This window comes from Rutidosis leptorrhynchoides, chromosome 9 (genome assembly GCF_046630445.1).
Source record: "Rutidosis leptorrhynchoides isolate AG116_Rl617_1_P2 chromosome 9, CSIRO_AGI_Rlap_v1, whole genome shotgun sequence".
Lineage (NCBI taxonomy): Eukaryota > Viridiplantae > Streptophyta > Magnoliopsida > Asterales > Asteraceae > Rutidosis > Rutidosis leptorrhynchoides.
In genome coordinates, this window is record NC_092341.1 from 366,035,471 (window position 1) to 366,107,559 (window position 72,089).

At 33.8% G+C, this 72,089-nt stretch overlaps 3 protein-coding genes across 3 annotated transcripts; 1 reads left to right on the forward strand and 2 right to left on the reverse strand.

The window, feature by feature from the left end:
• Nucleotides 1-19,237: 19,237 nt before the first annotated feature.
• LOC139866549 (lipid droplet phospholipase 1-like) lies at nucleotides 19,238-24,483 on the reverse strand. The gene is made up of 10 exons (XM_071854812.1): nucleotides 24,079-24,483; nucleotides 23,701-23,768; nucleotides 23,321-23,391; nucleotides 22,963-23,199; nucleotides 22,732-22,892; nucleotides 22,601-22,656; nucleotides 22,451-22,503; nucleotides 22,251-22,380; nucleotides 20,856-20,953; nucleotides 19,238-19,543 (listed from the first exon to the last, which is right to left on the reverse strand). Exons 1-10 carry the CDS (start codon nucleotides 24,309-24,311, stop codon nucleotides 19,472-19,474), a joined length of 1,179 nt encoding a protein of 392 aa, XP_071710913.1. The 5' UTR covers nucleotides 24,312-24,483; the 3' UTR covers nucleotides 19,238-19,471.
• Nucleotides 24,484-26,718: 2,235 nt separating this feature from the next.
• LOC139867518 (uncharacterized) lies at nucleotides 26,719-29,097 on the forward strand. Its single transcript, XM_071855882.1, has 3 exons — nucleotides 26,719-26,938; nucleotides 27,044-27,207; nucleotides 28,802-29,097. The coding sequence occupies exons 1-3, from the start codon at nucleotides 26,830-26,832 to the stop codon at nucleotides 28,880-28,882; spliced, it is 354 nt and encodes a 117-aa protein (XP_071711983.1). The 5' UTR covers nucleotides 26,719-26,829; the 3' UTR covers nucleotides 28,883-29,097.
• A 308-nt stretch (nucleotides 29,098-29,405) lies between these two features.
• LOC139867191 (uncharacterized) lies at nucleotides 29,406-31,827 on the reverse strand. Its single transcript, XM_071855521.1, has 8 exons — nucleotides 31,653-31,827; nucleotides 31,326-31,427; nucleotides 31,079-31,162; nucleotides 30,892-30,983; nucleotides 30,478-30,767; nucleotides 30,158-30,392; nucleotides 29,884-30,079; nucleotides 29,406-29,661 (listed from the first exon to the last, which is right to left on the reverse strand). The coding sequence occupies exons 2-8, from the start codon at nucleotides 31,422-31,424 to the stop codon at nucleotides 29,584-29,586; spliced, it is 1,074 nt and encodes a 357-aa protein (XP_071711622.1). The 5' UTR covers nucleotides 31,425-31,427; nucleotides 31,653-31,827; the 3' UTR covers nucleotides 29,406-29,583.
• Between the last annotated feature and the right edge of the window lie 40,262 nt (nucleotides 31,828-72,089).

Consider the following 72,089-nt stretch of genomic DNA (forward strand, 5'->3'; position numbering starts at 1 on the left):
TAGTCGAAAGAGGGAGTTTTGATTTGAACTAGTCTGGACCGGCCCGCGTGATGCGTGAAATGTCCCGTTCATATTGATTATAAACGTTCCATATTAATTGATTTCGTTGCGAGGTTTTGACCACTACATGAGACGTTTTTCAAAGACTGCATTCATTTTTAAAATAACCATAACCTTTATTTTAGCAATAAAGGTTTTAAAAAACATTACGTAGATTATCAAATAATGATAATCTAAAATATACTGTTTACACACGACCATTACATAATGGTTTACAATAGAAATATATTACATCGACATATTGTAACAGACTGAAACCCGGGCTAGTTGTAAGTTGCCTATTTTGCCCTTAGGGTTTGTGCTTAGTCTTAAGTGCTTTTATTTTAATTATTTTATTAGTGTTTTATTATAATTGTGTTGTGACCAGTTTGTGACAAGAGTCCCAGAACAGGTTGGTTTATTTAATTTGGACTCCGTTAGGACCGCCTAAGGAGATACGAAAGGTTATCAGATAAGATAACTAGTAAATACCTGTGTGATATGGGGTATGAGTTTATAACTCATTTAAGTGTATGTATCTGGATAGTTCTATCCATTTCTCATTTCATCAAACACATACACGAACACATACACAAACACACACATAAACCCTAATTTGATTTTGTAAGCCTTTGGATTAATTGAAGCTAGAGATATATTCCTTGTGATTTCGTGATCAATATAAGGTATGCATATCATAGATTCATGTATTAATTCTTGCTCAAAATGGGTTTTGTGTTCTTGAATAAAAAGTGTGATTTTAAGCTTGAATCTTCATTTTTGGTGTTTGTTATGCTTAATTGATGTTAGAAATAGGTTGTATATATGTTTAGTAGCTTCCATGTGCTTAAAAACGGATCAAAAACACTCAAAAATCGAGTTTTGGGCGAAAAAATCGCAAAAACAGCGAACTGCTTCGAAACCCAGTTGCTACAGTATTTTGCTACAGTATCTTGCTACAGTATTTTGCTACAGTACCCGAACTGCTACAGTGTCACTATTTGGTACAGTGTCACTATTTGCTACAGTGTCACTATTTGCTACAGTACCGCTGAGTTGCTACAGTGTCACTATTTGCTACAGTACCGAGTTGCTACAGTGTCGCTATTTGCTACAGTACTTTTATGAAATTGGAACGGGCGTAACTTTCAAAACGTAACTCCGTTTGTGATGAATAAACTATCGTTAGAATCGTAATAAAGAATACTTTTCAATGGTGAACTTTTAAGAAACTAGATCAAACTGTTTTTGGGCCGGAAAAGGAGTTTTAGTGTGTATGTCGTGTTTTGCACGCACCTGTATGCCATTATTGAGTGGAGTCATGATGTAGACTCATAAAATTATGAATATGTGGTGTTATGACCTAGTTAATCGTATGAAATGATTATATTATTTATTGGATATGTATATTAACTTTGTTTGTGTTGTTCTCAGGTTATAAGGACAAGGAGGAAGCTCAGAAATAATAACTGAGCAGTTGCTGGTAATTGGTGAGTGGGTCTATCTCCGGATAGAGTTTAAGTAGCATATCATGCTACTGTGGTTGACTCTTTTACCATGCATAGTGTAGAAATTGCCATGTTAGAATAATATAGTATGCCTGATGTTGTATGTGAATTTTGTGTACACTGTGTGAATGGCACCAGTCGGGCCTAGGGAGACTGGGGACTCGAGACCGTGCCTAGGAGAGGTGAGAGTCCGTATGAGGTCAACCGTGCCTAGGGGAGGTTGGGTCCATAGGCTACTAATTGTGGAGTATAGTGTGAACAATGCACCCCCTGCATATGGATAACTATACTGTGAATTGAGTAGCAGGGACTATCGGTAGACTCAGGCCCGATCAGCTGGGAGTCGTGTGCTCGTACAAGCCGCCGATCCTCGTATTGTCTTATTGTATGCTAGTTGATATTTAGCATGTATTGTTGTTAGTATATAGCTTGTGTGTGACTTAAGCTATATCTGTTAGATAAATTCCATTCACTTAGCGGTGCGCTAATCCCCCACATATTCTTCCCTTGCAGGTTTAGGTACTGCTAGTCGGGATGGGTGCTGTTGCAGAAGGCATGTTTGACAACCCAACTCTGATGTGGACTTTTGTATAAATAATGTTTTGTGATAACGTAAAACCGTTGTGTAAACTTAAACGTAATGACGTGACTTATATTGTGTTTGTTAATAAAGTCTTCCGCTGTGTATTTAAAAAAAATGGCCGGTGTTACACATATGTTTCTTGAATGCAGTTTTTACACAATATCATACAAACATGGACTCCAAATCTTGTCCTTATTTTATTATGCAATAGCGGAAGCTCTTAGTATTCATCTGAGAATAAACATGCTTTAAACGTCAACAAAAATGTTGGTGAGTTATAGGTTTAACCTATATATATCAAATCGTAACAATAGACCACAAGATTTCATATTTCAATACACATCCCATACATAGAGATAAAAATCATTCATATGGTGAATACCTGGTAACCGACATTAACAAGATGCATATATAAGAATATCCCCATCATTACGGGACACCCTTCGGATATGATATAAATTTCGAAGTACTAAAGCATCCGGTACTTTGGATGGGGTTTGTTAGGCCCAATAGATCTATCTTTAGGATTCGCGTCAATTAGGGTGTCTGTTCCCTAATTCTTAGATTACCAGACTTAATAAAAAGGGGCATATTCGATTTCGATAATTCAACCATAGAATGTAGTTTCAAGTACTTGTGTCTATTTTGTAAATCATTTATAAAACCTGCATGTATTCTCATCCCAAAAATATTAGATTTTAAAAGTGGGACTATAACTCACTTTCACAGATATTTCCTTCCTCGGAAATAAGACTTGGCCACGAATCGATTCACGAACCTATACAAATATGTACATATATATCAAAGTATGATCAAAATATAATTACAACCATTTTTATTATGTTTTAAAGATTTGAGTGTATTAAGTCAGCTGTCCTCGTTAGTAACCTACAACTAGTTGTCCACAGTTAGATGTACAGAAATAAATCGATATATATTATCTTAAATCAATCCATGACCCAGTGTATACATGTCTCAGGCTAGATCACAACTTAAAGTATATATATTTTTGGAATCAACCTCAACCCTGTATAGCTAACTCCAACATTACTGCATATAGATTACAAGTTTAAACCTTCGAATAAGATATCCAATCTTGTTTTACCCATAACTTCTTCATTTTAAATCCGTTTTGAGTGAATCAAATTGCTATGGTTTCATATTGAACTATAATTTAAGAATCCAAACAGAAAAAGTATAGATTTATAGTCGGAAATTTAAGTTACATGTCAATTACTAAAGAGGTAGTCATTTCCGTCGAAAGAACGACATCTTGATAACCATTTTGAAAAACATACTTTCACTTTGAGTTTAACCAAGATCTTTGGATATAGTTTCATGTTCATATGAAAAATCATTTTCCTAGAAGAACAACTTTTAAATCAAAGTTTATCATAGTTTTTAATTATCCAAACCAAAACAGCCCCCGGTTTCACTACGACGGCGTATATCCGATTTTATGGTGTTCATCGTGTTTTCAGGTTTTAAATCATTAAGTTAGCATATCATATAGATATAGAAAATGTGTTTAGTTGATTTTAAAAGTCAAGTTAGAAGGATTAACTTTTGTTTGCGAACAAGCTTAGAATTAACTAAACTATGTTCTAGTGATTACAAGTTTAAACCTTCGAATAAGATAGCTTTATATGTATGAATCGAATGATGTTATGAACATCATTAATACCTCAAGTTTTCTGGATAAAACTACTGGAAATGTGAAAAATGGATCTAGCTTCAAAGGATCCTTGGATGGCTTGAAAGTTCTTGAAGCAGAATCATGACACGAAAACAGTTCAAGTAAGATTTTCACTCGAAATAAGATTGTTATAGTTGTAGAAATTGAATCAAAGTTTGAATATGAATATTACCTTGAATTAGAAAGATAACCTACTGTAAATAACAAAGGTTCCTTGATCTTAGATGATTACTTGAAATGGATTAGAAAGCTTGGAAGTAAACTTGCAAACTTGGTAGTATTCTTGATTTTTATGAAACTATACTTATGGAATTTATGAAGAATACTTAGAACTTGAAGATGGAACTTGATAGAGATCAATTATATGAATAAAATTGAAGAATGAAAGTGTTTGTAGGTGTTTTTGGTCGTTGGTATATGGATTAGATATAAAGGATATGTAATTTTGTTTTCATGTAAATAAGTCATGAATGATTACTAATATTTTTATAATTTTATGAGATATTTCATGCTAGTTGCCAAATGATGGTTCCCACATGTGTTAGGTGACTCACATGGGCTGCTAAAAGCTGATCATTGGAGTGTATATACCAATAGTACATACATCTAGTGAGATCTTCTTTAGCAAAATATTTCTTCAAATTCGAGACGTGGAAAGTGTTATGTACAGCCGCGAGTTGTTGAGGTAGCTCCAGTTGGTAAGCTACTGGTCCGACACGATCTATAATCTTGAATGGTCCAATGTACCTTGGATTTAGTTTCTCCCGTTTACCAAATCGAACAACGCCTTTCCAAGGTGAAACCTTAAGCATGACCATTTCTCTAATTTCAAACTCTATATCTTTTCTTTTACTGTCCGCATAGCTCTTTTGTCGACTCTGGGTGATTTTCAATCGTTATTGAATTTGGATGATTTTCTCGGTAGTTTCTTGTATTATCTCCGGACCCATAATCTGTCTATCCCCCACTTCATTCCAACAAATCGGAGACCTGCACTTTCTACCAAAAAGTGCCTCAAACGGTGCCATCTCAATACTAGAATGATAACTGTTGTTGTAGAAAAATTCTGCTAACGGTAGGTGTCAATCCCAACTGTTTCCAAAATCAATAACACATGCTCGTAGCATGTCTTCAAGCGTTTGTATCGTCCTTTCGCTCTGCCCATCAGTTTGTGGATGATAGGCAGTACTCATGTCTAGACGAGTCCCCAATGCTTGTTGCAACGTCTGCCAGAACCTTGAAACAAATCTACCATCCCTATCAGAGATAATAGAGACGGGTATTCCATATCTAGAGATAACCTCCTTCAAATACAATCGCGCCAACTTCTCCATTTTGTCATCTTCTCTCATTGGCAGGAAGTGTGCTGACTTGGTGAGATGATCAACTATTACCCAAATAGTATCATAACCACTTGCAGTCCTTGGCAATTTAGTAATGAAATCCATGGTAATGTTTTCCCATTTCCATTCCGGGATTTCAGGTTGTTGTAGTAGACCTGATGGTTTCTGATGTTCAGCTTTGACCTTAGAACACGTCAAACATTCTCCTACATATTTAGCAATATCGGCTTTCATACCCGACCACCAAAAGTGTTTCTTGAGATCTTTATACATCTTCCCCGCTTCGGGATGTATTGAATATCTGGTTTTATTTGCTTCTTTAAGTACCATTTCTCTTACATCTCCAAACCTTGGTACCCAAATTCTATCAGCCCTATATCGGGTTCCGTCTTCACGAATATTAAGATGTTTCTCTGATCCTTTGGGTATCTCATTCTTCAACTTTCCTTCTTTACAACCCCCTGTTGCGCCTCCTTTATTTGAGTAGTAAGGTTAGTACGAATAATTATATTCATAGCTTTTACCCGTATAGGTTCTCTGTCCTTTCTACTCAAAGCGTTGGCTACCACATTCGCCTTCTTCGGGTGGTATCGAATCTCAAAATCATAGTCATTCAACAGTTCAATCCACCTGCGTTGTCTCATATTCAATTGCTTCTGATTAAATATATGTTAGAGACTTTTGTGGTCGGTATATATAATACTTTTGACCCCATATAAATAATGCCTCCAAGTCTTTAATGCAAAAACAACAACACCCAATTCCAAATCGTGAGTTGTATAATTTTGCTCGTGAATCTTCAATTGTCAAGACGCATAAGCAATCACCTTCGTTCGTTGCATTAATACACAACCGAGACCTTGCTTTGATGCGTCACAATAAATCACAAAATCATCATTCCCTTCAGGCAATGACAATATAGGTGCCGTAGTTAGCTTTTTCTTCAATAACTGAAACGCCTTCTCTTGTTCATCCTTCCATTCAAATTTCTTCCCTTTATGCGTTAATGCAGTCAAGAGTTTTGCTATTTTGGAGAAATCTTGGATGAATCTTCTGTAGTAACCAGCCAATCTTAAAAATTGACGTATATGCTTCGGAGTTTTTGGGTTTTCCACTTTTCAACGGTTTCGATCTTTGCCGGGTCCACCTGGATACCTTCTTTGTTCACTGTGTGACCGAGAAATTGAACTTCTTCCAATCAAAATGCACACTTTGAAAACTTAGCGTACAGTTTTTCTTTCCTCAATACTTCTAGCACTTTTCTCAAATGTTCTTCGTGCTCTTGATCATTCTTTGAGTAAATAAGTATGTCATCGATGAAAACAATGACAAACTTGTCAAGATATGGCCCACACACTCGGTTCATAAGGTCCATGAACATAGCTGATGCGTTAGTCAATCTAAAAGGCATAACCATAAACTCGTAATGACCATAACGCGTCCTAAAAGCAGTTTTTGGAATATCATCCTCCTTTACTCGCATTTGATGATATCCAGAACGTAAATCGATTTTCGAATAAACCGAAGAGCCTTGTAGTTGATCAAATAAGTCGTCAATTCTCGGCAGTGGATAACGGTTTTTGATGGTAAGTTTATTCAACTCTCTGTAGTCAATACACAACCTAAATGTACCATCCTTCTTCTTGACAAACAAAACAGGAGCTCCCCATGGTGATGTGCTTGGTCGAATGAAACCACGTTCTAATAGTTCTTGCAGTTGGCTTTGCAGTTCTTTCATCTCGCTGGGTGCGAGTCTGTAAGGAGCACGAGCTATTGGTGCAGCTCCTGGTACAAGATCTATTTGAAATTCAACAGATCGATGTGGAGGTAGTCCCGGTAATTCTTTCGGAAATACATCGGGAAATTCTTTTGCGACGGGAACATCATTGATGCTCTTTTCTTCAGTTTGTACTTTCTCGACGTGTGATAGAACAGCATAGCAACCTTTTCTTATTAGTTTTTGTGCCTTCAAATTACTAATAAGATGTAGCTTCGTGTTGCCCTTTTCTCCGTACACCATTAAGGGTTCTCCTTCTTCTCGTATAATGCGAATTGCATTTTTATAACATACGATCTCTGCTTTCATCTCCTTCAGCCAGTCCATGCCAACTATTACATCAAAACTCCCTAACTCTATTGGTATCAAATCAATCTTAAATATTTCGCTACCCAGTTTAATTTCTCGATTCCGGCATATATAATCTGCTGAAATTAATTTACCGTTTGCTAATTCGAGTAAAAATTTACTATCCAACGGCGTCAATGGACAACTTAATTTAGCACAAAAATCTCTACTCATATAGCTTCTATCCGCACCCGAATCAAATAAAACGTAAGCGGATTTATTGTCAATAAGAAATGTACCCGTAACAAGCTCCGGGTCTTCCTGTGCCTCTGCCGCATTAATATTGAAAACTCTTTCGTGGCCTTGTCTATTCGTGTTCTCCTGGTTCGGGCAATTTCTAATAATGTGGCCCGGTTTTCCACATTTATAACAAACTACATTGGCATAACTTGCTCCGACACTACTTGCTCCGCCATTACTCGTTCCAGAACCATTTGTTTCTTTCATTCTGTTAACCCCTGGTCCGTAGACCTCACACTTCGTCGCGCTATGACCATTTCTTTTACACTTGTTGCAAAATTTGGTGCAGAACCCCGAGTGATACTTTTCACACCTTTGGCATAGCTGCTTCTAATTGTTGTTGTTGTTGCGGTTGTTATTGTTGTTGGGATGATTGTTGTAGTTGTTGTTGTTGTTGTGCCGTTTGTTGTAGTTGCGATTGATGTTGCGATTGTTGGGATAGTTGTTGTTGTTTTGGTGACTCTTATCACCGTTTTCCTCCCACTTTCTTTTGACTAACTTCACGTTGGCCTCTTCGGCCGCCTGTTCTTTAATTCTTCCCTCAATCTGGTTCACTAGTTTGTAAGCCATTCTACATGCCTTTTATATGGAGGCAGGCTCGTGTGAACTTATATCTTCTTGGATTCTCTCCGGTAACCCTTTCACAAACGCGTCGATCTTCTCTTCCTCATCTTCGAACGCTCTCGGACACAATAGGCACAATTCTGTGAATCGTCTTTCGTACGAAGTAATATCGAATCCCTGTGTTCGTAACCCTCTAAGTTCTGACTTGATCTTATTGACCTCGGTTCTGGAACGGTACTTCTCGTTCATCAAGTGCTTGAATGCTGACCACGGTAGCGCGTAAGCAGCATCTTGTCCCACTTGCTATAGATAGGTATTCCACCATGTTAACGCAATACCTGTAAAGGTATGCATAGCGTACTTCACTTTGTCTCCTTCAGCACATTTACTTATGGCAAACACCGATTCAACTTTCTCGGCCCACCATTTCAATCTGATTGGTCCTTCGGTCCCATCAAATTCTGAAGGTTTGCAGGCAGTGAATTCCTTGTAGGAGCATCCTACACGATTTCTTGCGTCGTTAGCTGTATTGCTAGATTCAGAGTTATTGTTGGTATGTAGCGCGGCCTGTACTGCGGATATGTTTGAAGCAAAAAAGGCACGAAATTCCTCTTCGCTCATATTCAAGGTGTGTCGAGTAGTCGGTGCCATTTCCTTTAAAATAGTCAAATGAAACAATTTAATCATACAGAATATTAAGAGTAGTCAATAGTATCTCGTAGCATAATATGAACTCATTTATAAAAGCTTTTTCTTCATATTAGCGTTTTATAAGTTTAAATTCGGGTACTACCAGCCGTTAAGTTCATACTTAGTAGCTAATATACAATTCAACTACTACAATTCCATATGAAAAACTGATTATAATAATATATCACATACAAATATTCTTCAAACTTACAACTTCGCTATATTACATATAACATGAAATATAGTACACTATAATACAGGACAGTTTTGAAGATAAATCTAGTTAATACGCAAGTTGTTCAGCAAAGGAAATAAAGACACGTAATTCATAAGTCCAGAAACAAGTCAAGCATTCTAGTTTTACTAAGACGACTTTCCATCCTTGGTCTTGTGGAAAATAACCGTTATGACCATTAGCTAGGCAGCATGTTGTAATGTCATCAAAAGGACGAGGGTTTCGTAATGTCCAACAGCCCCGTAATAATCTAAAAACCTTGTTTCTCACCCCAACTACTGAATCCGTCACTTGTAGGAAAGTTTTATTTAAAAGCCGCAATCCGATGTTCTTTTTCTCACTTTGGTAAGAAGCGAACATCACTAACCCGTAAGCATAACATGCTTCTTTATGTTGCATGTTAGAAGCTCTTTCTAATTCACGAAATCCTATGTTGGGATATGTTGAGTCAAAATAGGTTCTTAACCCGTAGCGTAAAATTGCATTTGGGTTCCCCGTATTTAACGCTTTAAAGAAAATACGGCGTAACTTAAAGTCTCCCCAATGTGATATACCCCACCTATCAAAGGAAAGCCTTTTATAAACTAAGGCATTTCTGGAAAGTCTTTCAAATGTTTGACAAGTTAATTTCGCCATAACTAAATGTGCTGATGAATTCTGACCGACTCTAGACAAGATTTCCTCAATCATATCCTCTGGTAGGTCTTCTAAAATATTCGGTTGTCTACCCTTAACGTCCATTTTGTTTTTATACTGTAAAATAGACAAGGATTAGATTTGTAATAACAAACAATACAAGCAATTTTTACATAGAACATAAAAGTACAAGCACACTACAATACATTTATTACACAACATGCTCACACCCCTCTAATCTGAATCACTGGTTTCTTCTTCTTCTTCGAACTTGGTTCTTTTTCCTAATCTTCTAGGAATATATCATGTTCCTCTAATACGAGTCGTCGTTTTCCACATTGGTTTAGAAAAACCTGGTGGTTTAGAGGTTCCCGGGTTATTGTCACGATATTGAAAATACGGGTGTTAACGGTACATATAAAGTTCATCGGGGTCGGAATCAGATTTCTCTATTTTGATGCATTTTCCCTTATTATTTTCTTTTGCCTCATTAAATTGGGTCGGGGTAATTTCTATAACATCATCGGAATCCTCATCAGGATCCGATTCATCGGAAAATTGGTAATTTTCCCAATATTTTGCTTCCTTAGCGGAAACACCATTGACCATTATTAACTTTGGTCCATTGGTTGAGGATTTTCTTTTATTTGACCGGTTTTCTATGGTTCCTACTATTCCCCCCTCCGGAACCTCTTCTTCTTCCGGTTCCTCTTCTTCCGGTTCCTATTCTTCCGGTTCTGTTTCCTCTTCTTCCGGTTCTTCGGGAACTTGTGAATCTTGCCAATATATATTCGACTCTTCGTTATTATTAAGTGAGTCAATGGGATTTGTGTTAGAGGTAGACATCTATCACACAATATCAAACATGTTAAGAGATTAATATATCACATAATATTTACATGTTAATAATATATAGTTTCCAACAAAAATGTTAAGCAATCATTTTTAAAGAAAACACGGTCGAAGTCCAGACTCACTAATGCATCCTAACAAACTCGATAAGACACACTAATGCAAATTTTCTGGTTCTCTAAGACCAACGCTCTGATACCAACTAAAATGTCCCGTTCATATTGATTATAAACATTCCATATTAATTGATTTCGTTGCGAGGTTTTGACCTCTATATGAGACGTTTTTCAAAGACTGCATTCATTTTTAAAACAACCATAACCTTTATTTTATCAATAAAGGTTTTAAAAAACATTACGTAGATTATCAAATAATGATAATCTAAAATATACTGTTTACACACGACCATTACATAATGGTTTACAATACAAATATGTTACATCGACATATGTTTCTTGAATGCAGTTTTTACACAATATCATACAAACATGGACTCCAAATCTTGTCCTTATTTTAGTATACAACAGCGGAAGCTCTTAGTATTCACCTGAGAATAAACATGCTTTAAACGTCAACAAAAATGTTGGTGAGTTATAGGTTTAACCTATATATATCAAATCGTAACAATAGACCACAAGATTTCATATTTCAATACACATCCCATACATAGAGATAAAAATCATTCATATGGTGAACACCTGGTAACCGACATTAACAAGATGCATATATAAGAATATCCCCATCATTCCGGGACACCCTTCGGATATGATATAAATTTCGAAGTACTAAAGCATCCGGTACTTTGGATGGGGTTTGTTAGGCCCAATAGATCTATCTTTAGGATTCGCGTCAATTAGGGTGTCTGTTCCCTAATTCTTAGATTACCAGACTTAATAAAAAGGGGCATATTCGATTTCGATAATTCAACCATAGAATGTAGTTTCACGTACTTGTGTCTATTTTGTAAATCATTTATAAAACCTGCATGTATTCTCATCCCAAAAATATTAGATTTTAAAAGTGGGACTATAACTCACTTTCACAGATATTTCCTTCCTCGAAAATAAGACTTGGCCACGGATCGATTCACAAACCTATACAAATATGTACATATATATATCAAAGTATGATCAAAATATAATTACAACCATTTTTATTATGTTTTAAAGATTTGAGTGTATTAAGTCAGCTGTCCTCGTTAGTAACCTACAACTAGTTGTCCACAGTTAGATGTACAGAAATAAATCGATATATATTATCTTAAATCAATCCACGACCCAGTGTATACACGTCTCAGGCTAGATCACAACTCAAAGTATATATATTTTTGGAATCAACCTCAACCCTGTATAGCTAACTCCAACATTACTGCATATAGAGTGTCTATGGTTGTTCCAAATAATATATACACATGGGTCGATATGATATGTCAAAATATTTGCATACGTGTCTATGGTATCCCAAGATTACATAATATATTAGAATACATGTATAATACAATATAAGTTAGCTAGGATACGATTTGTATAGATTTGTTAAACATTTCCCGTAGCTAAAAAGATCAAAAATATCCAATCTTGTTTTACCCATAACTTCATCATTTTAAATCCGTTTTGAGTGAATAAAATTGCTATGGTTTTATATTGAACTCTAATTTAAGAATACAAACAGAAAAAGTATAGGTTTATAGTCAGAAATTTAAGTTACATGTCAATTACTAAAGAGGTAGTCATTTCCGTTGAAAGAACGACATCTTGATGACCATTTTGAAAAACATACTTTCACTTTGAGTTTAACCAAGATTTTTGGATATAGTTTCATGTTCATATGAAAAATCATTTTCCCAGAAGAATAACTTTTAAATCAAAGTTTATCATAGTTTTTAATTATCCAAACCAAAACAGCCCCCGGTTTCACTACGACGACGTATATTCGATTTTATGGTGTTCATCGTGTTTCCAGGTTTTAAATCATTAAGTTAGCATATCATATAGATATAGAACATGTGTTTAGTTGATTTTAAAAGTCAAGTTAGAAGGATTAACTTTTGTTTTCGAACAAGTTTAGAATTAACTAAACTATGTTCTAGTGATTACAAGTTTAAACCTTCGAATAAGATAGCTTTATATGTATGAATCGAATGATGTTATGAACATCATTACTACCTCAAGTTTTCTGGATAAAACTACTAAAAATGAGAAAAATGGATCTAGCTTCAAAGGATCCTTGGATGGCTTGAAAGTTCTTGAAGCAGAATCATGACACGAAAACAGTTCAAGTAAGATTTTCACTCGAAATAAGATTGTTATAGTTGTAGAAATTGAATCAAAGTTTGAATATGAATATTACCTTGAATTAGAAAGATAACCTACTGTAAATAACAAAGGTTCCTTGATCTTAGATGATTACTTGGAATGGATTAGAAAGCTTGGAAGTAAACTTGCAAACTTGGTAGTATTCTTGATTTTTATGAAACTATACTTATGGAATTTATGAAGAACACTTAGAACTTGAAGATGGAACTTGAGAGAGATCAATTAGATGAAGAAAATTTAAGAATGAAAGTGTTTGTAGGTGTTTTTGGTCGTTGGTATATGGATTAGATATAAAGGATATGTAATTTTGTTTTCATGTAAATAAGTCATGAATGATTACTAATATTTTTGTAATTTTATGAGATATTTCATGCTAGTTGCCAAATGATGGTACCCACATGTGTTAGATGACTCACATGGGCTGCTAAGAGCTGATCATTGGAGTGTATATACCAATAGTACATACATCTAAAAGCTGTGTATTGTACGAGTACGAATACGGGTGCATACGAGTAGAATTGTTGATGAAACTGAACAAGGATGTAATTGTAAGCATTTTTGTTAAGTAGAAGTACTTTGATATGTGTCTTGAAGTCTTTCAAAAGTGTAAGAATACATATCAAAACACAACATGTATATACATTCTAATGGAGTCGTTAAGTCTTCGTTAGTCGTTACATGTAAGTGTTGTTTTGAAACCTTTAAGTTAACGATCTCAATTAATGTTGTTAAACCAATGTTTATTATATCAAATGAGATGTTAAATTATTATATTATCATGATATTATGATGTATGAATATCTTTTAATATGATATATACATTAAAATATCGTTACAACGATAATCGTTACATATAAGTCTCGTTTCGTAATTCTTGAGTTAGTAGTCTTGTTTTTACATATGTAGTTCATTGTTAACACACTTAATGATATATTTAAATATCATTTTATCATGTTAAATATAGTGTATCAATATCTTAATATGATACATATGTATTTAGTAGACGTTATCATAACGATAATCGTTATATATATCATTTCGAGTTTCTTAACTTAGTAATCTCATTTCTTATGTATACCACACATTGTTAATATATTTAGTGAGATACTTACTCATCATAATCTTATGTCAACCATATATATATGTCTATATATACCACAACATGTAGTTTTTACAATTTTGTAACGTTCGTGAATCGCCGGTCAACTTGGGTGATCAATTGTCTATATGAAACTTATTTCATTTAATCAAGTCTTAACAAGTTTGATTGCTTAACACGTTGAAAACATTTAGTCATGTAAATATCAATCTTAATTAATATATATAAACATGGAAAAGTTCGGGTCACTACAATGCGAACGTAGTTAGTTTCGTTTTGTTGATAAAATTATTTCGAGCCTAATGGTGCTGGCGAAAAAATTTAACTCGCGGCGAGTAGGAAGATACGGTATGTCGTTGTGTTTAGCGTTTTTTTAAAAAGTGTCTGTTTCGAACGTAGTTAGTATCGTTTTGTTCATAAAATTATTTCGATTCTGACGCTGTCGTCGAAAAAATTTAACTCGTGCCGAGCGGGAAGATACGGGTTGTCGTTGTGTTTAGCATTTTTTTGAGAAGTGTCCGTTTCGCGTATAGTTAGTCCCGTTAGGTTCATAAGATTTTTCCGAGTTGAACGGTGGTCTCTGAAAAATTTAACTCGCACCCAGCGAGAAGATATGACCCGTTATAAATTCGAGTGGAACTAGTTTCTTATATTTTAATTAAGTTATATATTTACACTTTTTACCCCTTAAAATGTGTAAACTTGAGGGACCGTTGTGGAAATATAGACGAAGTTGAAGGACCGTTTGTAATGTAAACGCAAACTCAAAACTACAATCAAATATAACTAAAACTACAACATTTCACACCTCTTTTAGTATATAAAGGTTAAATATAAAGGTTAATTATTAAAAAAAAAATTTGCTAAGCTAATAAATGAATAACCAGATGGAGAGAAACGATGTCTACTTTAATGCTCAATAAATGACAATGATTTTTTTATAACTAAACTCGTTATAAAAGTTATAAGTAAATAGTTTATATCAATCTCATAATATAAACAAACTAAGACCTAATGAACTCTGTTAACTCACATTGACATCATTCATAATTTAAATTTTACTCCGTTTAATTAATGGAGACTTTTTCTTGGTTAAACTCACATAAAACTTAGCCTATTAACATCACTCAAAATAGTCTACACGATTATGTTATCACAATACCATTCAATTATCACCTACACTCAAATGTAGACGTCTAAATCACTAAGTGTTGAAGTAGAAGCTATAAACATTGATAAATTCACGTAAATTAATTCATAAAACTATATAATTGAACTAAATATATAAATAATCACAACAATGGATTTTATGAAAGAACACAGGTAATCAAACATAATAACTTTAATAAACCAAAGTATAGAACAATCCAATATCACAAGTCTTACATCAAAGTGAATACACCAAAGATTTAGCCTAACATGTTCATATAGGAATCAAATAAACACTTGGACATGATACAATTCATAATTAAATCACTAAAATAATGAAAAACTTGAAGTATCAATGGTGTTTTTCGATCCAATCTTCAATCTTGATGATCAACCCTTGAAAAGCACTTGAAACGGCCTCAAAAACTCTAAAAATTCGTAACCTTGACTATGGAAAACGTCCCCTAAAACCGGCCAAAGTCCCCTTCTATTTATAAAGTTCTTCTGACTTACTGGAGAAGTCAGGATACGATGCGCAACATCTCTCAGGATGCGCCGCATCCTAGTACGCGTGTTGGGTCAATGCACTGCATCCCCTTTAGATGCGCCGCATCTCATATCATCTGTTAACAATTTGATCTTTGGAGCTTTAATGATGCCCCGCAAATTAAAGGCATATGCCTCATCTGCTGATGAACTTGTATTTTTCGTCCGTTTGAACATTCTGGAGCTGAAATCTTCAACTATATTTAACAATAATACTCAACTTCAAAATTGTCGAATACACCAAAGTAGGAACCGATAACGTGTATAATATATGTATAAACGTTCAGTAAGCATTCTAAATATGTACGAAATAACAGTATTATTTATATATTACGGAGTATCTTTTTAGTCAACTTATAAATATAAGTTTTCGGTTTTTGCTACTTGTTAAACATTTACACACTTATAAAAAATACAATAATAAGTTATTATTTTCATCTTCAAAAATAACCTTCAGCTTTTAATATGTAAGTTCTTTGAGTTCTTTCACTTTTTATTCTTTATGTATCCTCACCCTATAATATATATATATATATATATATATATATATATATATATATATATATATATATATATATATATATATATATATATATATATATATATATATATATATATATATATATGTATATATACATATATATATGTATATTATTGTTTGTTTTATACATATGCTTGAACTCTTTTTAGTATTTAGTTATAAAATTGGAAACAAACGTAAGCTATTTTTTATTTCTGTGACCTATGATTCGTACGTTTTATAGTCCAAAAAAGATATATTATTTTACTTGGAAAAATTGGTAATGTATAATTAGTAATTTTTTTCTATTTATTCAAAGAAAAATAATAAATCTGACTCTTAGAGCTCCAGGTGTGGTTAATATCAGTTCAGCGTCGACATCCCATTTTGCACCAGCCGACCATCTCCCCACACCCTTTCGGCGTCGGTCCGACGTTCTGAAGGCCAAAGTCGGGCGCAAGACGCCGCTGATAGCCATTTAGGTGGGACCCAATTTCAAATTTATATTCGTTAGTAATGTAATTTTTGAGTGCAAATATGATTTTTTGGATATATAAAATAAGGTTGTATAGCGAATTTTAGTTTAATGAAGTTACCAGAGATAATTTAGGAACTAGGGTTTGTATTTTGAGAAGAAATTGTAATACGGAGTAGCAGGTTGTTCAATGTAGAAGATAAAACACATTTCAAATGTTTCATTAATTACCCCCAGTCATTATAGTGTAGTTAAGTTACAATCCTCGAGTTTGTTATAACATATCAGTCCCTATGAATTTTATTTTATTTATTTTGTGTTAATATTATTTTTTAAAATAATTTAAATATTTAAAAAAAAGAATTAAATAATAAAACAAAAAATATTTTCTCTTTTCCAAGACACTGAATTGACCATCTTCTCAATTACCCTGTTTTTTCAGCAATGTCAGTTTATAATGTCAGTCCAGTCAGCATCCAATCATCACCAAGACACTGAACTAACACTGAACTGACGTGTCACGACACCTTGTGCTCTTATAAAATATGCTCCATATATTATGTTTTTACTTATTAGAAGTAGAAATACTAATAAATTGAACCAGAAGTAATAAATGTAGTCAACTGTCAAAGGGTGAAAAAGGAAGGTAGACAAGTGTAGTGGGGGCTCTTCATGGAGCTTTCGCTCTCTTTCAACTTTATATCCTGCAACATTTTAATTTGACAATTTGTTTCGGTTACCTTTGCAGTAATTTCCCACTCCTTGGTTGGGATGGAATGTACGATACTTCATCATCCATATAAATGAACGAGTGATATTATTTCCCACTCCTATTAGATATATACATAAATGATACTTCATCATCCATATATTTTATTTTAAATATTTTATCAGACATGAATAAAAACGTGGATAATTTAAATATTTTATGGATCGAATATGGATGATGAAGTATCATTTATGTATATATCTAATAGGAACCCGAAATACATCTATCTATATATACATACATATACGTATTAAATACATACATATACATTACAAAATTTTGAATTTTTACGAAAAGGAAAATTATGAAAGTTACAATTTTTAAATTGTCAATAATGACAATAAATTACAATCAAAACATTATAAAAGTCATAATCAGAGACACATTACAATCAAAACATGTGTTATAAACTAAAAAATGCAAGAAATATACAATCTATATTCAATTGTCAAAATTGTCGTTAAAGTTACATTTTATTTAATATTTAACGGATATCTATTATCCTGTTTAATTTAAAGAATATGAATATGATCGGATGAAGTGCAATTAAATTGATATGAATATGGTTGAATAACATATTTGCTTTTCAAAAAAAAAATAAAAAAATATATGAATATGGTTGAATAAAAATTAAAAATGAATATGAATATGGATATATGATCATCCAATTAATACCCGATCAAGTGTCATTCTTTCATACTTTTATTTTAATGTATGGAAACATACTTTACGATATTTTAAATAAATTTTTAGCTTATATACTCTGATACTCCTTAATAATTATTGTCATTATTTTTCTTTGAAAAGTCAACTCGCACCTTAACACAAATTTTATCCACGAATACGTTGATACTCCCTCATTTTGAAATACTCCGTATAAAATAAAAAAATATACAGTATAAAAAATACCTGTCATATGTTCTTTCTTTGTTAACTTTATAGTCTTACTCTTTACTTTTTATAAATCTTTTTTATTCTACATGAATAAAGTAGGGGTAAAAAATATTTTTATTACATTATTTTTTTCTATTTATAGAAGTGAACAATTAATTTGAGACATCTCAAAATTGAATAGTGGAGAATAGATATGACACGGGTGGAGTATTATTCGCATATGAGCGTGAACACATACTTCATAATTATTAACCACATCTATACAACTTGACCATATACCTCAGTTAATAAGAGAACCACATAACACACTGACACAAGTATTCTTTGTATTTGTTACAAAAATGTGTAACCAGGGGCGGACCAAAGAAGGGGCAGGGTGGGGCGCCCGCGCCCAGTAGATTTGTAATTTTTAGTGCAAAATTTTTCGATTTTTCGATTTTGTTCCCGGTGGAATTTTTTTTGCCCCAAACCCTTTATATTTTACCCCAAAATCTCCATATTTTGCCTCAAAACCTTCGTATTTTGCCCAAAAAAACCTGCAAATTTTGCTCAAAAACTCTATATTTTACCCAAAACCTCCATATTTTGCCAAAAAAATTCCTATGTTTTAAAAAAAAAAATTCGCCCCCGGTAAAAAAATTTCCTGGATCCGCCACTGTGTGTAACGTGTTTTTTGTAAAAAAAAAATAAACTTTTCAGACGTATCCCAACTCCTAAGCTTGACTCTTATGGAACAATACTGAATCAAGACAAGTCATAATGATTGTATCAAAAACTTATCGCATGGAGCAAAAGGGCAAAACAATTGTGATTCAAAAGCTACAATTGTGATGTCCAGAAAATCAACCCTGCCATGTACCAAAAACACATGTGGATGTTCGAGTCCATGCAGTCACATGGCGAGTTAACATCTTTTATTCGGAACACTATTACACTAAGCAGTTTCTAATAATCTGAACCATCATTTCCCACGTAACACTAACTTCAACCATTATTTTGGATAAAAAATAAACTTCAAAATCACAATTCTTAAGGCCATAACATTATTATTATTATTCAGTGCCACAAGTATTCTAAGACTATGTAAAATACAACAATGGAAGTTTTCAAAAATGGGCAGTTGTAATATACACGAGCTTTGTAAGTTAACTTACACGAGCTTCAATAAAACGCTAGCCATACTTGTTCTTTATCTACATCAAAAAATTGTCAACCATATGTTGTATGACGTCTGCTCCATCAGAATTCATCCAAGGTGAGTTTACCTGTGACTCATATATAAATAGCAAAAAAGTATGATTCAGTAACATAAATTATGTTGTGCACTGGACAGGTGATCAATGACACAGAGTAATAATGATTCATGTAAAAGCATTTTTGAGAAGTTATATAATATGAGCCAGTCTTACATTATTGCTATATGTTCAGTGGAATGACCCCACAAAATAAGAAGGCAGGTAACACAATTTGGATGTAAACTAGCTATCATGTCTACAATATTAAACTTTGACTTTTGAGGTCAAACACTGGTTTGCAAACTTTGAAGCTGATTTGTATGCATGGTCGAATTTTACGCAGATTATTCCTATCTTTTAATTATCTTATTATTCGATACTTAACGAAGTTTTAGCATTTCTTATTATAAACTTCATATAACTGATGCGAAGTTTGAAGTCAGACTAGTTTGTTTGACCTTATACCTATTGACAGGCATCACGGGATGTTTGCGGAAAATTATACTACTAGAAAAAGGGTTATAGTAACGAATATATTATATACTTTCATTTTGTTCCAATGTAGGCAATATACCCAAAAAATAGGCTATGAACTTGTTGTTTCTGTGTCATTATCAACATATATAAAGTTTTGATCTAATAAATAAGGTATTTATTAAACATGCTAAGTTAAAACGATCACGTGCAATACATGTGAGGGCATTTTTGTCTTTTTTATTTTTTCTCATATTTTTCATTTAAGTTAGACATAACTACACAGATTGAACAACATAAAAACCCACAAATGCTTGGTATGTGATTTAACTTAACAGACTTTTTTAACGGGTCTATTAGTTTAAGAGATTTCACGCGCAAAAAGAGAAAACCACAGGGACTGTTCGTGTAATCTTTTCACTTAAAAAATGACACATATTTAGTTTTACCGGTCTAGCAGGTAACCGGTCATATTTTGTTTACATTAACACACATTTTAAAAGTTTATCACCTACAATAGTATTTTTCGGGGTATATAGCTTACATTGGAACAAAACTTATATATGACCTATTTATAGCTTTAACCCTCAAAAAAACTAACACCCAACTAGTAAATACGAAGACCGAATTTTTAAATTTCGAAAAATTAATACTATCTTCGTTCCATATTTATAATCCACATTTTCTTTTTTAGACGTACTCCACTTCCGGGTATATTTAACTAAAGTTCTTACACTACCCTTACTTTAAAGTCAAGTCGTGAAAAGGTGAGTGAAAGTAAACAACGTAATTATCGTTAACAAAAAATAGAGTGATTCAAAATCCTAAAACATATGCACATTATTGATAATTTGCATGGGATACTTGCCTGGATCGTGTTGTGTGCAAGGTATCTTTGTCTACTTCCTTTAAAGCTAACGTCAACCCGTTCCCACCTTATTTTACATAACCCTTTGATCATCGTCTCTGGAATTAACAATGATTACTCAACATATAAAAACATTCAATGTTTGTCTCTCAAGTATTTTATTGAGGTGCCCGTAGGCTCAGGTGGAGGTGGCAAGTTGGGTAAGTCAAGTCACAAATGAGTGATGAAATGAATATAATACATCACTAAATTTAACTATAACTATAGGACCCCATATAGTTTTGGGATTTATGATTTTTTAAGGTAAACAACCACTCAAGTACCCTTTAGATATAATTAGTTTTGGAAAAAAAATATTCAAGACACCTTCGAGTTTTGATCCTATATTTGCCACTGGATTTGAGCCATATATATGTTCAAGAACCCCAAAGGGGTGGTTAAGTGGTTGGTTGCTTGGGAATCTCCAAAGGAGACACAGGTTCAATTCCCACCAACATCACTTTTGGTCTTGCCTTTCTATATATATATATATATATATATATATATATATATATATATATATATATATATATAGGGGCAGGATCAATGGGGAAGTAACCAATCGGGGGGAAGCGGGGGAAGCAAAAAAATATTTTTTTTTTCATTTTTTTTTTCCGGCATCAAGATCACACGAAAATATGAACATTTAGAAGAGACACTTCGTGATGAATGTTATTATTTAGGCGGGAAAACGATCGACAAAAATAACATTGAAGATAATATTGTTCGTGAAGAATATGAACGTTTTTTTTCTTCATGTTTTGTGAAGTAAAATTTAGCCCGATTTAGAGTTTAGGGTTTAGGGTTTGGTGTTTTAGGTTTATTCCATAAACCCAAAACACCAAACCCTAAACCCTAAACCTTAAACCCTAAACCCTAAACTCTAAACCGTTCGTGTTAAAAATTCGATCTAAATCCTAAATCTAAACCCTAAATCTAAACCCTAAACCCTAAATTTCTAAACCCTAATATCTAAACCCTATAAACCCTAATATCTAAACCCTAATATCTAAACCCCAATAGCTAAAACCTCAACATACGCTCGAAAAACACGATAATTGTTATATATTACTTCTTCGAGCGTTTTCCCGCCAAAATAAAAACATTTATCACAAAGTGTCTCTACTAAATGTTCATATTTTCATCTCATCTATAATGTTCGTGAACAAAGTTTTTTCAAAAAACGAAAAAAAAAAAAAAAAAAAATGTTGCTTCCCCCCAATTGGTTACTTCCCTCTTGATCCTACCACTATATATATATATATATATATATATATATATATATATTCAAGATAAGGCACCACCAAAATATACCCAATTCGTATCGATTGATTGATAGAGAATCGACTCGTATACCTTCCATTGTTTCAGTCTTACTCTTGTGACCGTCAGTTTGTAGATTCTTGAAGACTTCTTGTTTTGGGGTAGTTTCAGTACCTTCTTTCAGAATATGGGGATATCTACTGCTTCTTGCAAGATTCTTACGCTATTAACCAAAACATAATGAGATAATTCGAAACTATCAGAGCGTCCAATATCAATGTGGTCTATTTTACCTTAGGTAACTCACTTCGATGACGAATTGATGACGTGCTCCATCCTACAAGATCTGTGCAATGTTCAGTTAAGAAAAAAAAGCCAAGCATATTGAACACTAAATTAGCAATAATATAAGATATTGACTAATTACACTAGAAATAGGATACGGTCGGAAAGGACATTTGCGTAAACAACTTGGCGCTTAAAGGACAGTAAAGCAGATCTACAAAAAAGTGGCGAAATTAGGAGAAATGTGATTATATGCAGTAGTTAATTAATGAAAGATATATAAACTCACATGAATTTTAGATCTTCGGAATCATTAGCCATTTGAACTAACAGAGGGGGATGTCCATTAGACTTATCTTTTAAATACACTTGTCTCCCTGTTCTTTTTAGTATTACTGAAGTATAGAACCCTACCTTTTCAAGGCTTTTAAGCCCACAAAACATTGGAACCTGAAACCGTTAACGCTACAATTTATGAAAGGCGACATTATTAAAATAAAATGTATAAAGTTGTAATTGCCTGTTTACGCCCTCGTGAACCGAGGTGTGGAGAGGCAATGGTTATAAAGTTGATAGGCTCCAATCCAGCAATTTTTTGATTACAGATATGCTCCGAGCATACATCATTAGAATCAAGATTTGTGTCATCTTGTGTGTAAAGCTTAGCAACTGCGTATCTTGCTATTAGGCCACCAAGTGAGTGGCCTATAAATGAGATCTTCTGAAGATTAGGATGTCGTTCTATTACAGATTTAACCTGAAATTAACAGCACTTTAATTACACTAATATTTGGACATGTAAGAGGAGGTTATTCAGAAATTTCTTTAAGATCATAATAATATGATTTTAAAAAAGTAGCCTATAACAAGATACCAACCTCTTCTGCTAATCTGCTTCCCATCACATCGACACCGTCAAGTGTCGCCAATGCAGAGTTACGTGTGCTGCCTGTACTCCAGATTAATCAAACACAAGGGAACATAAAAACGTGCAAGGAGCTAAAATACTTTAAAAAAAAAAATAGTGAATTCGATTGAAATTTCATTAACATGATCAAAAGTACGATCTTTAGAGCCACATAACATTCATTAAAGGTTTCATTTATCTAAAGAACCGGTATAAATTGTGCATGTACCATTTCAGGTATTTCCTGATGTATGGACCAACAAACTACCTTAGAAAAATGCTAAAAAAAAAAAAAAAAAAAAAAAAAAAAAAAAATCTCTGCAAGAGAAGAACACTCATAGAAATGCTTACAGTGAACAATAATATCAGAAGGATACTTATTTAAAAACTGTTTTGAAGCAAATCTCCAATCTTTAGCACTGCAACAAGTAAAGATGTTAGGTCACAACATAAAGCAATAAAAGCTTAATCTTATCATCATTTACATTTTCATTGCAAATAAGCTTTTGATAACATTTTAATTTCATCCGTGTGATCAGTTAATTTTTGACATATATACAGATGCAAAAAGGATTTTTTTTATAATATATAGAAAAAGCAGAAGCAAAAAGGACTGATTTCCTCAAATATTCATCATCAGATTCAACCAGCAACAAAAATGATTAAAAAACAAAACAATTTTTTATTTAATTTAATTATCGTGCATTGAAAAAAAACAGAAGAAATAACCTGCCAATGAGTCCATTAACCATAACAACAAGGTGAGTCGGAGAGTGATGTTTATCGCCGGAAACTGATTCGATATCAACGTTTCCGTCGCCGTCGACTTTCTCAACCGTCGGAACTCCATTTTCTGACGATGATCTAAAACAACTCATCAATTTCAGTTTAACGTTATTCTTTAATTTAATATCTGATACTTTGACACCGCCATTTTCTTCTAAATTATTATGCGATTCCATTGATTTCGATGGGGATTTTTGAAATTTAGAAAAGCAAAATGACAATTCAATCAATTAGTAGTTAGTAATTGATAGCTGACCTTATTTGACTAATTAACAGAGCAAGATGCAATTACTATTTTGGGATTTGATAGTGACGGATTTTGCTGATTTAATGGAGTAGTTTGTGAAATTAAGGTGGAGGGTAATTATGGAAATCGAATGACTTTTTGCCGCCGACGCAGGAACATATATAATAACAAATCAAACACGACACGAGCTATTCAAAGGAACACTATAAAAACAGTTAAATAGGTTAAGAATAATTGTATTTGCTACAACTTTTCAAACGAGAGCTAATTCATACATTATCATATTTAACCATACATAGCTAAATATGCGTTAACCAGTAACATAATACTCATAATCATTTTTATTCAGCTGAGTGTTTACTATGCCTGGCAAACGGGTCAGGTTGGGTCGGTTTGGGTAACGGGTCAAAATGTTTTTGGGTTGAAATGGGTCATAGGTCAAACGGGTCAATTTTTTAAACGGGTCAAAATGGTTCAGGTCGGGTCGGTTTGGGTAACAGGTCGAAACGGGTCACAGGTCAGTTGGGTCAAATGGGTTACATTGCTTTTTTTTTTTTACATTTATTACATTATTTTAGTTATTATTATTTATTATATATACATAAGAACTATTAATATACATAATAAATGATATAACTATGAATGCTTTCATACATTTTTTACGGATGAAACTTTTTGTGCTCGACCCATTTGACCCATTCACAAAACCCATTAGACCCATTTCTATTTATTGATCTTTGAGTATTGATACCCATTAGACCTGTTCTTCATTTTTTTATAGGACTCAATAGGTTGGAGAGAAACCCATTTGGATCTTTTTTTAAGTTTTGATTTACATTGTTGGGCTTAATTTTTCTCAAGACCCAATTGACCCGAAAGCTTGACCCATTTGACCCGATTTTGAGTGTATGGGTGACAATTGCCAGGTCTAGTGTTTACTGTCCTTTTCGATGAAGTGTCAAGTTCGAGCCCCACCTGGTGATTTCATAATGCAATTTGTTTTGCAGTTGGTCATGAAGTTCTCTGGATACATAGGCACATCGTTATCTGAGTCTGTCCTTTGACAGTTGTTCCGAGGGTGCTTCTAAAGATTGTGTAGTTAGTGGCTATATAAATCGAGTGAACAGCAAGCGTCGATTTATTAACGATTTTACTGTCACTTACAACCTAAATTGAACTTTAGGCAGGTTTAAAACCCGACGAAATTTGATTTTACTATTTTTACGTCATCTCACACTTTTTTATTTTTATTTTCTTAACTTACTTATTGGCCGAATATTCATTCAGAAACAATATATCTATCTATAAAACATTGAGAGAGAGAATTTTCTCTACTGTTCAGGTGTTCCACACTGAGTAGAGAAATGAATTATCTTTATTTTGAGAAAAGAGAAAAGTCGTCTAAATCTTACCTCTCTATACCCTATTTTTGTGGGATTAGATTTTGTTTGTTTATTTGTTTTTTAATATTTGTTTTTTAAGAAGATCGTAGTTGAAGTTTGTGTGGATTTAGGGGGTGTTTGGATTTGCGTTTTGAAAAATGATTATGCGTTTTGAAGAATCAGAATCAAATAATCAGCTGTATCAAAACGCGATTTAGTTTAATGGTGTTTGGATTTGATTATGCCGTTTAATATCGCAATAATCAGATAATCAGTTTTCTGAGTGTTTGGAAAAATCAACTTATTTGATAATTTAACATGTAAATTACCAAAATGGACATTCTTTTAAATAAAAAGTCCATTACTTTAATATGTTATAGTAATACAATTTTTATTTTTTTATAAATCTTAGAAACTTTTATCAAATACTTCGTATATGCTAAAGATGTTAAAATATTGTTTGTAACAAATAAAATTGAGGACTTGTGAATATATGTTGGTAATGGCATACAAATAAATTTGAGCAGTACTCTCTATTATTAATGTTTAATGTACAAAATTCCATATTCAATTCGATTCGATACAAAATGAATTATGAGAGGAATTAACAAACTTGCAAGGGTTGGTAGCTGCAGTTTGCAGTAATAGTGTTAAGGTTTATATGTAGATACAAAGGGTTTTAATTATTTATAAGGGCATATTAGTCAATAAAGTGGCTTGAATTGTCAATAAAAAATGCGTTTTGGGTGCAGTAACACTTCCCATACTTTTTGGTTTTCACGTTTTGTAGCTAACATAACGTAAAAAAATCACGTTTTCTTATTTAGCTTCCAAACACTAGATATAAATTAATTGCGATTTCCAAACGCAATAATTAAAAAATCAACCTTAAATTGCCAAGGCAAACACCCCGTTAGTGATTTACAAATATCAACTCCATTCTAGAAAAAGCTTTTGACATAAATAATCGGGTCGGGTCTTTTGTAAACCGGGCAACATTTTTGGAGCTACTGCTGAATTCCCCTTCTCACAGTCTTCATTAGCAGAACTCTAGGGTTTGAAGAAATGGCGTGGAGACGAATGCAATTGCTGAAGCAAAACCTAATCTCACTAATTCCCTCCAAATCAAATACCTTTATCGCTAATTATTCTTCCAAATCAAATCTATACCACGGTAATCAGATTCTCGCACTTCCGTAATATTTGTATATTTCTTTTTATTATTCTAATAATTATATTCACAAATATATTTACATTTACAATACTGTTTAAAATGCAGCGAAAGTTGGTATACCGGAGTTTTTGAACGGAATCGGCAACGGAGTAGAGACATATGCAGAAAAACTTGAATCAGAGTTTGGTGATTTACAGAATCTGTTGGTCGCTCGTTCAATGAAGCTGAAGAAAATTAATATTGGTGGTGATCCAAAAGTTTGCAAACACGTAAGTGCAATTTATTGTTATTTTTGGGGCATTTAAGTGTTTGTTGATTTATGAGTTAATACACTTAGTAGTATCTGTTTTGTGCACGCTAGTGATTGATTTAAGAGCTCAAATTGTTAGTTTTCTGCTGGTGACTACTTAATCAACTATATTTTTTTTGGAATGTTTGTCACCCACACACGCCTTAAGAGGAAAGGCTTCACACACTCTCGCCGCATTGGGTAACTGGTGTGCTTTGGATTAAACCGAGTGGCTTAGGGCATACACTTTTATTCACCACAACATAATCCTCGAGAAAACCTCCCCTGGATTCTAACATGTGCCAACTAGGACTTGTGTCCAACCCGGAGCTTATACCACTCAGGCAATGCCTCGGTGGTTACTTAATCAACCGTATAGCATAACCTGATATGATACCTTAATAATAACTTAATAATGATAGATGCCTTTGAGGTATACCGTATATTTAAATGAACCGTCACAAGATAGTCCAGTGGTAGGGGCCATGAGTTCCTTGCAAGAGGTATCAGGTTCGAATCCTGTGTAGGACGAATATTTAGGGATGGCCAGGGATGGGTTGGAAACAGCCAGGGAGTAATCCTGTTGGGCTGCGTACATCAGAGTATGGGGTCTGATTACTCGCCTTCCCGGGTAGCTGAACAGGGAAAACCTTCTACATCTACATACTGTATATTCAAAAGATGAAAATGTGTCAAGGTTGCACACAGTTTCACTTTCAGATATAACCAAGTAATAGCAAGCCTTTAGATGGCTGTGTAAGATAGGATTTAATCAGGTTGATGCTGCTACCAGATTCAAGTAAGTATAGGAAACTATACATTAATTTTTGGCATTCTGTGGATAGGAACTTGAGCCCTTATATCATATGATTAGGTTAAGTGCTAGTGTAAAAAATGTGAAAATGTTTACAGGATACGGGTCTGTTTTCTTTACACTTTGGTGCATCCAGAACAGCCAACTTCCGGAATAAAAAATGTGTTTCCGCTTGGTGAAAAGTTATTTTTTTTAATCCTAATCCCTATGTCATGAGGTTTGGTTCTTTATACCTTTATTGGTGTCTTTATCAAATCTAAATATGTCGAAATCAACAAAATTTAAATTGATTGAGTCGAGAGAACACCTACTTATAGTTCCAATTATGTCTGAGCATGATGTAGGAACTAGAATATGCTGATGATGTACCTTATAATATATGAGTTAGTAAACATGTAATCCATCAATCGCTTATAGAAATAACCAAATCTTGTATTCATATAACTTTTATCTTAGTATTGATACTGTCTAAATTAGGTGACATGGATACCGACCTATGTATGTGTATATATATTTGCATCTAATGCTCTTTAGCTATTACTCTCTGAGCTGAGTAACTCAAAATTATAGTGCATGGCAATAGTTGAGAGGTGGGTAAACATGGAACCACTTTTATGTTGTTGCTTGATGACTTGAGTATTTATTGTGTAAATTATGCCCTATATTGTTTACTTAATCCAGTGACTTACATTAGTTGAAAAACTTCATTTCTGGTAAATCGTTTTACGCTTACTTCAACTCTGTTAATTTGATGCAACAGAGGAAGCTGATATTGAAGTATGCCCACAAGTACAGGCTGGGACTTTGGAGGCCTCGAGTTGAACCTCCAAAAACCAAATAAAGTCCAAATGTCACTTTAAACTAGTTTCCTGCAGTAGCTAGCAATCGTTGTTTGCTTTATTTGCACCCTTCATTTGTGTGTTTTTTGAATTTATAAAACAATATATTTTGCAGTATCATTCATTTTGTGATCTGGAATGTTAGAAGCCTTGCAAACGCGTGAAGTGCTTGACTGTAAATTTATGTTTTATAAACAGGTCAAATTTATTTTTCAAAAAGAAGTTCAAGTATTTTCGATACTGTTTCTGTCCTCATCATCAAGGTTGCAAGATTCAATGATTAACTTTGTGTTATCTAGTCATATTGCAACCATTGATTAGATTGTTTTTGTCTCGTGTTAATGTTCAACCTTCATGTTAATGTTAACACAAAATGATGACATTAAGGTTATTGCAAAATGTTGACATTCATGTTAATGTTAACAACCATTGAATATAATGTTTTTGTCTCGTGTTGATGTTGAACCTTTCAATTTATCAAACACAATAGAAAGGAGCGCCTGAATAAAAGCTTATGTAAATATACTGATTACCACTAAACAAAAAGAAATGCTATAATAGATGTACATATATAACCAAAAACATACAAGAACAAATCTAAGTAATTCGGATAACCTCACAACAATATTATGATCATTGACTAATGAACTAAAACTGCAAAAATACATAGAAATTCGCCTCTGCCGAATCACAAGTGCAACTCCTATTCGGTTTGGACCACAATAGCCTCCTCTGTTACAACCCAACCATCACCCTCCTGTTTCGAGGATGGTGCACATCCCTTGTTAAACAAAAAACACAATGTAAGCCATTACGAAATTCAAGTCTGCTTTAAACAGCATAACTATAGGATCATTCAACTTGCTCCATTAAAACGCTCATATCGGTAAGTAACATCAATAAGGTATCTTAAGGTTCAATAACAGATTGATCGATTTGAGCCTTGTTTTCATTTCTTAACAATAACCAAATTCCATATTATATAATCTGAGTATGAACTTACCTTGGAACAAGTATACACAATTATAGTCATCCAGTTCCACTTTTCTAAAGAACAGTTTTTTGTTGCTTCCTGTAGATAATATAACACTGGCGGCATCAGCTGCATTTCATAGTGCCTTAGTTCACCACACAGCACGCATCGTCCAGGATCTCCTGATTCTGTAGTGGCCAAAAGTGGCTTCCCACCGTATGAGTATCTACACATGACATCAAGTCTTATAATAAAGATAATGTCACTAATACTTAACTAGATATATTGTAAAATCCAGTAGTACCTGAAACATTGTTCTGGATACACATCCAACCGTTTCTTAAACTTAAGGTAGGTTCTGTCGGCATTTAAAGCTGTATCGTATTCATAACTTTCCCCTTCCCATGTTTCTTCAGACACTTTCTCATCACCATCACTTTGATTTTCTTTTATATTTAGTGACGAGATGCTTGTAGAAACCGAAGCAACATCCTTCGAGTAATTTTCATCTTGAGTATATATATAAAAACACGGTAACACTACATCCAACAACACATATGTAAATACCAAGATTGTGAAACATAAAGTATTTGTATTAACAATTGAAACAATACCAAACAATACCTGGTGTTTTGTCATCAATTTCTGTACGTTTTTGGCTTATAGGTGAGCGTTTGTCAATAGCTTCTGGGTAAGTGCTTGTTTTTTTAGTTTTGGAAGCAGAAGCCAATGTTGTAGCTTTAGTAAGCGCTTTACCTAAATCATCTAGGTCTATTTCATCGTCTTCATCATCAAAGTCAAATGACCATGTGTCATCTAGCACCTTAGTGGTTAATGGTGATGCACAAGAATCTTGACCTACAGGCGTGGATTCTTTATCTTCGGGAGATCTTTGTACACGAAGAGCACGCCAACTGTAAAATAAGAAACGACACAACCTTAACATGAACTTAAATCATGATGATTTGAAAAGAGTTCTTAGTCAATAGTCGACACATAAGCATATAATAAGAAGAAGAAAAAACAAGAATAGCTTACCTAGCGGTCTCGCAAGTTGATGCTAGACAGGAAAATATATAAATTACACGCTCTTCTACCGTTAATATCTTGCTGGAAATTGGAGCATAAATCTGAGAAATAAAGCAACTAACTGATAAAAGCCACTTTTTACATAAAAAGACCCCAAGATCAAAACTTTATGAACGGCATAGTATTTAACGTTAACCTGGGCAACAAGAGAAACTTTCCCTTGACACGAATCGCACCTAAGAAGATCAGGTTTTACAGCAGATTCAACACAAGGCCAGTCCTGCAACAGGATTACAGTAGACTTATTATCAATAGCATCAGCAACACTACACTAGTTTAGTTCAAAAACATGTACGGGTCAAGTCGGTTCGACCCAAAACAATACACTCTCTGTTAAAAATTTAAAAACTTTCTGGATAACTAATGATGATATAATTACTTACAGGAAGTCCACCAATTTTAATAGTGTAATGATCTGCTACTTCTAAATTATCATCAGCCCATGCTCCTGGCATGCCTAGAATCACTTCACCCATCTTCATTAACTAAATTCAATACAGTAACAATAACCATAAACAAATGTTATTCCTCAAATCTAAATACAAGATTCATCATAATTCTGGGCAAAACTTTTTATTAAATGTTTAATTCAATGAGTAAAACGCAAAAATTAAGAAAAATTAACAATTACCTAAACACACATGACTAACTCAACCTTACATTTTAAAACTAAACATTTCGTATAAACATAACTACACATTAAACGATACCGTTTTGATGATTTAGTAGTCGCCAATTATAGAAGAAACCGGCGGCCGTGAATTTAGTATGCGCCAAATAGAGAACGTTTTAATCGTCGTATTCAATTCAACTAGTGAGAGCTTGCTTCATAGTTCATACACATTTTTTCCCTGTGCAATTAAAAGGAAGAGCTGTAGCAATGACCTAAATGATTAAATCTGTTGGGCCTACGAAATTGTTAATGAATTAAGTAGTAGGCTTAAATGGGCCAATCTTTTATTTAAAATAAATGATCCAATAATCTTGCCCAATAAGCTTATCCAATAGACCCAATTAAATTGGATTGGGTTGTGTTTGCCGGGTTTGCTTTATATACTATGAGGATGAGGATGGATGGATGACGTTTGCAAATATAAAGGAGACTTTTCAAAGCCGCCTGGGATTCATTAATTAAATTCAGTGGAAACAAGAGGATGATGACATTACCAATGGTTTAATAATTACTTCAATTCAATTTAATGTGCCTATAATTGCCTCTATGTAAAAATAAAAAAAACATCGCCTCTATATATCTACACACATAACGATAAACACTCTTCACAAAATTATTTACATCCATCACAACAAAACTTTGTTAAGAACCAACATCAATTTTTAGGAAAACAAGATCATCATGTGTTACGAGGTAAAGTGTTCTAAATGTGGGAAAACAAGTTGGGGTGGTTGTGGTTTTCATGTTTCATCCGTATATAATCGGATCCCAGAAGGCCAACACTGTCAGTGCAAGAGCTGGCCCAGTGTTAAAGCCGCCGCCGGTGAAGGATCCGCCGCTGCCGGAGAAAAAAGTTCCTCGTGTTCGATTCTTTGAAGAAGTCGTGAAAGATATTATGAGTCATGGATTATAATTAGTAAAATGTTATAATCTTATCTTATATTAATCTTATGTTTATCGTTTATTTACTCTAAGTTTGTATGTTTCAATAATAAACGATCTTTTATTATGTGTCGATGAAGATCCTCTGGTGTAATTAGAGATTGTGGTGCAACTAGGGATGGCGCCCGCGCCCGTCTTTCGCGGATCTTATATATCTTCGAGCTGCCCGTCGGATTTTTTTCGCTCGTTGGTACTTGTTACTCACCCGCGGGTAAAAACATTTCGCCCATGCTCGTGGTGTAAAATCACTTTCAAATTTAATAATTGTATGAACAAATTCGCGGGTAATTTAATAAAATTGCATGATTAGTAGATCGGGTTTTACCCGCGACGGGTAGTATATACCCGTGAATCTTCGGCTGGTATAATTTTTACCCGTACCTGTAGTCGCCCATTGTCATTCCTAGATGTAATGCTTATCATAATCACAATATTGCGTTAATTTTCTCTCAAAAAATCCAAGTGATGATATGTATGCTATGGGAATATTTATGTAAAAGATAGTTATATGATCGGGACAAATTTAAATGTGTGCAACATGTGCTATTCCACAAGGCTCATTTTTGTTGGGTCAAAATAAGAACCTTAATACCTACACATAACGTAACAAACATCCACAAAGTATGTTAAGTGCTCATTTTTGTTGGGTCAAAATAAGAACCTTAATACCTACACATAACGTAACAAACATCCACAAAGTATGTTAAGTGCATTTTCATTACCCGTTAAGTTCTTCGTAATCTAATAAACAAGTCACCTAATCCTAATACATGTTGCAATTAAATCCTAAAATGACATTGTTATCTTTGTTCACCCGCTGATTTACTAGATTACCTCTTTTAAAATCTTGACCTAACGCAAGATCTTGGTCATCAATATAATAAACCCAATCATCAAGATCTTATCTTAATTTTTATTTCATCAGCCATTGCTCCCGAACTTCCTGTTAGGGTGCAAAGCAAAGCCCCACATCGGTCATGGGACAAAACAAATTATGTATATAAGTTTAAGGGGAAACCTCTCTATCACCAATTGGTTTTAGAAAATGATGGATTTTTAGGCTTATATTGCAGGACATTATGTTTGGGCTATACGATTCTTACAATTGGTATCAGAGCTAGGGTATAGCCCCGATTTGGTGTACGGCGCAATGGGCGCACCCCGATCGCACGCAGCGACGGTGAAAATCTAACGATGAGTGGGCCCAGCTATCGTTCGAGGGGATCCTGGCACGATGAGTTGATCTTGAAAGCCGCCGCCTGGATCCGGACTATCATTGGAGGGGGAGGCCGAGATGGACTTGGGTTTGAGGAGAGGTTTGTTAAGGTGCAAACCAAAGTCCCACATCGGTCATGGGACAAAACAAATGTATGCATATAAGTTTAAGGGGAAGTCCCTCTATCACCAATTGGTTTTAAAAAATAAAGTACTTTTGAACTTATATTACAGGATATTGTGTTTGAACTATACGATCCTTACACTTCCAAAAAGAACTATGATACCATTCATTAGGAAATGCACAAATCCTACACTATTAACAATGCTAACCAATTTTTCACTCTAACTATTATTTTTAAAAGCCAACTCAGACAACCTATGTTTATTTGAGGTAGATCCACAAATAATAGATGAAAAAATAAATAAAAAATAAATAAGAAACAAGATAAATAAACTACGAATAAAACGACGTATGAATTTTACATGTTTATATATATTCGACCTCCTATCGTTGTATTGAAGGGTTCAGGAGTACAAGTTAAATAATTTCTTTCATTTTTTTTTTGAGGGTGCATATAGATTATTATGGTTTATTATATGGGACATAATTCTTTTACACTTAATTTACTTTTGATCTTCACACACCATTTATTATAACTTTTTCAATTTACCCTTATAAATTTGATAAATGAGAAATATCTTAATCCACTTTTCCTAAGTAAATCAATAAATATCATCTTCATCGTTTTTTCACTGTTAATTACAAGTACTCAATGTATGATAAATGATTAATTATCACAAACATAAATGGATATCACTATCCTTCTAATATAGTTAGTGTGTATGGATCAAAATCAAGTATGTTATGATCATCTTCTTTGTTATTTAGGAATACACAAGGAATTCTAAACCAGCACAAGTCTATTGAACACCAAGAAACTTCCTCATATTACACTTTTACTTATATGTGACCCTCATGTGATCCTAATTGGAACCAAACTAATCTCATTAGAATTATCCTTGTAAATTAAAATTACACTTGTTGTTCAGTTACAAGGGTAATTCTTCCTCTTATCAGAAGGATCTTCTTCAAAAATTTAATTCTACTTTTTATTGTTTAATTTTTTCACCAACAATATTCTCCAACCATAAAAAACTAAAATTAATACACTAATTACATCTTAGACTAAATAAAGTCACGATCAAATTTCAAAGTCAATGCCTTTTTGACAACATTTTGTTTAAGCTACCGTTAGTTCATCTAGGAATAAGGATAATGGAATTTGAATGGAAAAGGATGGCCCCACCAACCACTATAAGTAAACGAATACTCGTATTTGTTAGGACAATTTGTGTTGACTATTGACTTTGGAGGGTCAACAATCGATTTTGCATTTACCCACGACTCCATTTGAGATCAAGACTTGAAAAAACTTACTACGTTAGGAACACTAAATGAACTTGTGAATAAATACGCATTACTAACTTTTTTTTACCTATGAATAAATGCGCATTACTAATTTTTTTTCTTCTATAAAACGTATTTCTCTGTAATAATTAACCTCCACATTTTAATGTTACATGATAATTCATATTTTATTTTATATCATATTGTAAAAAAATAAAACAAAGCGGTCCCACTCATTCTATCTCCATCATGTAATAGAATAAGCATTCAAAAACTTTGACTCACGAAGAACATACCCTGTCCTCTATCATTCATAGATCAAAAATAGACGGAAAACTTGATCATTATGATCATTTTATATGAAGTGAAGAGTCAAAGACGTATTTTATAGTGATTTTGGTTGAGTGGAAGTGTTTGTGACGATCGCTCCAAATTCACTTGAACGAACACATCATTCATCGATTTCATAGCGAGGTTTTTGACCTCTATATGATACGTTTTGTAAATATTGCATTCTTTTGAAAAGGCACACCATAAATGAATATTTAAATCAAAGGTTTTCGACATCTGATGATTTCTACATATAGACAATCACCGTAATATAATAGTTTACAATAGTACTTCCGTTGACAATGCAGTCAAAATAAGATACATGGTGATGATTTGGTGAATGCAGCGTTTCCTTAAAAAATATGCCATGTAAGACTCCATGCACATAGCTTGTCTAACATATAAGCAAACAGCGGAAGACTTCTAGGGAACCTGAGAATAAACATGCTAACAAGTGTCAACACAAAGGTTGGTGAGTTCATAGTTTTAATGTTTTGCATAATCTGTTCATAAAGGTGTATCACAAGTTTTCAGTTGTTTCATCCAGAAACGTTTATCAAAATATTCTACGAAATTGAGCACCCTGGTAACTAAACTTAACGTATATATAATTTGTACCCTTTGTATAATCATCTTAATAATACACGCAAACCAACGTGTACGCGTCTCAAATAGCATACGTCCGTTAAAAGGCTAGCGCTCTAGCTCGGACGGGGATATCAAGTCCTATGGATCCATATACTACTACTCGCGCCCACCAGTTCTTATAACTGGCAGTTACTAGTTACCAAAGCTAAGGGATTTTCGGTTCAAACTCAGTGTAGAATTTAGTATGTACTTGTATCCATTGCGTTTAAAATAAAGTGCATGTATTCTCAGCCCAAAAATATAGATTGCAAAAGCAATTAAAAAGGGATCTATAAAACTCACCTTAGCAGCACATAAATTCATTCACCGAAATGTGACCGAAACTCGGAATGCAAAATAATCGTAGATCTCAACCTAGAGAACATATGTTGGTCAATACATGTCTAATAAGATAGGTCGGGTCATAGTGTATCACAATCCTAATGCTCGAGACCGACATGCAAAAGTTAACAAAAGTCATCTCAAAAGTCAACCCGACCCAATATGATATTTAAATCTATACATGTTTATTATCATAGTATAAGTCTCGATAATTGAACGAATTTATAGTTTATCAAACTCAAAATATTATTTATTTCAGGAACTATATTATATTTGTATTATCATGACAATCGAAAATATTTTATTATTTTACATAGCTTTCCAATACTTGTAAAATCAGATTATAGTGTTTATAAAGCTTTAAAACATGATAAGACATTCAACTTTGACAATTGTTCAACAAAACGAGACGTGCTTTATATAGAAATTCATTTACTCGATTAGTAACATTTGAAAATTCAATTTATCAATCTCATAGACAAGTTGTTTAAATATTAATTTACAGTTTCAAACACAATTTCAATTAACGTCAAACATAATTCAGTTGACCATATCTTTTAATCAGTTCATCGAAATCACGCGATTTCTAAATGAAAAGTTAATAATTTTTCGCCAGCTTTCCAAAACATGCATATCATATACTTTATATCAGTAGCATATGTATCAAATTCGTGATTTATCATAAACTATCTAACGATAATATTAATCATACAAGCATTCATAATCATATATACTCGAGCACTAGTCAGGGATACACTATTAATATATAAAAGATAAGATATGAATGCTCACGTATCAATATTGAGATTCAATATTGCAGGAAGGTACGTAGATGCGACGGAAATAATAAACACTAGATTGACCTCACGAGCATACCCCCGAACAATACCCATAACCTCCATAGCTATAACCCATAATTTCCTTAGCTCTATCCCGCTCGAAAAACCCGTTTTGAAAAATAATGCGCTCATGACCTCGTCGTAGTATTTTATGTATAATACTATTAATAACACAACTAAATAATACTAGTACTATTATTAATAATAAGATTAATAATATAAATCTTAATAATAATAATAATATTAATAATATTACGGAGTAAGAATGAGTGAAATAAGTGAATGAATCACAGAACAAGAACTCGTGCGTTTTATAGGATGTTACCACCACCTACCCCTCATGCGTGAAATGTCCCGTTCTTATTGATTAAAAACGTTCCATATTAATTGATTTCGTTGCGAGGTTTTGACCTCTATATGAGACGTTTTTCAAAGACTGCATTCATTTTTAAAACAAACCATAACCTTTATTTCATAAATAAAGGTTTAAAAAGCTTTACGTAGATTATCAAATAATGATAATCTAAAATATCCTGTTTACACACGACCATTACATAATGGTTTACAATACAAATATGTTACATCGAAATCAGTTTCTTGAATGCAGTTTTTACACAATATCATACAAACATGGACTCCAAATCTTGTCCTTATTTTAGTATGCAACAACGGAAGCTCTTAGTATTCACCTGAGAATAAACATGCTTTAAACGTCAACAAAAATGTTGGTGAGTTATAGGTTTAACCTATATATATCAAATCATAATAATAGACCACAAGATTTCATATTTCAATACACATCCCATACATAGTGATAAAAATCATTCATATGGTGAACACCTGGTAATCGACATTAACAAGATGCATATATAAGAATATCCCCATCATTCTGGGACACCCTTCGGATATGATATAAATTTCGAATTACTAAAGCATCCGGTACTTTGGATGGGGTTTGTTAGGCCCAATAGATCTATCTTTAGGATTCGCGTCAATTAGGGTGTCTGTTCCCTAATTCTTAGATTACCAGACTTAATAAAAAGAGGCATATTCGATTTCGATAATTCAACCATAGAATGTAGTTTCACGTACTTGTGTCTATTTTGTAAATCATTTATAAAACCTGCATGTATTCTCATCCCAAAAATATTAGATTTTAAAAGTGGGACTATAACTCACTTTCACAGATTTTTACTTCGTCGGGAAGTAAGACTTGGCCACTGGTTGATTCACGAACCTATAACAATATATACATATATATCAAAGTATGTTTAAAATATATTTACAACACTTTTAATATATTTTGATGTTTTAAGTTTATTAAGTCAGCTGTCCTCATTAGTAACCTACAACTAGTTGTCCACAGTTAGATGTACAGAAATAAATCGATAATATTATCTTGAATCAATCCACGACCCAGTGTATACGTATCTCAGTATTGATCACAACTCAAACTATATATAGTTTGGAATCAACCTCAACCCTGTATAGCTAACTCTAACATTCACATATAGAGTGTCTATGGTTGTTCCGAAATATATATAGATGTGTCGACATGATAGGTCGAAACATTGTATACGTGTCTATGGTATCTCAAGATTACATAATATACAATACAAGTTGATTAAGTTATGGTTGGAATAGATTTGTTACCAATTTTCACGTAGCTAAAATGAGAAAAATTATCCAATCTTGTTTTACCCATAACTTCTTCATTTTAAATCCGTTTTGAGTGAATCAAATTGCTATGGTTTCATATTGAACTCCATTTTATGAATCTAAACAGAAAAAGTATAAGTTTATAGTCGGAAAAATAAGTTACAAGTCATTTTTGTAAAGGTAGTCATTTCAGTCGAAAGAACGACGTCTAGATAACCATTTTAGAAAACATACTTCCACTTTGAGTTTAACCATAATTTTTGGATATAGTTTCATGTTCATAATAAAAATCATTTTCTCAGAATAACAACTTTTAAATCAAAGTTTATCATAGTTTTTAATTAACTAACCCAAAACAGCCCGCGGTGTTACTACGACGGCGTAAATCCGGTTTTACAATGTTTTTCGTGTTTCCAGGTTTTAAATCATTAAGTTAGCATATCATATAGATATATAACATGTGTGTAGTTAATTTTAAAAGTCAAGTTAGAAGGATTAACTTTTGTTTGCGAACAAGTTTAGAATTAACTAAACTATGTTCTAGTGATTACGAGTTTAAACCTTCGAATAAGATAGTTTTATATATATGAATTTAATGATGTTATGAACATCATTACTACCTCAAGTTTAGTAGGTAAACCTACTGGAAGTGACAAGAAATGATCTAGCTTCAAAGGATCTTGGATGGCTTGAAAGTTCTTGAAGTAGGATCATGACACAAAAACAAGTTCAAGTAAGATTTTTACTCGAATTAAGATAGTTTATAGTTATAGAAATTGAATCAAAGTTTGAATATGAATATTACCTTGAATAAGAAAGATAACCTACTGTATATAACAAAGGTTTCTTGATCTTAGATGATTACTTGGAATGGATTAGAAAGCTTGGAAGTAAATTAGTAAACTTGAAGGGATTTTTGAAGTGTTCTTGAAGTGTTCTTCCTATGATGATTATAGCTTGATTCTTGAAGTGATTTTTGATGAAGATGATGATTAACTACTGGAAAAATACGTTCATAATAGTGTGTGTGTGTTGAGAGAGAATTAGAAAGAGAATTGGAAGTGAAATGGAGTGAATGATGAGTGGTAATTGGTGAGTGGTGAGTGGGGTTAAAAGGAGTTCTAGTTAGTTGACTAGCTCATGGTAGAAGTTAAAATTGATTAGTCATACATGACATAATCAATAGTGGAATCCCATGCTAGTTCCTATTGGTATATACTCATAGTAAGTATGTTTTGAAGCTGTGTATAATACGGGTAAGAATACGACTAGAATTCTTGATGAAAGAAAAGAATGGAAAAGTAACTGTAACCATTTTCGTTAAGTATGAGTGTTTTGATATATGTCTTGAAGTCTTCCAAAAGTATTTTAATACATCTAAATACACTACATGTATATACATTTTAACTGAGTCGTTAAGTCATCGTTAGTCGTTACATGTAAGTGTTGTTTTGAAACCTTTAAGTTAACGATCTCAATTAATGTTGTTAACCCATTGTTTATTATATCTAATGAGATGTTAAATTATTATACTATCATGATATTATGATATATTAATATATCTTAATATGATATATATACATTTAAATGTCGTTACAACGATAATCGTTACATATATGTCTCGTTTCGAAATCCTTAAGTTAGTAGTCTTGTTTATATGTATATAACTCATTGTTAATATACTTATGGAGATACTTACTTATCATAATCTCATGTTAACCATATGTATATCCATATATATATCGTCATGTCGTTTTTACAAGTTTTAACGTTCGTGAATCGCCGGTCAACTTGGGTGGTCAATTGTCTATATGAAATATATTTCAATTAATCAAGTCTTAACAAGTTTGATTGCTTAACATGTTGGAAACATTTAATCATGTAAATATCAATCTCAATTAATATATATAAACATGGAAAAGTTCGGGTCACTACAGTACCTACCCGTTAAATAAATTTCGTCCCGAAATTTTAAGCTGTTGAAGGTGTTGACGAATCTTCTGGAAATAGATGCGGGTATTTCTTCTTCATCTGATCTTCAAGCTCCCAGGTGAACTCGGGTCCTCTACGAGCATTCCATCGAACCTTAATAATTGGTATCTTGTTTTGCTTAAGTCTTTTAACCTCACGATCCATTATTTCGACGGGTTCTTCGATGAATTGGAGTTTTTCGTTGATTTGGATTTCATCTAACAGAATAGTGAGATCTTCTTTAGCAAAACATTTCTTCAAATTCGAGACGTGGAAAGTGTTATGTACAGCCGCGAGTTTTTGAGGTAACTCAAGTCGGTAAGCTACTGGTCCGACACGATCAATAATCTTGAATGGTCCAATATACCTTGGATTTAATTTCCCTCGTTTACCAAATTGAACAACGCCTTTCCAAGGTGCAACTTTAAGCATGACCATCTCTCCAATTTCAAATTCTATATCTTTTCTTTTAATGTCAGCGTAGCTCTTTTGTCGACTTTGGGCGGTTTTCAACCGTTTTGAATTTGGATGATCTTCTCGGTAGTTTCTTGTATAATCTCCGGACCCGTAATCTGTCTATCCCCCACTTCACTCCAACAAATCGGAGACCTGCACTTTCTACCATAAAGTGCTTCAAACGGCGCCATCTCAATGCTTGAATGGTAGCTGTTGTTGTAGGAAAATTCTGCTAATGGTAGATGTCGATCCCAACTGTTTCCAAAATCAATAACACATGCTCGTAGCATGTCTTCAAGCGTTTGTATCGTCCTTTCGCTCTGCCCATCAGTTTGTGGATGATAGGCAGTACTCATGTCTAGACGAGTTCCTAATGCTTGCTGTAATGTCTGCCAGAATCTTGAAATAAATCTGCCATCCCTATCAGAGATAATAGAGATTGGTATTCCATGTCTGGAGACGACTTCCTTCAAATACAATCGTGCTAACTTCTCCATCTTATCATCTTCTCTTATTGGCAGGAAATGTGCTGATTTGGTGAGACGATCAACTATTACCCAAATAGTATCAAAACCACTTGCAGTCCTTGGCAATTTAGTGATGAAATCCATGGTAATGTTTTCCCATTTCCATTCCAGGATTTCGGGTTGTTGAAGTAGACCTGATGGTTTCTGATGCTCAGCTTTGACCTTAGAACACGTCAAACATTCTCCTACGTATTTAGCAACATCGGCTTTCATACCCGGCCACCAAAAATATTTCCTGAGATCCTTGTACATCTTCCCCGTTCCAGGATGTATTGAGTATCTGGTTTTATGAGCTTCTCTAAGTACCATTTCTCTCATATCTCCAAATTTTGGTACCCAAATCCTTTCAGCCCTATACCGGGTTCCGTCTTCCTGAATATTAAGATGTTTCTCCGATCCTTTGGGTATTTCATCCTTTAAATTTCCCTCTTTTAAAACTCCTTGTTGCGCCTCCTTTATTTGAGTAGTAAGGTTATTATGAATCATTATATTCATAGATTTTACTCGAATGGGTTCTCTGTCCTTCCTGCTCAAGGCATCGGCTACCACATTTGCCTTTCCCGGGTGGTAACGAATCTCAAAGTCGTAATCATTCAACAATTCAATCCACCTACGCTGCCTCATATTCAGTTGTTTCTGATTAAATATGTGTTGAAGACTTTTGTGGTCGGTATATATAATACTTTTGACCCCATATAAGTAGTGCCTCCAAGTCTTTAATGCAAAAACAACCGCGCCTAATTCCAAATCATGCGTCGTATAATTTTGTTCGTGAATCTTCAATTGTCTAGACGCATAAGCAATCACCTTCGTTCATTGCATTAATACACAACCGAGACCTTGCTTTGATGCGTCACAATAAATCACAAAATCATCATTCCCTTCAGGCAATGACAATATAGGTACCGTAGTTAGCTTTTTCTTCAATAACTGAAACGCTTTCTCTTGTTCATCCTTCCATTCAAATTTCTTCCCTTTATGCGTTAATGCAGTCAAGGATTTTGCTATTCTGGAAAAGTCTTGGATGAACCTTCTGTAGTAACCAGCTAGTCCTAAAAACTGGCGTATGTGTTTCGGAGTTTTCGTGGTTTCCCACTTTTCAACAGTTTCTATCTTTGCCGGATCCACCTTAATACCTTCTTTGTTCACTATGTGACCGAGGAATTGAACTTCTTCCAACCAAAATGCACACTTTGAAAACTTAGCGTACAATTCTTCCTTCCTCAATACTTCTAACACCTTTCTCAAATGTTCACCGTGTTCTTGGTCATTCTTTGAGTAAATAAGTATGTCATCAATGAAAACAATGACAAACTTGTCAAGGTATGGTCCACACACTCGGTTCATAAGGTCCATGAACACAGCTGGTGCATTAGTTAAATCAAATGGCATGACCATAAACTCGTAATGACCGTAACGTGTTCTGAAAGCAGTCTTTGGAATATCATCTTCTTTCACCCGCATTTGATGATACCCGGAACGTAAGTCAATATTTGAATAAACAGACGAGCCTTGTAGTTGATCAAATAAGTCGTCGATTCTCAGTAGTGGGTAGCGGTTCTTGATGGTAAGTTTGTTCAACTCTCGGTAGTCGATACACAACCTGAATGTACCATCTTTCTTCTTGACAAACAAAACAGGAGCTCCCCACGGTGATGTGCTTGGTCGAATGAAACCACGCTCTAAAAGTTCTTGTAATTAGCTTTGCAGTTCTTTCATCTCGCTGGGTGCGAGTCTGTAAGGAGCACGAGCTATTGGTGCAGCTCCTGGTACAAGATCTATTTGAAATTCAACGGATCGCTGTGGGGGTAATCCCGGTAATTCTTTCGGAAATACATCGGGAAATTCTTTTGCAATGGGAACATCATTGATGCTCTTTTCTTCAGTTTGTACTTTCTCGACGTGTGCTAGTACAGCATAGCAACCTTTTCTTATTAGTTTTTGTGCCTTCAAATTACTAATAATATGTAGCTTCGTGTTGCCCTTTTCTCCGTACACCATTAAGGGTTTTCCTTTTTCTCGTATAATGCGAATTGCATTTTTGTAACAAACGATCTCTGCTTTCACTTCTTTCAACCAGTCCATACCGATTATCACATCAAAACTCCCTAACTCTACTGGTATCAAATCAATCTTAAATGTTTCGCTAACCAGTTTAATTTCTCGATTCCGACATATATTATCTGCTGAAATTAATTTACCATTTGCTAATTCGAGTAAAAATTTACTATCCAAAGGCCTCAATGGACAACTTAATTTAGCACAAAAATCTCTACTCATATAGCTTCTATCCGCACCCGAATCAAATAAAACGTAAGCAGATTTATTGTCAATAAGAAACGTACCCGTAACAAGCTCCGGGTCTTCCTGTGCCTCTGCCGCATTAATATTGAAAACTCTTCCGTGGCCTTGTCCATTCATGTTCTCTTGGTTCGGGCAATTTCTAATAATGTGGCCCGGTTTTCCACATTTATAACAAACTACATTGGCATAACTTGCTCCGACACTACTTGCTCCACCATTACTCGTTCCGACACCATTTGTTCCTTTCGTTCTATTAACCCCTGGTCCGTAGACCTCACACTTCGCCGCGCTATGACCATTTCTTTTACACTTGTTGCAAAATTTGGTGCAGAACCCCGAGTGATACTTTTCACACCTTTGGCATAGCTGCTTCTGATTGTTGTTGTTGTTGCGGTTATTATTGTTGTTGGGATGATTGTTGTAGTTGCTGTTGTTGTTGTTGTTGTTGGGCCGTTTGCTGTAGTTGCGATTGATGTTGCGATTGTTGGGATAATTGTTGCGATTATTGTTGTAATTGCTGTTGTTGTTGTATTGGTGATTCTTATCACCGTTTTCCTCCCACTTTCTTTTGACTTGCTTCACATTGGCCTCTTCAGCAGTCTGTTCTTTAATTCTTTCTTCAATCTGGTTCACTAGTTTGTGAGCCATTCTACATGCCTGTTGTATGGAGGCGGGCTCGTGTGAACTTATATCTTCTTGGATTCTTTCCGGTAATCCTTTCACAAATGCGTCGATCTTCTCTTCTTCATCTTCGAATGCTCCCGGACACAATAGGCACAATTCTGTGAATCGTCTTTCGTACGTGGTAATATCAAATCCTTGGGTTCGTAACCCTCTAAGTTCTGTCTTGAGCTTATTGACCTCAGTTCTAGGACGGTACTTCTCGTTCATCAAGTGCTTGAATGCTGACCACGGTAGTGCGTACGCATCATCTTGTCCCACTTGCTCTAGATAGGTATTCTACCATGTTAACGCAGAACCTGTGAAGGTATGTGTAGCGTACTTCACTTTGTCCTCTTCAGTACACTTACTTATGGCAAACACCGATTCGACCTTCTCGGTCCACCGTTTCAATCCGATCGGTCCTTCGGTTCCATCAAATTCCAAAGGTTTGCAGGCAGTGAATTCTTTGTAGGTGCATCCTACACGATTTCCTGTACTGCCAGATCCAAGGTTATTGTTGGTATGTAGCGCAGCCTGTACTGTGGCTATATTTGAAGCTAGAAAAGTACGGAATTCCTCTTCATTCATATTCACGGTGTGTCGAGTAGTCGGTGCCATTTCCTTCAAAATAGTCAAATGGAACAAGTTAATCATACAGAATATTAAGAGTAGTTAATAGTATTTCGTAGCATAATATGAAATCATTTATAAAAGCTTTTTCTTCATATTAGCATTTTATAAGTTTAAATTCGGGTAGTACCTACCCGTTAAGTTCATACTTAGTAGCTAATATACAATTCAACTACTACAATTCTATATGAAAAACTGATTGTAATAATATTTCACGTTCAATCTTTTATACAATATTTTACAAACTTACAATACCGCTTATTTTACATAAAGCATGAAATATAGCACACAATAACTTTGATACAAGATAGTTGTGAAGATAATTCTAGCTAGTACACAAGTCGTTCAGCAAAGGCAATAAAGACACGTAATTCATACGTCCAGAAACAAGTCATGCATTCTGGTTTTACTAGGACTACTTCCCATCCTTGGTCTTGTGGAACATAACCGTTATGGCCGTTGATAAGACAGCGTGTTGTAACATCGTCAAAGGGACGAGGGTTACGTAATGACCAACAGTCTCATAATAACCTAAAAACCTCATTTCTTACCCTAATTACCGACTCCGTCACTTGTGGGAACGTTTTGTTTAATAGTTGTAGGCCGATGTTCTTGTTCTCACTTTGGTGAGAAGCGAACATTACTAATCCGTAAGCGCAACATGCTTCTTTATGTTGCATGTTAACCGCTTTTTCTAAATCACGAAGTCCAATATTCGGATATATTGAGTCAAAATAATTTCTTAACCCATTGCGTAAAATAGCATTTGGGTTCCCCGCAATATATGCGTCAAAGTAAACACATCGTAATTTATGGATTTCCCAATGTGATATCCCCCATCTTTCGAACGAAAGCCTTTTATAAACCAAGGCATTCTTGGAACATTCTTCGAATGTCTTACAAACTGATCTCGCCTTAAATAGTTGTGCCGAAGAATTCTGACCGACTCTAGACAAGATTTCATCAATCATGTCTCCGGGTAGGTCTCTTAAAATATTGGGTTGTCTATCCATTTTGTGTTTTTATACTATAAAATAAACAAGAGTTAGATTCATAAAAAAAATACTTATTAATACAAGCAATTTTTACATATATCATAAAGCATAAGCATACTATATTACTTATATTACACCACACGAATACAACTATCTTATTCCGACTCGCTTGTTTCTTCTTCTTCGGTTTTGGTTCGTTTTGCCAAGTTTCTAGGGATATATGATGTTCCCCTAATACGAGCCGTCGTTATCCACATTGGTTTAGAAAAACCTGGTGGTTTAGAGGTTCCCGGGTCATTGTTATAACTTAAGGACTTCGGGGGTTGACGATACATATAAAGTTCATCGGGGTTGGAATTAGATTTCTCTATTTTTATGCCCTTTCCCTTATTATTTTCTTTTGCCTTTTTAAATTCAGTTGGGGTAATTTCTATAACATCATCGGAATTCTCGTCGGAATCCGATTCATCGGAGAATTGGTAATCCTCCCAATATTTTGCTTCCTTGGCAGAAACACCATTGACCATAATTAACCTTGGTCGGTTGGTTGAGGATTTTCTTTTACTTAACCGTTTTATTATTTCCCCCACCGGTTCTATTTCTTCATCCGGTTCCAATTCTTCTTCCGGTTCTGATTCTTCTTCCGGTTCCGACTCTTCTTCCGGTTCCTCTTCGGGAACTTGTGAATCAGTCCACGAATCATTCCAATTTACATTTGACTCTTCATTATTATTAGGTGAGTCAATGGGACTTGTTCTAGAGGTAGCCATCTATCACATAATATCAAACACGTTAAGAGATTAATATATTACATAATATTCATATGTTAAAAATATATAGTTTCCAACAAAATTTGTTAAGCAATCATTTTTCAAGTAAACACGGTCGAAGTCTAGACTCACTAATGCATCCTAACAAACTCGATAAGACACACTAATGCAAAATTCTGGTTCTCTAAGACCAACGCTCGGATACCAACTGAAATGTCCCGTTCTTATTGATTAAAAACGTTCCATATTAATTGATTTCGTTGCGAGGTTTTGACCTCTATATGAGACATTTTTCAAAGACTGCATTCATTTTTAAAACAAACCATAACCTTTATTTCATAAATAAAGGTTTAAAAAGCTTTACGTAGATTATCAAATAATGATAATCTAAAATATCCTGTTTACACACGACCATTAAATAATGGTTTACAATACAAATATGTTACATTTAAATCAGTTTCTTGAATGCAGTTTTTACACAATATCATACAAACATGGACTCCAAATCTTGTCCTTATTTTAGTATGCAACAGCGGAAGCTCTTAGTATTCACCTGAGAATAAACATGCTTTAAACGTCAACAAAAATGTTGGTGAGTTATAGGTTTAACCTATATATATCAAATCGTAACAATAGACCACAAGATTTCATATTTCAATACACATCCCATACATAGAGATAAAAATCATTCATATGGTGAACACCTGGTAATCGACATTAACAAGATGCATATATAAGAATATCCCCATCATTCCGGGACACCCTTCGGATATGATATAAATTTCGAAGTACTAAAGCATCCGGTACTTTGGATGGGGTTTGTTAGGCCCAATAGATCTATCTTTAGGATTCGCGTCAATTAGGGTGTCTGTTCCCTAATTCTTAGATTACCAGACTTAATAAAAAGGGGCATATTCGATTTCGATAATTCAACCATAGAATGTAGTTTCACGTACTTGTGTCTATTTTGTAAATCATTTATAAAACCTGCATGTATTCTCATCCCAAAAATATTAGATTTTAAAAGTGGGACTATAACTCACTTTCACAGATTTTTACTTCGTCGGGAAGTAAGACTTGGCCACTGGTTGATTCACGAACCTATAACAATATATACATATATATCAAAGTATGTTCAAAATATATTTACAACACTTTTAATATATTTTGATGTTTTAAGTTTATTAAGTCAGCTGTCCTCGTTAGTAACCTACAACTAGTTGTCCACAGTTAGATGTACAAAAATAAATCGATAAATATTATCTTGAATCAATCCACGACCCAGTGTATACGTATCTCAGTATTGATCACAACTCAAACTATATATATTTTGGAATCAACCTCAACCCTGTATAGCTAACTCCAACATTCACATATAGAGTGTCTATGGTTGTTCCGAAATATATATAGATGTGTCGACATGATAGGTCGAAACATTGTATACGTGTCTATGGTATCTCAAGATTACATAATATACAATACAAGTTGATTAAGTTATGGTTGGAATAGATTTGTTACCAATTTTCACGTAGCTAAAATGAGAAAAATTATCCAATCTTGTTTTACCCATAACTTCTTCATTTTAAATCCGTTTTGAGTGAATCAAATTGCTATGGTTTCATATTGAACTCTATTTTATGAATATAAACAGAAAAGTAGAGGTTTATAGTCGGAAAAATAAGTTACAAGTCGTTTTTGTAAAGGTAGTCATTTCAGTCGAAAGAACGACGTCTAGATGACCATTTTAGAAAACATACTTCCACTTTGAGTTTAACCATAATTTTTGGATATAGTTTCATGTTCATAATAAAAATAATTTTCTCAGAATAACAACTTTTAAGTCAAAGTTTATCATAGTTTTTAATTAACTAACCCAAAACAGCCCGCGGTGTTACTACGACGGCGTAAATCCGGTTTTACGGTGTTTTTCGTGTTTCCAGGTTTTAAATCATTAAGTTAGCATATCATATAGATATATAACATGTGTGTAGTTAATTTTAAAAGTCAAGTTAGAAGGATTAACTTTTGTTTGCGAACAAGTTTAGAATTAACTAAACTATGTTCTAGTGATTACGAGTTTAAACCTTCGAATAAGATAGTTTTATATATATGAATTGAATGATGTTATGAACATCATTACTACCTCAAGTTTAGTAGGTAAACCTACTGGAAGTGACAAGAAATGATCTAGCTTCAAAGGATCTTGGATGGCTTGAAAGTTCTTGAAGTAGGATCATGACACAAAAACAAGTTCAAGTAAGATTTTTACTCGAATTAAGATAGTTTATAGTTATAGAAATTGAATCAAAGTTTGAATATGAATATTACCTTGAATAAGAAAGATAACCTACTGTATATAACAAAGGTTTCTTGATCTTAGATGATTACTTGGAATGGATTAGAAAGCTTGGAAGTAAATTAGTAAACTTGAAGGGATTTTTGAAGTGTTCTTGAAGTGTTCTTCCTATGATGATTATAGCTTGATTCTTGAAGTGATTTTTGATGAAGATGATGATTAACTACTGGAAAAATACGTTCATAATAGTGTGTGTGTGTTGAGAGAGAATTAGAAAGAGAATTGGAAGTGAAATGGAGTGAATGATGAGTGGTAATTGGTGAGTGGTGAGTGGGGTTAAAAGGAGTTCTAGTTAGTTGACTAGCTCATGGTAGAAGTTAAAATTGATTAGTCATACATGACATAATCAAGAGTGGAATCCCATGCTAGTTCCTATTGGTATATACTCATAGTAAGTACGTTTTGAAGCTGTGTATAATACGGGTAAGAATACGACTAGAATTCTTGATGAAAGAAAAGAATGGAAAAGTAACTGTAACCATTTTCGTTAAGTATGAGTGTTTTGATATATGTCTTGAAGTCTTCCAAAAGTATTTTAATACATCTAAATACACTACATGTATATACATTTTAACTGAGTCATTAAGTCATCGTTAGTCGTTACATGTAAGTGTTGTTTTGAAACCTTTAAGTTAACGATCTCAATTAATGTTGTTAACCCATTGTTTATTATATCTAATGAGATGTTAAATTATTATACTATCATGATATTATGATATATTTGTAGTGACCCGAACTTTTCCATGTTTATATATATTAATTGAGATTGATATTTACATGATTAAATGTTTCCAACATGTTAAGTAATCAAACTTGTTAAGACTTGATTAATTGAAATATGTTTCATATAGACAATTGACCACCCAAGTTGACCGGTGATTCACGAACGTTAAAACTTGTAAAAACTATATGATGACATATATATGGATATATATATATAGTTAACATGATACTATGATAAGTAAACATATCATTAAGTATATTAACAATGAACTACATATGTAAAAACAAGACTACTAACTTAATGATTTTTAAACGAGACATATATGTAACGATTATCGTTGTAAAGACATTTAATGTATATATATCATATTAAGAGATATTCATACATGATAATATCATGATAATATAATAATTTAAAATCTCATTTGATATTATAAACATTGGGTTAACAACATTTAACAAGGTCGTTAACCTAAAGGTTTCAAAACAACACTTACATGTAACGACTAACGATGACTTAACGACTCAGTTAAAATGTATATACATGTAGTGTTTTAATATGTATTTATACACTTTTGAAAGACTTAAATACACTTATCAAAATACTTCTACTTAACAAAAATGCTTACAATTACATCCTCGTTCAGTTTCATCAACAATTCTACTCGTAAGCACCCGTATTCGTACTCGTACAATACACAGCTTTTAGATGTATGTACTATTGGTATATACACTCCAGTGATCAGCTCTTAGCAGCCCATGTGAGTCACCTAACACATGTGAGAACCATCATTTGGCAACTAGCATGAAATATCTCATAAAATTACAAAAATATGAGTAATCATTCATGACTTATTTACATGAAAACAAAATTACATATCCTTTATATCTAATCCATACACCAACGACCAAAAACACCTACAAACACTTTCATTCTTCAATTTTCTTCATCTAATTGATCTCTCTCAAGTTCTATCTTCAAGTTCTAAGTGTTCTTCATATATTCTACAAGTTCTAGTTACATAAAATCAAGAATACTTTCAAGTTTGCTAGCTCACTTCCAATCTTGTAAGGTGATCATCCAACCACAAGAAATCTTTGTTTTTTACAGTAGGTTATCATTCTAATACAAGGTAATAATCATATTCAAACTTTGGTTCAATTTCTATAACTATAACAATCTTATTTCAAGTGATGATCTTACTTGAACTTGTTTTCGTGTCATGATTCTGCTTCAAGAACTTCGAGCCATCCAAGGATCCGTTGAAGCTAGATCTATTTTTTTCTTTTCCAGTAGGTTTATCCAAGGAACTTAAGGTAGTAATGATGTTCATAACATCATTCGATTCATATATATAAAACTATCTTATTCGAAGGTTTAAACTCGTAATCACTAGAACATAGTTTAGTTAATTCTAAACTTGTTCGCAAACAAAAGTTAATCCTTCTAACTTGACTTTTAAAATTAACTAAACACATGTTCTATATCTATATGATATGCTAACTTAATGATTTAAAACCTGAAAACAAGAAAAACACCGTAAAACCGGATTTACGCCGTCGTAGTAACACCGCGGGCTGTTTTGGGTTAGTTAATTAAAAACTATGATAAACTTTGATTTAAAAGTTGTAATTCTGAGAAAATGATTTTTAGTATGAACATGAAACTATATCCAAAAATTATGGTTAAACTCAAAGTGGAAGTATGTTTTCTAAAATGGTCATCTAGACGTCGTTCTTTCGACTGAAATGACTACCTTTACAAAAACGACTTGTAACTTATTTTTCCGACTATAAACCTCTACTTTTCTGTTTAGATTCATAAAATAGAGTTCAATATGAAACCATAGCAATTTGATTCACTCAAAACGGATTTAAAATGAAGAAGTTATGGGTAAAACAAGATTGGATAATTTTTCTCATTTTAGCTACGTGAAAATTGGTAACAAATCTATTCCAACCATAACTTAATCAACTTGTATTGTATATTATGTAATCTTGAGATACCATAGACACGTATACAATGTTTTGACCTATCATGTCGACACATCTATATATATTTCGGAACAACCATAGACACTCTATATGTGAATGTTGGAGTTAGCTATACAGGGTTGAGGTTGATTCCAAAATATATATAGTTTGAGTTGTGATCAATACTGAGATACGTATACACTGGGTCGTGGATTGATTCAAGATAATATTTATCGATTTATTTTTGTACATCTAACTGTGGACAACTAGTTGTAGGTTACTAACGAGGACAGCTGACTTAATAAACTTAAAACATCAAAATATATTAAAAGTGTTGTAAATATATTTTGAACATACTTTGATATATATGTATATATTGTTATAGGTTCGTGAATCAACCAGTGGCCAAGTCTTACTTCCCGACGAAGTAAAAATCTGTGAAAGTGAGTTATAGTCCCACTTTTAAAATCTAATATTTTTGGGATGAGAATACATGCAGGTTTTATAAATGATTTACAAAATAGACACAAGTACGTGAAACTACATTCTATGGTTGAATTATCGAAATCGAATATGCCCCTTTTTATTAAGTCTGGTAATCTAAGAATTAGGGAACAGACACCCTAATTGACGCGAATCCTAAAGATAGATCTATTGGGTCTAACAAACCCCATCCAAAGTACCGGATGCTTTAGTACTTCGAAATTTATATCATATCCGAAGGGTGTCCCGGAATGATGGGGATATTCTTATATATGCATCTTGTTAATGTCGGTTACCAGGTGTTCACCATATGAATGATTTTTATCTCTATGTATGGGATGTGTATTGAAATATGAAATCTTGTGGTCTATTATTATGATTTGATATATATAGGTTAAACCTATAACTCACCAACATTTTTGTTGACGTTTTAGGCATGTTTATTCTCAGGTGATTATTAAGAGCTTCCGCTGTCGCATACTTAAATAAGGACGAGATTTGGAGTCCATGCTTGTATGATATTGTGTAAAAACTGCATTCAAGAAACTTATTTTGTTGTAACATATTTGTATTGTAAACCATTATGTAATGGTCGTGTGTAAACAGGATATTTTAGATTATCATTATTTGATAATCTACGTAAAGCTTTTTTTTAAACCTTTATTGATGAAATAAAGGTTATGGTTTGTTTTAAAATGAATGCAGTCTTTGAAAAACGTCTCATATAGAGGTCAAAACCTCGCAACGAAATCAATTAATATGGAACGTTTTTAATCAATAAGAACTGGACATTTCAGTTGGTATCCGAGCGTTGGTCTTAGAGAACCAGAATTTTGCATTAGTGTATCTTATCGAGTTTGTTAGGATGCATTAGTGAGTCTGGACTTCGACCGTGTTTACTTGAAAAATGATTGCTTAACAAATTTTGTTGGAAACTATATATTTTTAACATGTGAATATTATGTGATATATTAATCTCTTAACGCGTTTGATATTATGTGATAGATGTCTACCTCTAGAACAAGTCCCATTGACTCACCTAATAATAATGAAGAGTCAAATGTAAATTGGAATAATTCGTGGACTGATTCACAAGTTCCCGAAGAGGAACCGGAAGAAGAGTCGGAACCGGAAGAAGAATCGGAACCGGAAGAAGAATCGGAACCGGATGAAGAAATAGAACCGGTGGGGGAAATAATAAAACGGTTAAGTAAAAGAAAATCCTCAACCAACCGACCAAGGTTAATTATGGTCAATGATGTTTCCGCCAAGGAAGCAAAATATTGGGAGGATTACCAATTCTCCGATGAATCGGATTCCGACGAGAATTCCGATGATGTTATAGAAATTACCCCAACTGAATTTAAAAAGGCAAAAAAAAATAATAAGGGAAAAGGCATAAAAATAGAGAAATATAATTCCAACCCCGATGAACTTTATATGTATCGTCAACCTCCGAAGTCCTTAAGTTGTAATAATGACCCGGGAACCTCTAAACCACCAGGTTTTTCTAGACCAATGTGGAAAACGACGGCTCGTATTAGGGGAACATCATATATCCCTAGAAACTTGGCAAAACGAACCAAAACCGAAGAAGAAGAAACGAGCGAGTCGGAATAAGATAGTTGTATTCGTGTGGTGTAATATATGTAATATAGTGTGCTTATGCTTTATGATATATGTAAAAATTGCTTGTATTAATAAGTTTTTTTTATGAATCTAACTCTTGTCTATTTTACAGTTTAAAAACACAAAATGGATAGACAACCCAATATTTTAAGAGACCTACCCGGAGACATGATTGATGAAATCTTGTCTAGAGTCGGCCAGAATTCCTCGGCACAACTATTTAAGGCGAGATCAGTTTGTAAGACATTCGAAGAACGTTCCAAGAATGTCTTGGTTTATAAGAGACTTTCATTTGAAAGATGGGGGATATCACATTGGGAAACCCATAAGTTACGATGTGTTTACTTTGACGCATATATTGCGGGGAACCCAAATGCTATTTTACACAATGGGTTAAGAAATTATTTTGACTCAATATATCCGAATATTGGACTTCGTGATTTAGAAAAAGCGGCTAACATGCAACATAAAGAAGCATGTTATGCTTACGGATTAGTAATGTTCGCTTCTCACCAAAGTGAGAACAAGAACATCGGGCTACAACTATTAAACAAAACGTTTCCACAAGTGACGGAGTCGGTAATTGGGGTAAGAAATGAGGTTTTTAGATTGTTACGGGACTGTTGGACATTACGTAACCCTCGTCCCTTTGACGACGTTACAACACGCTGTCTTATCAACGGCCATAACGGTTATGTTCCACAAGACCAAGGATGGGAAGTAATCCTAGTAAAACCAGAATGCATGACTTGTTTCTGGACGTATGAATTACGTGTCTTTATTGCCTTTGCTGAACGACTTGTGTACTAGCTAGAATTATTTTCACAACTATCTTGTATCAAAGTTATTGTGTGCTATATTTCATGCTTTATGTAAAATAAGCGGTATTGTAAGTTTGTAAAATATTGTATAAAAGTTTGAACGCGAAATATTATTATAATCAGTTTTTCATATAGAATTGTAGTAGTTGAATTGTATATTAGCTACTAAGTATGAACTTAACGGGTAGGTACTACCCGAATTTAAACTTATAAAACACTAATATGAAGAAAAAGCTTTTATAAATGAGTTCATATTATGCTAAGAAATACTATTAACTACTCTTAATATTCTGTATGATTAACTTGTTCCATTTGACTATTTTGAAGGAAATGGCACCGACTACTCGACACACCGTGAATATGAATGAAGAGGAATTCCGTACTTTTCTAGCTTCAAACATAGCCGCAGTACAGGCTGCGCTACATACCAACAATAACCTTGGATCTAGCAGTACAGAAAATCATGTAGGATGCACCTACAAAGAATTCACTGCCTGCAAACCTTTGGAATTTGATGGAACCGAAGGACCGATCGGATTGAAACGGTGGACCGAGAAGTTCGAATCGGTGTTTGCCATAAGTAAGTGTACTGAAGAGGACAAAGTGAAGTACGCTACGCATACCTTCACAGGTTCTGCGTTAACATGGTGGAATACCTATCTAGAGCAAGTGGGACAAGACTATGCGTACGCACTACCGTGGTCAGCATTCAAGCACTTGATGAACGAGAAGTACCGTCCCAGAACCGAGGTAAATAAGCTCAAGACAGAACTTAGAGGGTTACGAACCCAAGGATTTGATATTACCACGTACGAAAGACGATTCACAGAATTGTGCCTATTGTGTCCGGGAGCATTCGAAGATGAGGAAGAGAAGATCGACGCATTTGTGAAAGGATTACCGGAAAGAATCCAAGAAGATATAAGTTCACACGAGCCCGCCTCCATACAACAGGCATGTAGAATGGCTCACAAACTAGTGAACCAGATTGAAGAAAGAATTAAAGAACAGACTGCTGAAGAGGCCAATGTGAAGCAAGTCAAAAGAAAGTGGGAGGAAAATGGTGATAAGAATCACCAATACAACAACAACAGCAATTACAACAATAATCGCAACAATTATCCCAACAATCGCAACAACAACAACAACAACAACAACAACAACAACAACAACAACAACAACAACAACAACAACAGCAACTACAACAATCATCCCAACAACAATAATAACCGCAACAACAACAACAATCAGAAGCAGCTATGCCAAAGGTGTGAAAAGTATCACTCGGGGTTCTGCACCAAATTTTGCAACAAGTGTAAAAGAAATGGTCATAGCGCGGCGAAGTGTGAGGTCTACGGACCAAGGGTTAATAGAACGAAAGGAACAAATGGTGTCGGAACGAGTAATGGCGGAGCAAGTAGTGTCAGAGCAAGTTATGCCAATGTAGTTTGTTATAAATGTGGAAAACCGGGCCACATTATTAGAAATTGCCCGAACCAGGAGAACACGAATGGACAAGGCCGCGAAAGAGTTTTCAATATTAATGCGGCAGAGGCACAGGAAGACCCGGAGCTTGTTACGGGTACGTTTCTTATTGACAATAAATCTGCTTACATTTTATTTGATTCGGGTGCGGATAGAAGCTATATGAGTAGAGATTTTTGTGCTAAATTAAGCTGTCCATTGACGCCTTTGGATAGTAAATTTTTACTCGAATTAGCAAATGGTAAATTAATTTCAGCAGATAATATATGTCGGAATCGAGAAATTAAACTGGTTAGCGAAACATTTAAGATTGATTTGATACCAGTAGAGTTAGGGAGTTTTGATGTGATAATCGGTATGGACTGGTTGAAAGAAGTGAAAGCAGAGATCGTTTGTTACAAAAATGCAATTCGCATTATACGAGAAAAAGGAAAACCCTTAATGGTGTACGGAGAAAAGGGCAACACGAAGCTACATCTTATTAGTAATTTGAAGGCACAAAAACTAATAAGAAAAGGTTGCTATGCTGTTCTAGCACACGTCGAGAAAGTACAAACTGAAGAAAAGAGCATCAATGATGTTCCCATTGCAAAAGAATTTCCCGATGTATTTCCGAAAGAATTACCGGGATTACCCCCACATCGATCTGTTGAATTTCAAATAGATCTTGTACCAGGAGCTGCACCAATAGCTCGTGCTCCTTACAGACTCGCAAAAGAACTGCAAAGCCAATTACAAGAACTTTTAGAGCGTGGTTTCATTCGACCAAGCACATCACCGTGGGGAGCTCCTGTTTTGTTTGTCAAGAAGAAAGATGGTACATTCAGGTTGTGTATCGACTACCGAGAGTTGAACAAACTTACCATCAAGAACCGCTACCCACTACCGAGAATCGACGACTTATTTGATCAACTACAAGGCTCATCTGTTTATTCAAAGATTGACTTACGTTCCGGGTATCATCAAATGCGGGTGAAAGAAGATGATATTCCAAAGACTACTTTCAGAACACGTTACGGTCATTACGAGTTTATGGTCATGCCGTTTGGTTTAACTAATGCACCAGATGTGTTCATGGACCTTATGAACCGAGTGTGTGGACCATACCTTGACAAGTTTGTCATTGTTTTCATTGATGACATACTTATTTACTCAAAGAATGACCAAGAACACGCTGAAATTTGAGAAAGGTGTTAAAAGTATTGAGGAAGGAAGAATTGTACGCTAAGTTTTCATAGTGTGCATTTTGGTTGGAAGAAGTTCAATTCCTCGGTCACATAGTGAACAAAGAAGGTATTAAGGTGGATCCGGCAAAGATAGAAACTGTTGAAAAGTGGGAAACCCCGGAAACTCCGAAACACATACGCCAGTTTTTAGGACTAGCTGGTTACTAGAGAAGGTTCATCCAAGATTTTTCCAGAATAGCAAAACCCTTGACTGCATTAACGCATAAAGGGAAGAAATTTGAATGGAATGATGAACAAGAGAAATCGTTTCAGTTATTGAAGAAAAAGCTAACTACGGCACCTATATTGTCATTGCCTGAAGGGAATGATGATTTTGTGATTTATTGTGACGCATCAAAGCAAGGTATCGGTTCTGTATTAATGCAACGAACGAAGGTGATTGCTTATGCGTCTAGACAATTGAAGATTCACGAACAAAATTATACGACGCATGATTTGGAATTAGGAGCGGTTGTTTTTGCATTAAAGACTTGGAGGCACTACTTATATGGGGTCAAAAGTATTATATATACCGACCACAAAATTCTTCAACACATATTTAATCAGAAACAACTGAATATGAGGCAGCGTAGGTGGATTGAATTATTGAATGATTACGACTTTGAGATTCGTTACCACCCGGGGAAGGCAAATGTGGTAGCCGATGCCTTGAGCAGGAAGGACAGAGAACCCATTCGAGTAAAATCTATGAATATAATGATTCATAATAACCTTACTACTCAAATAAAGGAGGCGCAACAAGGAGTTTTAAAAGAGGGAAATTTAAAGGATGAAATACCCAAAGGATCGGAGAAGCATCTTAATATTCAGGAAGACGGAACCCGGTATAGGGCTGAAAGGATTTGGGTACCAAAATTTGGAGATATGAGAGAAATGGTACTTAGAGAAGCTCATAAAACTAGATACTCAATACATCCTGGAACGGGGAAGATGTAAAAGGATCTCAAGAAACATTTTTGGTGGCCGGGTATGAAAGCCGATGTTGCTAAATACGTAGGAGAATGTTTGACGTGTTCTAAGGTCAAAGCTGAGCATCAGAAACCATCAGGTCTACTTCAACAACCCGAAATCCCGGAATGGAAATGGGAAAACATTACCATGGATTTCATCACTAAATTGCCAAGGACTGCAAGTGGTTTTGATACTATTTGGGTAATAGTTGATCGTCTCACCAAATCAGCACATTTCCTGCCAATAAGAGAAGATGATAAGATGGAGAAGTTAGCACAACTGTATTTGAAGGAAGTCATCTCCAGACATGGAATACCAATCTCTATTATCTCTGATAGGGATGGCAGATTTATTTCAAGATTCTGGCAGACATTACAGCAAGCATTAGGAACTCGTCTAGACATGAGTACTGCCTATCATCCACAAACTGATGGGCAGAGTGAAAGGATGATACAAACGCTTGAAGACATGCTACGAGCATGTGTTATTGATTTCGGAAATAGTTGGGATCGACATCTACCGTTAGCAGAATTTTCCTACAACAACAGCTACCATTCAAGCATTGAGATGTCACCGTTTGAAGCACTTTATGGTAGAAAGTGCAGGTCTCCGATTTGTTGGAGTGAAGTGGGGGATAGACAGATTACGGGTCCGGAGATTATACAAGAAACTACCGAGAAGATCATCCAAATTCAACAACGGTTGAAAACTGCCCAAAGTCGACAAAAGAGCTACGCTGACATTAAAAGAAAAGATATAGAATTTGAAATTGGAGATATGGTCATGCTTAAAGTTGCACCTTGGAAAGGCGTTGTTCGATTTGGTAAACGAGGGAAATTAAATCCAAGGTATATTGGACCATTCAAGATTATTGATCGTGTCGGACCAGTAGCTTACCGACTTGAGTTACCTCAACAACTCGCAGCTGTACATAACACTTTCCACGTCTCGAATTTGAAGAAATGTTTTGCTAAAGAAGATCTCACTATTCCGTTAGATGAAATCCAAATCAACGAAAAACTCCAATTCATCGAAGAACCCGTCGAAATAATGGATCGTGAGGTTAAAAGACTTAAGCAAAACAAGATACCAATTGTTAAGGTTCGATAGAATGCTCGTAGAGGACCCGAGTTCACCTGGGAGCATGAAGATTAGATGAAGAAGAAATACCCGCATCTATTTCCAGAAGATTCGTCAACACCTTCAACAGCTTAAAATTTCGGGACGAAATTTATTTAACTGGTAGGTACTGTAGTGACCCGAACTTTTCCATGTTTATATATATTAATTGAGATTGATATTTACATGATTAAATGTTTCCAACATGTTAAGTAATCAAACTTGTTAAGACTTGATTAATTGAAATATGTTTCATATAGACAATTGACCACCCAAGTTGACCGGTGATTCACGAACGTTAAAACTTGTAAAAACTATATGATGACATATATATGGATATATATATATAGTTAACATGATACTATGATAAGTAAACATATCATTAAGTATATTAACAATGAACTACATATGTAAAAACAAGACTACTAACTTAATGATTTTTAAACGAGACATATATGTAACGATTATCGTTGTAAAGACATTTAATGTATATATATCATATTAAGAGATATTCATACATGATAATATCATGATAATATAATAATTTAAAATCTCATTTGATATTATAAACATTGGGTTAACAACATTTAACAAGGTCGTTAACCTAAAGGTTTCAAAACAACACTTACATGTAACGACTAACGATGACTTAACGACTCAGTTAAAATGTATATACATGTAGTGTTTTAATATGTATTTATACACTTTTGAAAGACTTAAATACACTTATCAAAATACTTCTACTTAACAAAAATGCTTACAATTACATCCTCGTTCAGTTTCATCAACAATTCTACTCGTAAGCACCCGTATTCGTACTCGTACAATACACAGCTTTTAGATGTATGTACTATTGGTATATACACTCCAGTGATCAGCTCTTAGCAGCCCATGTGAGTCACCTAACACATGTGAGAACCATCATTTGGCAACTAGCATGAAATATCTCATAAAATTACAAAAATATGAGTAATCATTCATGACTTATTTACATGAAAACAAAATTACATATCCTTTATATCTAATCCATACACCAACGACCAAAAACACCTACAAACACTTTCATTCTTCAATTTTCTTCATCTAATTGATCTCTCTCAAGTTCTATCTTCAAGTTCTAAGTGTTCTTCATATATTCTACAAGTTCTAGTTACATAAAATCAAGAATACTTTCAAGTTTGCTAGCTCACTTCCAATCTTGTAAGGTGATCATCCAACCACAAGAAATCTTTGTTTCTTACAGTAGGTTATCATTCTAATACAAGGTAATAATCATATTCAAACTTTGGTTCAATTTCTATAACTATAACAATCTTATTTCAAGTGATGATCTTACTTGAACTTGTTTTCGTGTCATGATTCTGCTTCAAGAACTTCGAGCCATCCAAGGATCCGTTGAAGCTAGATCTATTTTTTTCTTTTCCAGTAGGTTTATCCAAGGAACTTAAGGTAGTAATGATGTTCATAACATCATTCGATTCATATATATAAAACTATCTTATTCGAAGGTTTAAACTCGTAATCACTAGAACATAGTTTAGTTAATTCTAAACTTGTTCGCAAACAAAAGTTAATCCTTCTAACTTGACTTTTAAAATTAACTAAACACATGTTCTATATCTATATGATATGCTAACTTAATGATTTAAAACCTGAAAACAAGAAAAACACCGTAAAACCGGATTTACGCCGTCGTAGTAACACCGCGGGCTGTTTTGGGTTAGTTAATTAAAAACTATGATAAACTTTGATTTAAAAGTTGTAATTCTGAGAAAATGATTTTTAGTATGAACATGAAACTATATCCAAAAATTATGGTTAAACTCAAAGTGGAAGTATGTTTTCTAAAATGGTCATCTAGACGTCGTTCTTTCGACTGAAATGACTACCTTTACAAAAACGACTTGTAACTTATTTTTCCGACTATAAACCTCTACTTTTCTGTTTAGATTCATAAAATAGAGTTCAATATGAAACCATAGCAATTTGATTCACTCAAAACGGATTTAAAATGAAGAAGTTATGGGTAAAACAAGATTGGATAATTTTTCTCATTTTAGCTACGTGAAAATTGGTAACAAATCTATTCCAACCATAACTTAATCAACTTGTATTGTATATTATGTAATCTTGAGATACCATAGACACGTATACAATGTTTCGACCTATCATGTCGACACATCTATATATATTTCGGAACAACCATAGACACTCTATATGTGAATGTTGGAGTTAGCTATACAGGGTTGAGGTTGATTCCAAAATATATATAGTTTGAGTTGTGATCAATACTGAGATACGTATACACTGGGTCGTGGATTGATTCAAGATAATATTTATCGATTTATTTCTGTACATCTAACTGTGGACAACTAGTTGTAGGTTACTAACGAGGACAGCTGACTTAATAAACTTAAAACATCAAAATATATTAAAAGTGTTGTAAATATATTTTGAACATACTTTGATACATATGTATATATTGTTATAGGTTCGTGAATCAACCAGTGGCCAAGTCTTACTTCCCGGCGAAGTAAAAATCTGTGAAAGTGAGTTATAGTCCCACTTTTAAAATCTAATATTTTTGGGATGAGAATACATGCAGGTTTTATAAATGATTTACAAAATAGACACAAGTACGTGAAACTACATTCTATGGTTGAATTATCGAAATCGAATATGCCCCTTTTTATTAAGTCTGGTAATCTAAGAATTAGGGAACAGACACCCTAATTGACGCGAATCCTAAAGATAGATCTATTGGGTCTAACAAACCCCATCCAAAGTACCGGATGCTTTAGTACTTCGAAATTTATATCATATCCGAAGGGTGTCCCGGAATGATGGGGATATTCTTATATATGCATCTTGTTAATGTCGGTTACCAGGTGTTCACCATATGAATGATTTTTATCTCTATGTATGGGATGTGTATTGAAATATGAAATCTTGTGGTCTATTATTATGATTTGATATATATAGGTTAAACCTATAACTCACCAACATTTTTGTTGACGTTTTAGGCATGTTTATTCTCAGGTGATTATTAAGAGCTTCCGCTGTCGCATACTTAAATAAGGACGAGATTTGGAGTCCATGCTTGTATGATATTGTGTAAAAACTGCATTCAAGAAACTTATTTTGTTGTAACATATTTGTATTGTAAACCATTATGTAATGGTCGTGTGTAAACAGGATATTTTAGATTATCATTATTTGATAATCTACGTAAAGCTTTTTTTTTAAACCTTTATTGATGAAATAAAGGTTATGGTTTGTTTTAAAATGAATGCAGTCTTTGAAAAACGTCTCATATAGAGGTCAAAACCTCGCAACGAAATCAATTAATATGGAACGTTTTTAATCAATAAGAACGGGACATTTCAATATTAATATATCTTAATATGATATATATACATTTAAATGTCGTTACAACGATAATCGTTACATATATGTCTCGTTTCGAAATCCTTAAGTTAGTAGTCTTGTTTATATGTATATAACTCATTGTTAATATACTTATGGAGATACTTACTTATCATAATCTCATGTTAACCATATGTATATCCATATATATATCGTCATGTCGTTTTTACAAGTTTTAACGTTCGTGAATCGCCGGTCAACTTGGGTGGTCAATTGTCTATATGAAATATATTTCAATTAATCAAGTCTTAACAAGTTTGATTGCTTAACATGTTGGAAACATTTAATCATGTAAATATCAATCTCAATTAATATATATAAACATGGAAAAGTTCGGGTCACTACAATGCGATCGCATGAGGTTGTGTGGAGAGACTCATGCGATCGCATGAGTCTTGTTTATATCTCACAAATTGAACAAAAGTTCCTGCTGACACATTTTATAAATATTATTTAATATTTAATATATTTAATCTTTAGAATTAATTAAATATTATATTATATTCTCGTGCATAGTTGATTTGTAATTTTTACACCGATGTGTAGTACATTGACCCTCGGACTCAAGTACCGGTTCCGGTTTTTCGAACGCATTTTCGTACGCTTAGAAAACTTGTACTTTACGTTTCGCGACGTGTACCTTTATCAATAATTAGACTTATTTCACCAATGAGTATACTAATTAAAATGTAACTTATACTTTTGAGTGTTATGGTCATTTACTTCCTAAAATCATCGTCCTAATATATATATAATAATATTATTTTAAATTTAAACGTTTTATGACTAAGTTATTATTATATTTTTATCACATTATAAAATATATATATATATATATATATATATATGTATGTATATATATTTATTCATGTCTAGTTACAAATATTTGTTCGTGAATCGTCGGTCAAAATCATATAAATTTTAAATTTAAATTTGGTCGAAAATTTTCGGGTCGTCATAGTACCTACCCGTTAAAGAAATTTCGTCCCGAAATTTGATAGAGATCATCATGGCTAACAATAAAAATGTTTTTATGACGAATATGAGTGGATAAATAGAGTATTATCATTATTGAATATTATAAATAAAACGATTTGATTATGTGAAGCGTAAGAGTGAAGCTGTCACAAGAGGTTGAGATAGGGATTTAACTTTGGACGTAGTCACGTTGGATTTTCGAATTTCAAGGGATTTAGAGGAAAATCTTCGTAATAAGATTTGATTCTTCGGTAGTTAAGGAGATAGGATCTTCTTTGGTTAAATGCGATGATCTGTTTTGATTGCTCTGTCGGATATTTCACTATAAATCCACCCTCTTCATTTCCTTATTTTTCACAGCTCATACCTTCTATTCTTTCTCCCTCAATTCATACTTTAAAGCATTCGTCAATATGCTCCATCCCGTTCTGATTCTTGATATACTCCTAACTTTCATATCTATCATTCTTCTTTTTCATCTGCCGCCGGAAGAATCTATTTACTTCTACTATACTCTTGATTTTATAGTGTTTTTAGTTCTCCCGTGTCTTTACGTTGCAATACTTATTGATATACACGGTTTATAATTTATGTGTTGTCATCGGGCTTTATATCTTTCCTTATTTTTGGGAGTCCCTGCTTCTGTCTTTCTATAATCATTGACATCTACAGTTAATGCTCTCTCCTATTTGCTGCGATTTATACTCCCATTTTCATTTCGGAGCTTCATGCTTTTGTTTTCTTCTTCCCGACTTCAAGTCAAGCGAATAATGGTCCAGAATTTGTAGGTATGAAGTTTCGAATGATCATAATATACAAAGCAGAAAGAAAAAGTAATAGTACGATTTGATTTGTCAAATTACCAGAATATCCGGAAAAGACCGAATTATCAAGAAAATATTTTCTTGATATGTTTAGAGGTTAAATAGAATGAAAGAGTTATGTAACATGGTTCATGATGAGGGTATGATCTGTGAACCTTTATCACGTTCCATTAGAAACTCAACATGACTTACTGTAATATAATCACGTTGATCAAGTGTCATTATATTATACTAACTCATGCTTCAATTCCCAACACTACTTCAAAAACATCTATTTTTCGAAATTTTCAGGATTTAGAAACTAAAATAGTTTCTTTTATGATGTAATACAGATAGCGCAAAGAGATAAATGATTTTAGATAAGAATAGTTGTGAAAATATCTTCAGGAATATCGAAGATATTTATAATGAAAGATACGATGATATCTTAGAATTTCTAATATTGAAGGATGATGAAGAAGATTTGTTAGTAAAGGTTTAGAGTCAGGAGCAAGGTATTCGTTAATGACTTCAGCAGATACTGAATCATTTGAATTCTTTGAAGGCAGGTTTAGTCTTTGTGATTTGTCCACAGCCTCCTTCATGGTTTGCTCAATCCGTTTTCCAGTTCCCACTTTTCTGAGCTTTGCCAACACACTATTCTTTATCATCAAACTTTTGGCCATTAAGACCATTTACAGTTTTGCTGCTTCATCAGCTTTTTCAACATTCAGAGTATTGATTCATAGACTGCTTGCTTTTCAGAATTTCTGAATAAAAGCTCACAATTCTAAGAGATGAATGTTATATGTATACATATGATGTTTTATAGTCTTGAATGATACGAATATTTTTCTGAGTTTTATGAATAGAAGTGATGTTCTAACACATTTTAGAAGTCAAAGTATAGCTTTGAAAGGTGTAGGGATCTGAGAGTGATGATATCGGTTATATCTTGACTTAGATTCTGATATGTTAAAATCATAATAAGTAATTGAATTTGAATGATTATGGTTGTTTTGATTTCTATGAAAGAATATATCTCGTTGTGAAAGTAGTGAGTATAGTTGATGATTTGTTGAATCAGAATCGAAGAATGTAACATATTAATTGTGAATTTATATATCTTCCGGGTATTACCTACCCGTTAAAAGTTTTACAAGTAATATTTCGTACCAGAGATTTTTATTACAGTCTTTATGAAAATATATGTATGTATATTTTCTTCAGATGTAATACAGATTTAATGAGTTAATATCATATTAAGCTCATTTGATTTTCGGCTGGATTAGAAGTGAATAATCTCTAAAACATTAAAGATTTCATAATCTTCGCGGAGTATTTCACTAATGTAATTAATACTTCGTTATTCAGTTTTATTGATATTTCCTCAGTGAATCATGTTGGTGCTTACGGAACTCTTGCTAACTTCACAAGGTACGAATGATGTTTTCTGGAAAGTTTCAAGTACATCGAAAATGAAAGTGTAAAATCAAACATGTATTTGAATAATACACTTGATTTATTATAAAATGGAATCTATTAAGTCGAAGCAGAGATTATAGTTAACGATTGTTAAGTCATTAACGAAGGATGTACATCATAGCATATTAATAACATGAACTAACCGAGTAGTTAAGATTCACACGTAATAGCTTAGTACGAAAAGATTTATTTTGATCTCAAAATTCATATATATATAAAATATACGTATAATTTCTTCAGAGGGAATGAGTTAATACTTCATAACTCGTTGATACGATATACGCGTTGTTGATTAGTGATGATGTTTGCGGTGATTATGGATCTGGCGGAGCTTGTGATGTTGTAGATGCTGCTGATGCTGACGATGCTGACGGTACTGACGGTGCTGGTGATGCTGACAGTACTGTTGATGCTGCTGGTAAAACAGATCTAGCTTGTAAACCGTGTACCATTCTGATCAGGGTTTTATTTCATCATTTCTATTCGCTCACTCATCTGGTTTACAATTAGAACTAGAATAAGTAATCTCTAAAACTTTTAAAAACTACATATTCTCTGCAGAATATTTCTTCGATGAAGTTATGAATCAATACTTCATCGTTTGTTGTTGGTATTCCTTGGTATCTATGGTGCGTATGATGTTGATGTTCGAGGTACAGATTGTGATGTTGAGGTGTGGGATGCGGATGTTGTTGTTGGTATTCCTTGGTATCTATGGTGCGTATGACGTTGATGTTCGAGGTACAGATTGTGATGTTGAGGTGTGGGATGCGGATGTTGTTGTTGGTGGTGGTAATGATACTGTTGGTGTTGATGATGGTGGTACTGTTGATGCCGGTGATGCTGCCGTGCTTGTAATCTTTGCACCATATTCTCCAAAGCCACTACCCGAGCGCGAAGCTCGTTAACTTCTTCTACTACACCGGGATGATTGACGGTTCAGACGAGCGGATGAATAAGATCCAGAATTTGAGATAGTATATAATCATGACGAGATACTCTGGAGATGAGAGAGAAAATGGTATTACGAACAGGTTCGCCGGTAAGTGCTTCAGGTTCTTCGCCAAGAGGGGAATGTGGTGGATGGAAGGGATCACCTTATTCTTGTCTCCAATGACTAAGTAGGCTACGAACCCATCCTCAATTCATCCAGAATAGATGATGGCTAATTGGTTGCTCTATTCCGATCACACTGCTTTCGGAGCTCGAGGAGTTTGAGGAATCAAGTGAGAAATCCATATTATATGATCGGATAAAGGGTTTTCGATATGAGATGAGTGTTGAATACTGAATGATATCTTCGTCTCCTTGAATACTTATATATAGCAAAAAGATTCCGTAATTTACGGAGAAAATTTAAGAAAAGTGTCAGACAAAGTCTGCTGAGATAAATATGATAAGATATGATTTGTCTATACTTCCATTTATGCAATAATTGCAGTAAGACGTGTCTAGATTAAAGAATGATAAGCAAGTAATTTCCGACAATAAATGGTAAGTAAAACTTGGTAAAAACAGATACGGTCATAGTCCAGACTCACTAATGCATCCTAACAATTACCAGTTAAACACACTAATGCAAATTCTGGTTCCCTATGACCTCAAGCTCTGATGCCAACTGTGACGATCGCTCCAAATCCACTTGGACGAACACATCATTCATCGATTTCATAGCGAGGTTTTTGACCTCTATATGATACGTTTTGTAAATATTGCATTCTTTTGAAAAGGCACACCATAAATGAATATTTAAATCAAATATTTTCGACATCTGATGATTTCTACATATAGACAATCACCGTAATATAATAGTTTCCAATAGTACTTCCGTTGACAATGCAGTCAAAATAAGATACATGGTGATGATTTGGTGAATGCAACGTTTTCTTGAAAAATATGCCATGTAAGACTCCATGCACATAGCTTGTCTAACATATAAGCAAACAGCGGAAGACTTCTAGGGAACCTGAGAATAAACATGCTAACAAGTGTCAACACAAAGGTTGGTGAGTTCATAGTTTTAATGTTTTGCATAACATGTACATAAAGGTGTATCACAAGTTTTCAGTTGTTTCATCCAGAAACGTTTATCAAAATATTCTACGAAATTGAGCACCCTGGTAACTAAACTTAACGTATATATAATTTGTACCCTTTGTATAATCATCTTAATAATACACGCAAATCAACGTGTACGCATTTCAAATAGCATACGTCCGTTAAAAGGCTAGCGCTCTAGCTCGAACGGGGATATCAAGCCCTATGGATCCATATACTACTACTCGCGCCCACCAGTTCTTATAACTGGCAGTTACTAGTTACCAAAGCTAAGGGATTTTCGGTTCAAACTCAGTATAGAATTTAGTATGTACTTGTATCCATTGCATTTAAAATAAAGTGCATGTATTCTCAGCCTAAAAATATAGATTGCAAAAGCAATTAAAAAGGGATCTATAAAACTCACCTTAGCAGCACATAAATTCATTCACTGAAATGTGACCGAAACTCGAAATGCAAAATAACCGTAGATCTCAACCTAGAGAACATATGTTGGTCAATACATGTCTAATAAGATAGGTCGGGTCATAGTGTATCACAATCCTAATGCTCGAGACCGACATGCAAAAGTTAACAAAAGTCATCTCAAAAGTCAACCTGACCCAATATGATCTTTAAATCTATACATGTTTATTATCATAGTATAAGTCTTGATAATTGAACGAATTTATAGTTTATCAAACTCAAAATATTATTGATTTCAGGAACTATATTATATTTGTATTATCATGGCAATCGAAAATATTTTATTTTTTCACATAGCTTTCCAATACTTGTAAAATCAGATTATAGTGTTTATAAAGCTTTAAAACATGATAAGATAGTCAACTTTGACAATTGTTCAACAAAACGAGACGTGCTTTATATAGAAATTCATTTACTCGATTAGTAATATTTGAAAATCCAATTAACAATCTCATAGACAAGTTGTTTAAATATTAATTTACAGTTTCAAACACAATTTCAATTAACGTCAAACATAATTCAGTTGACCATATCTTTTAATCAGTTCATCGAAATTACGCGATTTCTAAATGAAAAGTTAATAATTTTTCGCCAGCTTTCCAAAAAATGCATATCATATACTTTATATCAGTAGCATATGTATCAAATTCGTGATTTATCATAAACTATCTAATGATAATATTAATCATACAAGCATTCATAATCATATATACTCGAGCACTAGTCAGGGATACACTATTAATATATAAAAGATAAGATATGAATGCTCACGTATCAATATTGAGATTCAATATTGCAGGAAGGTACGTAGACGCGACGGAAATGATAAACACTAGATTGACCTCACGAGCATACCCCCGAACAATACCCATAACCTCCATAGGTATAACCCATAATTTCCTTAGCTCTATCCCGCTCGAAAAACCCGTTTTGAAAAATAATGCGCTCATGACCTCGTCGTAGTATTTTATGTATAATACTATTATTAACACAACTAAATAATACTAGTACTATTATTAATAATAAGATTAATAATATAAATCTTAATAATAATAATAATAATAATAATAATATTACGGAGTAAGAATGAGTGAAATAAGTGAATGAATCACAGAACCTGAACTCGTGCGTTTTATAGGATGTTACCACCACCTACCCCTCATGCGATCGCATGAGGTTGTGTGGAGAGACTCATGCAATCGCACGAGTCTTGTTTATATCTCACAAATTGAACAAAAGTTACACATTTTATAAATATTATTTAATATATAATATATTTAACCTTTAGAATTAATTAAATATTATATTATATTCTCGTGCATAGTTGATTTGTAATTTTTACACCGATGTGTAGTACATTGACCCTCGACTCAAGTACCGATTCCGGTTTTTCGAACGCATTTTCGTACGCTTAGAAAACTTGTACTTTACATTTCACGACGTGTACCTTTATCAATAATTAGACTTATTTCACCAATGAGTATACTAATTAAAATGTAACTTATACTTTTGAGTGTTATGGCCATTTGCTTCCTAAAATCATCGTCCTAATATATATAATAATATTATTTTAAATTTAAACGTTTTATGACTAAGTTATTATTATATTTTTATCACATTATAAAATATATATATATATATATATATATATATATATATATATATATATATATATATGTATATATATATATATATATATATATATATATATATTCATGTCTAGTTACAAATATTTGTTCGTGAATCGTCGGTCAAAATCATATAAATTTTAAATTTAAATTTGGTCGAAAATTTTCGGGTCGTCACAGTGTTAAACAAAATCGTCGTAAGTCCAACAATAATTATTTATATTTCTCTAGTTTTTAACCTGGAATTATCATTAAAATGCTCATTTTTTCTTCATTTTTTGACTCAGAACCTATAAAAAAAGTTGACAATTTACCCGCGCAAGGCGTAAGGTGTCTGTTTGCAACCTTGCTGCCCGGTGGACGCAAGGACGGAAAATGCCTCTTGCGACCATGATTTCCGGAGATGCAAGAACGCAAGGTGCCTCTTGCTTCTGCCCGATATCATGATCAATGTTTTCTTTCAGACATTTCATGAAACACCTTACGTGATCGGGAAGTTTTATCAAACAAGTTAAATGCTTATATATGTGATTCCAGGGGTACATATTCGTGGAAATGGGCGATGTCATCAAATGGAATTTTCACTATAAAAAAGTTGAACAACATAATCGAAGAAAAAATTCTCACGGATGGTATAGAGGTCAACCGGAAACCATGCGCAATACCTTAGTACCAAAGAAAGTCGGGATTTTTTTTTGGAGGTTTAAAAAAAGGATTCTAGCTCTAATTGAGCTAGATAAACGTGGAGTTGATCTTCACTCGATTCGATGTCCAATTTGTGATGATGTCGAGACTATTGAACACTCGCTAGTATTTTGCAGAATCGCCCTCGATGTATGGTCACGGGTTTTCAAGTGGTGGGGCTAGGTGATTATTCAAATATGAGTATAAACGAGATTTTTTCAGGAATCAAATCTTATCTCCTCGGACCTCGGGTCAAAAATTTGGCAGGGGGTCGAATGAACGTGCGGTTACTTATTGTGGAAGAATCGAAATAACAAGATCTTCAGGAATAAATGTTGGAGTGGATCATCCGCTCTTAACGAAATCCAAATTGTTGGTTTCAATTGAATATCCAGAAGACTGAAAGGCTTGGAGTGGATCATCCGCTCTTAACGAAATCCAAATTGTTGGTTTCAATTGAATATCCAGAAGACTGAAA

What these genes read in the sequence shown, in the direction of transcription:
- LOC139867518 (XM_071855882.1), top strand. Translation starts at nt 26,830, where the DNA reads ATGGCGTGGAGACGAATGCAATTGCTGAAGCAAAACCTAATCTCACTA. An exon ending in CAAATCAAATCTATACCACG is followed by an intron (nt 26,939 to 27,043) that starts GTAATCAGATTC and finishes TTTAAAATGCAG; the next exon opens with CGAAAGTTGGTATACCGGAG. An exon ending in ATCCAAAAGTTTGCAAACAC is followed by an intron (nt 27,208 to 28,801) that starts GTAAGTGCAATT and finishes TTGATGCAACAG; the next exon opens with AGGAAGCTGATATTGAAGTA.
- LOC139867191 (XM_071855521.1), bottom strand. Translation starts at nt 31,424, where the DNA reads ATGAAGATGGGTGAAGTGATTCTAGGCATGCCAGGAGCATGGGCTGAT. An exon ending in AAGTTTCTCTTGTTGCCCAG is followed by an intron (nt 30,984 to 31,078) that starts GTTAACGTTAAA and finishes TTTATTTCTCAG; the next exon opens with ATTTATGCTCCAATTTCCAG. An exon ending in AATTGATGACAAAACACCAG is followed by an intron (nt 30,393 to 30,477) that starts GTATTGTTTGGT and finishes TGTTGGATGTAG; the next exon opens with TGTTACCGTGTTTTTATATA.
- LOC139866549 (XM_071854812.1), bottom strand. Translation starts at nt 24,311, where the DNA reads ATGGAATCGCATAATAATTTAGAAGAAAATGGCGGTGTCAAAGTATCA. An exon ending in TCCGAAGATCTAAAATTCAT is followed by an intron (nt 22,657 to 22,731) that starts GTGAGTTTATAT and finishes ACTTTTTTGTAG; the next exon opens with ATCTGCTTTACTGTCCTTTA. An exon ending in TTGCACACAACACGATCCAG is followed by an intron (nt 19,544 to 20,855) that starts GCAAGTATCCCA and finishes TATGAGTCACAG; the next exon opens with GTAAACTCACCTTGGATGAA.